This window comes from Pimephales promelas, chromosome 2 (genome assembly GCF_988280905.1).
Source record: "Pimephales promelas chromosome 2, fPimPro1.hap1.1, whole genome shotgun sequence".
Taxonomy (NCBI): Eukaryota; Metazoa; Chordata; class Actinopteri; order Cypriniformes; family Leuciscidae; genus Pimephales; species Pimephales promelas.
Genome location: NC_142770.1, coordinates 26,682,733 through 26,754,821, shown reverse-complemented (window position 1 = coordinate 26,754,821; position 72,089 = coordinate 26,682,733). Strand labels below are relative to the sequence as shown.

At 39.9% G+C, this 72,089-nt stretch overlaps 1 protein-coding gene and 3 pseudogenes across 2 annotated transcripts; 3 read left to right on the top strand and 1 right to left on the bottom strand.

Moving 5' to 3' along the window:
* The first annotated feature begins 15,893 nt into the window (after nt 1-15,893).
* LOC120461621 (U2 spliceosomal RNA) lies at nt 15,894-16,039 on the top strand (annotated as a pseudogene).
* Nucleotides 16,040-24,231: 8,192 nt separating this feature from the next.
* LOC148995887 (uncharacterized) lies at nt 24,232-36,981 on the top strand (annotated as a pseudogene). Its single transcript, XR_016146404.1, has 6 exons — nt 24,232-24,290; nt 24,636-24,823; nt 25,042-25,211; nt 27,107-27,267; nt 36,611-36,706; nt 36,862-36,981. The product of XR_016146404.1 is annotated as an uncharacterized LOC148995887 (transcript).
* A 2,580-nt stretch (nt 36,982-39,561) lies between these two features.
* LOC148995886 (zinc finger MYM-type protein 1-like) lies at nt 39,562-41,781 on the bottom strand. The gene has a single exon (XM_089118437.1). It carries the CDS (start codon nt 41,109-41,111, stop codon nt 39,831-39,833), a length of 1,281 nt encoding a protein of 426 aa, XP_088974563.1. The 5' UTR covers nt 41,112-41,781; the 3' UTR covers nt 39,562-39,830.
* Nucleotides 41,782-68,355: 26,574 nt separating this feature from the next.
* Nucleotides 68,356-68,531, top strand: LOC120491921 (U1 spliceosomal RNA; annotated as a pseudogene).
* The last annotated feature ends 3,558 nt before the right edge of the window (nt 68,532-72,089 follow it).

The window sequence follows — 72,089 nt, the reverse complement described above, 5'->3', positions numbered from 1 at the left end:
ATGAGTTTTAAACACGATGGCCACATTTGACCTAGTTTTTAAACTTGTATATGTCACGGTGGACAGTTCCTCTGTTTCCTTCTAGTCTCGTGTTTATGTTGTTGAATGAATGCACGTGTGTGAGGGGCGTGTCTGTGTGGCATTACCTGATCCACTCCAGCTGCTCATCATCAATCATCACCAGCTGCAGTCGATTACCACCATGCATATATACTCACCACTGTTCTCTCATCTTTGTCAGATCGTTGTTTGGTGTTGGTGTGTCTCTGTTCCTGGTCCCTGTGTTCCTGATCGTCTCGTCCTCCGTGAAGTGTCGATCGTGTATTGAGTATTGTTCACCGTGTCCTGTGGAATTCACCGTCTGTCTTCACATCATCTGGTTGACCGTCGAAGTCCCTGCGTCACCTTGTATCTGGCTTACTGCATTGGACTGAGTTTCAATAAATCACTGTTCACTCGCAATTGCTCCCTGTGATATATTGCACCATGACAGAACGATCTGACCGTCAAATGGGAGCAGCGAGTGCTGCAGCCACATCCATCGAGGAGTTCGTACATCACAGCATTCAGAGAATGAACTCTCAGGAGAAGGAGATCGGCGACACGGGTCGCGCAGTTCAAGCTTTGGTGACGCAGGTGTCCGAGCTCATCCAGCAGATCCAGCGCCTAAGTGTTCCCGCTGCGCCCCCCACACCTGCCGTTCCTCTCGCACCATCGGGAAGCCCCTCCCAGTCGGAACCCCGTTTGCAGCCACGCACTTTTTTCAACGAACAGACCAAGGTTGCATTTGTACTGACTTTATTGACTGGGAGAGCGGCACTCTGGGGAACGGCGGTGTGGGAGAACCAGAACCCATGCTGTGCCTCGTTCCAGGACCTGTCGAACGAAATGAAGAAAGTGTTCGACAGGTCAGTATCAGGAAGAGAGGCGGCCAGAACGTTGGCGGAACTTCGCCAAGGAAGACGTTCAGTATCGGAGTTCTCAATCGAGTTCAGGACCCTGGCGGCGGAGTGTGGCTGGAACGAGGAGGCGCAGTGGGACATGTTCCTGCATGGGCTGGCTGACCACGTCCAGAAGGAGATCTACGCCCTGGATCTCCCCACGACTCTCAACGGCCTGATTGACCTCGCCTTACGGGTGGACGCTCGACTGTCCAGAGTCGAGCGCAGAACAACTTCCACCCGTACGTTCGGAGAGATGGACGTCCAACGATCAAGCGGCAGGGACGTGGTCAGTTCCGTCAACGATCACGAGCCTATGCAGGTGGGTCGAGCTCGGCTTTCCCGGGAGGAGAGGGAGAGGCGGAGGTCCCAGGGCCTTTGCCTGTATTGCGGAGGGACTGGTCATTATGCTTACAACTGCCCGGTAAAAGGCCAAGCCCGACAGTAAACGTGAGGCTACTGTCGGGTGGGATCTCCGCCAGGAAGACCTCATCAGCAACATCTACTTCCACTCTCTTCTCGGTAAGACTGAGATGGTCAACTAATCAACACGACTGTCTTGCACTACTGGACTCCGGGGCGGAAGGTAATTTTATGGATTTTAATTTTGCACGCACTTTTCAAATTCCCCTCCGTTCCCTCGATCACCGGATTTCTGTGCACGCATTAAATGGCCAAGAACTTCCCACCATCTCACACAGAACCGAAGATATCACTCTCATCACCTCTGGCAACCACACCGAGACTATTTCTTTTCTTATTTTGGACTCACCCCTGGCACCCGTTGTTCTTGGACATCCTTGGCTCATCAAACACAACCCCCGTGTGGACTGGATTCATAAAGCTGTGCTGGAGTGGAATAAGGAATGTCATAAGTCTTGTCTTGTGTCTGCTTGTTCGTCTGTACCTGTTTCTGTGTTACAGGAGGAGGCAGGGGATTTGTCTAACGTGCCCGCGGAGTATCTGGACCTGAAGGAAGTGTTCAGTAAGTCTCGTGCTGCTTCTCTCCCTCCGCATCGTCCCTATGACTGTGCGATAGATTTACTGCCAGGTAAGTCTCCGCCTAAAGGCAAGTTATTTTCACTTTCGATTCCTGAAAGAGAGGCTATGGAGAAATATATTTCTGATTCTCTAGCAGCCAAGTTCATTCGCCCTTCCTCTTCTCCAGCGGGGGCGGGGTTCTTTTTTGTGGGAAAAAAGGATGGATCGCTGCGACCTTGCATTGATTACCGAGGGTTGAATAACATCACGGTAAAGAATACTTATCCTTTGCCGTTGATGTCTTCAGCCTTCGAGAGGTTGCAGGGAGCATCCATTTTCACGAAATTGAACTTGCGTAATGCATATCATTTGGTTCGCATTAGGGAGGGTGATGAATGGAAAACTGCTTTTAACACCCCTAGGGGGCACTTTGAATATTTGGTCATGCCGTTCGGATTGTCCAACTCCCCAGCAGTTTTCCAGGCATTGGTCAATGACGTGCTGCGAGACATGATCGACCAATTCATATATGTCTACCTGGACGACATATTGATTTTTTCTTCGTCTCTCCAGGAGCATGTGCAGCACGTCCGTCGAGTGCTTCAGAGGCTGCTAGAGAATGGGCTTTTTGTCAAGGCGGAGAAATGCGATTTTCATGCACAGTCTGTTCCCTTTCTAGGATACATCGTGTCGTCCGAGGGGATGCGGATGGACCCTGAGAAGATCAAGGCTGTGGTGGATTGGCCAAGCCCAGATTCACGCAAGGCCCTGTTGAGGTTTCTGGGGTTCGCCAATTTTTACCGGCGTTTCATTCGCAATTTCAGCCAGCTAGTCGCGCCTCTGACTGCCTTGACCTCCCCCGAACTGCGTTCAGGTGGTCCGACTCAGCCGAGGCTGTGTTCGCTAAACTGAAAAGCCGCTTTGTTTCAGCTCCAATCTTAATAACCCCTGATTCATCACGTCAGTTCGTGGTGGAGGTCGACGCATCAGAGGTGGGAGTAGGAGCGGTGTTATCCCAGCGTTCACCTGTGGACGACAAGATGCATCCTTGCGCGTTTTTTTCACATCGTTTATCTCCAGCCGAACGCAATTATGACATTGGTAACAGAGAGTTGTTGGCAGTCAAGTTGGCGTTGGAAGAGTGGCGCCACTGGTTAGAAGGGTCGGGGGTACCTTTTATCGTCTGGACCGATCACAAGAACCTTGAATACATTAGAACTGCCAAAAGATTGAACTCCAGGCAGGCTCGGTGGGCACTTTTTTTCGGTCGTTTTGATTTCACTCTCTCCTACCGTCCGGGTTCCAAGAACATCAAACCGGACGCTTTATCTCGCATATTTGATTTTTCCGATCGCCCGTCTACTCCCGAGTGTATTTTACCCGAAACCATATTCGTTTCAACACTCACATGGGAGATCGAAGCGAAGGTCAAGAGAGCCTTAGAAGGGGTAACGCCTCCGCCCGGTTGCCCACCGAATCGTCTGTTTGTGCCGGAGAGATTACGGTCTGACGTTATCCAGTGGGGTCACAGTTCCAACGTAGCCTGTCATCCAGGAGTTACTCGCACTGGTTTTTCGGTCAAGCAACGGTTTTGGTGGCCACGTATGGCTCGCGACATTCACGATTTTGTTTTGGCTTGTTCAGTTTGTGCTATTGGTAAGTCTTCCAATCAACCTCCAGATGGGTTACTTCAACCGCTGCCGGTGCCTTCGAGACCCTGGTCCCATATCGCTCTAGATTTCATTACCGCCCTCCCACCCTCTCAGGGTAACACAGTGATTTTAACTGTGGTGGACCGATTCTCGAAGGCAGCACATTTCATCCCCTTACCCAAATTACCTTCAGCTAAGGAGACAGCGGTTACGATCGTAGATCACGTCTTTCGGTTACATGGCCTCCCGATGGACGTGGTTTCCGACAGGGGTCCCCAATTTGTGTCCAAATTTTGGCGAGAATTTTGTAAATTACTGGGGGCGACTGTTAGTCTGTCCTCTGGGTTTCACCCCCAGAGCAATGGTCAAACTGAGAGACCCAACCAAGATGTGGAAAGAACGTTGCGATGTATGGTTTCCAAGAACCCTTCCTCTTGGAGTAAGCAACTGTCAATGGTGGAGTACGCCCACAATACGTTACCAGTGTCATCTACGGGCCTATCTCCGTTTGAGTGTAGTGTAGGTTACCAGCCACCAATCTTTCCCAGTCTGGAATCCGAAGTCGCGGTCCCCTCCGCCCACGCCTTCATCCAGAGGTGTCATCGCACTTGGACTAGAGCCCGTGAGACTCTACTCCAAGTGGGAGCGCGCACCAAGGCCAAAGCCGATCGCCACCGGCGGAAGCCTCCCGTATACGTCGTCGGTTCCAAAGTGTGGGTTTCTACCAAGAACATTCCTCTCCGATCCGTCTCGAATAAACTTGCTCCCAAATTTATTGGCCCATTTGCTGTCACCAAGATCGTTAGTCCGGTGGCAGTCCGCCTTCAACTTCCTCTTGCGTACAAGAGAATTCATCCCGTGTTCCATGTATCCAAAGTCAAGCCCGTGTTTTATGCTCGCATTAATCCGCCAGTCCCGGTTCCCCCACCGCCGCGACTCGTAGATGGGGAACCATCCTATTCGGTCAATCGCATTCTGGATTCTAGACGGAGGGGACGCGGATTCCAGTACTTGGTGGACTGGGAAGGTTACGGTCCGGAGGAGAGAAGTTGGGTTCCTGCTAGAGACATTCTGGATCACTCTCTTATCGATGATTACAATCGACAGGTAAGGGAGTCTGAGAACGCCAGGAGGCGTTCTTAGGGAGAGGGGTACTGTCACGGTGGACAGTTCCTCTGTTTCCTTCTAGTCTCGTGTTTATGTTGTTGTATGAATGCACGTGTGTGAGGGGCGTGTCTGTGTGGCATTACCTGATCCACTCCAGCTGCTCATCATCAATCATCACCAGCTGCAGTCGATTACCACCATGCATATATACTCACCACTGTTCTCTCATCTTTGTCAGATCGTTGTTTGGTGTTGGTGTGTCTCTGTTCCTGGTCCCTGTGTTCCTGATCGTCTCGTCCTCCGTGAAGTGTCGATCGTGTATTGAGTATTGTTCACCGTGTCCTGTGGAATTCACCGTCTGTCTTCACATCATCTGGTTGACCGTCGAAGTCCCTGCGTCACCTTGTATCTGGCTTACTGCATTGGACTGAGTTTCAATAAATCACTGTTCACTCGCAATTGCTCCCTGTGATATATTGCACCATGACAGTATAAAGGTTCGATGAACGTCTATATCGGACGTGCAGAACACGTCAAAAAAAGACGTCATAAAAACTTTAATTTTGGCTCCTCAGTGGACGTCTTTTCAACATCCGACTTTTGTGACAAAGACGTTGAAAAGACATCTTTTGGACATCATGTTGTTTAGTGGGCAGTCTATGTAATGTTGGTCCACCAATAGATTTGAAACATTTTTGTAGTTTTGGCCAGATTACTAGTTCTGAATGAGTGATCTGAAAGGTTTTCAGAGCGAAATGAACGGGTCCAGATCGGATCCGGATAGGGTCTGCCGCGGATCTAGTCTGGATCCACAATCCTTATCTGTTCCCGATCCGTTGCGCTGTGCAAGTGGACTCCGTTCCGGACCTTGTTCTTACCTCCGCGGCAGATCCGTTCCGGAGTCAGTTGCTATCTGGGATGTTTGAGACCTTTTCTTTTCTGACGCACACACTAGACATGCAAATTCTGTGCATTTTGGTCACTTTTTGTGTGAAATCATATTTATTTTCTCCCATCATGTGCTTCCACCTTAAATGAGCGTGAGCACAACAAAAATAGATTTCTTCACTGCTGCTTAAGCGACGCTCCTCCTCGCGGTGTGACTGCACTCATTGATTAACAAAAAGAGAAGCGCTACTCACGCTTGCGGTGGCCGCGAATCCCGCGATCAGCTCCGGTTGCTGTTTCGCAGCCGTAACGCGCCGCAGGTGTGTGCAGTAAATAAGGGGTTAAACGGCCGTCACGCTATTTCTGTCAGTGGTATAGAGTAGCGGCTACATGTTAGAAGTAGCGGTACGCAACAAAAAGTGCAGGTACGCTTAAGAGTAAACTGTAGAAGTGCCGGTACTGCGTACCGGTGAGTACCGCCCCACTTCGAGCACTGCTCATGAATCGCATTTACTGGGGAATATCCTATTTGCCTGCTTACATGGCACACGCAAATCCACGTATCTGATTCATATCCGATTTATTACCACATATGAATGAGGCCTGAATCCGATCTGAGAAAATCGGAATCCATGCGTTTTTTTCCTGCTTACACGTTCACCGGTCATATGCCACATGAGAGGAAAAAATCGGATTTGGGTCACTTGAACCATGCAGAGTAAATGAGGCCTTACTGGCCTGAAAATTGTGTGTTTTAAAAAAGGATAAACATACTCACAGAGTCTGTTAATTGCCACTGAACCGATGCTGTAGAGTCTAGACTTTAGATGTAGACTGTAGACGATGCTGAGATCACTCACGCGCATATAACTCACCCTCATAAAAACGTGTGCACACGCGTGAAGGTCTTGATGTGGACCAACGATTGGGCAGATATTAATTATTAGAAAAAAAGAAGCGGGATCGGCAAAATGGTTCATCACAGTTCCTCCACCGATCTCCGGAGTTGTGCATGAATTGGAGTGGCTGTACATTCATCCCGCCGATGGTTTACCTGTAATGATAGTGGTTGGTTTTATGGAGTAGTGGCAACCCTGTCTAGAATACGTATATGTTTGGCAACCCTGTCTAATATATGTGGGCGCATGTGCAGCAGGGGGGGAGACACAATTAGCATGGTGCGTGTTTTTTCTTTGCATGATTGTGTTCATGGGGTGCAATATAACATGTATTCGTGGTTTTTCGTTTTTAAAAAGTGTTATTTTTCATAAACTTCACGTTTATTGTCAGCCGCGCTCTCCTCTGTCCTCGAACGAGCGGTTGACTTTTAAGTTAACGCCCATTAACTTTAGGGGCGAAACGGGCACGTCATGAGCTCCGGTCCAGATGTAAATATGCGTCGAACTGCAGTATCAGTTTGAGGCAGAATTAGACCGAGTAAGCCGCAATGAAGAGAGTCAAGCAGAACCTCACCACACACGGCTCTTAATAAACGTTTCTGAATGATAATTTGCCACATTTTGCTTAACTTTATACACGTTTTTTTTACACAATAGCATCTGATTGGCAACAATAGCAACTGACTGGCTACTAATGTTATACTCAAACAGCGTTGGCAAGTTTATGTTCTTGATATATACATGAAAACATATATACATGAAAAATACATTTACAACATTAGTACTTATACAAAATTCATGTTTGTACGCGTTTGTCGTAGACACAAAATAGTATAACTAATAGCCTAGTGGCAATAAAGCCAGCGCTGGCATTTGAAAAAAAATAAAACACAACGGCTACGTCTGGAATTATACATGCAAATACATTTAAAATGATTAAGTCTTAGCCTACTTACAGATTGTGGCCCAACAACTGCTGCCTCTGGTTTTAAAGTTGGATCTGCTTCATGTTTTAGTTGTTGAATCCGGTGTTGGAGATTCTGGAAGCTGTCTTCCGTAAAATGCGCAGCACAGAGAGGTAGATTACAATCGTCATTTTCAGGAACATAATCAAATATAAATAGTATCCATTGTTGACGAAGTACAGCGTCTGTGGGAAGCTCGAAGACATAAGACCTGACAGCTGCGTGAACAACACACTCGTACGAGCTGCTGGAGGCTGGAGCTGCTGAAATATGCGCATGCCCTTTTCTGCATACTCCAGAGGGAGTGGTTGATGCAAATGTGTGGGTTAGTGATGTAAAGACTCTGGGTCGGTTCTGATCAGGGGGGGGAATTTGCATATCATAATTAATAATTGATAATTAATAATTATTCATACAGATTTGGATCAGACCGGTCTTACATGTTAATTTATTAATTTTACCCATATGCATACATGTGCATCCCCGCAATCAACCACAAATTAATTGTTATTGATTGCAAGGACCACGTTTTACAAGACAGGTAAAATCAATTAGCTCAATTAAGTTATATAGCTTGTGAAAACAAATTCTGTGGCCACTAGAATCTGCCTTCCCTGCTCTATAACCAAATACCCTCTTAGGTATTTATAGTTCTGTAAAGCGTGTAGCTTTAAATTGACATTTCATTGACCCGTATTATGAGCAAGACAATCAGTCAAGGTAAGCATATTTTGTATTTAATAAAGTTACTACTTAAGCGTTCACTACGTTACAATGATACAGGTATTTACAAACATTAAACACAAACTAAGACGACGCAGAGCGTTTAGACAATGGATACGCGCAAGTTAAGTGAGTTGGAGAGAGAGAGAGAGAGTGAGAGAGAGTGAGTTGTGAGAGAGAGAGAGTTACGTTCATCAAAACAGTCAGTTAACCTTTCTGAACACCACGAAAACACTTTCTTAACGCTTCTTAGAAGCTCTAAAAGAAGGTATACTTGCAGGGCACAATTGGGTCTGTGTGAGTCGTGGGCTCGTTGCACGTGTCGGCTAGAGGTGCGCCGGTCCGGCGCGCGTGCGTCACGTGAAGCGCGGCCGCGGCGTGTTTGCGCGGCCCGTCCCGACTCGTTCATGGCTGCTTTGTTCCGTGGGGAGTCACGTGGCGTTCGTCGGCATTTAGCGCCAGCGTTTGAAAGGCTGAGAGTCTTTGAGGTTGCGTTACCCGAGGAGATAGTTCGGCAAAGTCCACTCCCTTTCCTGGAAGACGAACTTGGTAGTCCACTTGAGGAAAAGATGAAACTTTTAGACGAACAAAAGGAAAGATCCATGGTTGGATCAGAGTCCCATTAGGTTTAGGTTGAGCGCTGGAAAGTTCAGAAGAGAGACAGGGCGGACCTGCGTTCTCACATTTATCACCTTGGAGAAATCCATCCCCTTCCTGTTGGCTTGAGCCAATCGGAGAGTGGATGTTGCACGCGGGAAGCTTTCTTTTGTTCCTCAGCGCGCGCTTCTCGTAAAAGGGGGTGTGTTAAATGAGGGTTTTGCAATAGCAATTTGATCTTCATTGGCAGTACAACGAATTAAAAATACACTTTACTTTACATCTCTATGCATATTCGAGTGTTTCATTCAATAAGCATTCTAGAGATATCAAGGAACATTATGTTATATCAAAGGAATATACACTTATGTTTCGAATGCATGACGAAGGTATTTTTAATTCCTATTTAAACCGTGACCAAACAAAGTTATTTCACTGTGACATGGGGAAGACACATATACATAAAAACCATTGAAAACATTTTGTTGAATGTTTTTAAACACCAAAAGTCCTTCTCTTTGTTCAAAAACATTCCACACATTCCGATGTGTGGGGGAAGTGAAAGGTTTGTGTGTGCGTTTATGTGTTTCAGAACGTCGCCTGGCCAAGATTCATTACAGTGACGTACCATAACCCAGCTGTAGTCCCAATCGAGTCGTTTTTGTAGGCGTTTACACTTCCTGGTTTTTAAAAGACGATCTGCTTACACTAAACTTTCAGCGCTGCAACTTTGCAGATAGTGTTCATGCACCAACAGCAACATTACACACTATTTAAAATGAAAAAAGTGAAATCGCAGTCAACCCCCCCCCCCCCCCCCCCCTTTAATAAATCTTGATATATGCTCATCTATGGCTCAGGACTCGGTGATTGATCATCCCAACTAAAACATGGTGTCAGAAGTGCTTTCGGAAGTGAAAGTTTGTGGAGCTTCTATGCACGTGTGACGAGAAATAGTGGAAATGGAAGGATTGCAGCCACCACCAAAGCTTCATTTGTCCGATAATGTTGCTGAAAATTGGAGACGATTTAAGCAACGATTTCGTCTGTATTTATCTGCAATTGATGGAGATCGTAAGTCAGAGAAGATGAAAGCGTCTTTATTTCTTCATGTGGTTGGCGATGAAGCTTTGGAGGTATATAATAATTTCACTTTTGAAGAAGGACAAAGTTTGAAGTTACAGCCGATAATGGACCAGTTGGAAGCGTTTTGCATACCCAAGAGAAATGTTACTTCTGAACGCCATCGATTTTTCACGTGCATGCAGAAAACTGGGGAAACAATTGATCAGTATGTGACGGAGCTCAGACGTAAAACTTGTGATTTTGGAGAGTTAAAGGCACTCTATGCAAGATCTGTACCTTAATATAACAGCTTCAAAGTCGTTTTGGTGGTTAACAAAGTCATAGTAGGGCGAATCATCCTGGTAGGAAAGCTTGGGGGGGACGCCGCCGTAAAAACCAGCCATGCAAGTTTGAGAGTGGCGCCCCTGACACAGCGCGTGAGAATCACGAAATGGTTTACGGCAACGACGTCACACGCATCAACAACATCATACTGTATGAAGCTACTTTCGAAACAGGGAAAGAGAATCGGACCGTGCTAGAAACCGGACAAGAGTCCACTCGTTGGCGCGAGCTTAAAAGCTGCACTGGATTGTAACTGCGATGCTGACCTGGCGATCTTGTTGATGGACTTGTAAGTAAATCTCTTATTTATAAACTTGTTTGTATTTGTATACTAGTTGTTTCTATATTGTATGTTGCTGCACTGGCTTGTGGTATGTAATTTTTTACGGTGCTGTTCATTCATCCGTTGTTGATAATAAGACCAGTTCAATAATTCTCACATGTCTATAGCTTTCGATTACCAGAGCTTTAAGCAGACTTCCTAAAAACAGTCGTTTCTCTTAGTCTTGTTGTTTTTTCCGTTATGTTTTATTGCCGAGCTTGCCACAAGAGCTAGTTTGCCAGCTGAACTCAGGTGTTGTGATGTGTATTTATCACGTATCTTTAGTCCTGTGTCTGGTTCGGATTTCTTATGACGTGTGTAAGTTACTGTTATATCAAGTTTATCTGACTAACAGTACACTTCCCGACTGTAACTTCAAATTGTGTTGATTATGAATCAATCAAATCTTGACGCTGTTGATGTTGATTCTTGCGATTACCATGAGGACATAGTCAATATCTCACATAATTATTAGGACATATATAAGCCTAGAGGTTGTAAATAATTGAACACAATTTGCTATTATGATAAATTGTAATCATGTCTAAATCATAACGTCCAATGTTATGAAATAATGCGACGTACATTTAACTTGATTGATGTCATCTGACATTTTGTAATTTTAACATTACAATCAAAAAACATGAATGAAATTATACAGTAGCCTATACACTATAAGCTATTTACTTCTGATTTTGCAGAAATCATGTAAAAACGCTATAAGCCAGCAAACGCGATAGGCAACTTTATTATTAAAAAGCAGTCTAGCACTTGACAGTAGTTCAGTAGATATGCAGTAACAGGGGAATAACGGTTATTTACGACAGTGCAAGTACACCACAGCGGCTCTAGAGGTCACTGTTTTACAAAAAAAACAGAGAGTGCATAGTGTGCCTTTAACCGATTCGTTGATCAAAGACAGAATTGTGTGTGGAATACCTGACAATGGATTGAGGGAACAGTTACTTCGAGAACAAGAGTTGGATTTGGAGAAAGCTCTTTCACATTGTAGTTCGGCAGAGACTGTAAAGACACAAGCGAGAGAAATATTAAATGAGACGTGTGCTGTGGATGTTGTTAAGAAGTCTCAGACACCCTGTGTAAGCGCAAAGCAAGGAACGCAACCGGAACAAAGGAGGATTGTAATTGATAAGCCTCAAAGAACGTGCGATCGTTGTGGGATGCAACGTCCACCGAGAAAATGTCCAGCGTATGGGAAAAATTGCAACAATTGTGGTAAAATTAATCATTATGCACGCTCTTGTAAGAGTAAATCCATATTATCTCTAGCCCTGGCTACTGTATATAGACCTCCAGGGCCATATGCTGAATTCCTAAAAGAGTTCGCAGACTTTCTCTCGGATCTATTGGTAAATGTTGATAAAGCAATAATTGCTGGAGATTTTAACATACACGTAGATAATACAAACGATGCTTTAGGGGCTGCGTTTACAGACTTATTAAACTCCTTTGGGGTCAAACAAAACGTCAGTGGTCCCACTCATCGTCTAAATCATACACTAGATTTAATTATATCATATGGAACCGATCCAACTGATATAGATATTATACCGCAAAGCGATGATGTCACTGATCATTACATGGTGACTTGCATAATACGTACTGATGAAATATGTCATGTTGCACCACGTTATAGACCAGGCAGAACAATCCTTCCAACCACTATAGATGGATTTTCAAATAGCTTACCTGATCTATCTAAGCTGCAAAGTGAACCCAAACAAACAGATGAATTAGAGGAAATGACTAGCAGTTTAAGCACCATTCTTACTAGTACATTAGATATTGTTGCGCCAATTAGATTAAAAAAGGTTCGAGAGAAAATTAAAGCACCATGGTACAACAGTGCTACGCATGCTATCAAGAGAGAAACTCGCAACTTAGAGCGTAAATGGAAACAAACTAATTTAGAGGTCTTTAGAATCGCGTGGAAAGACAGTATGTCACGTTATAAAAAGACACTAAAAACAGCCAGGGCTGAGCATCTCCGCAAACTAATCGAAAATAACCAAAATAATCCAAGGTTTTTATTTAACACCGTGGCTAGACTAACAAATAAACAGACATCACCAGAGCAAAATATACCTTTACAGTTTAGTAGTAATGATTTTATGAATTACTTCAATGCGAAAATAGAAAGCATCCGAAACAAAATTATAAATGTACAATCTGCTATGGTGTCTTATGATTCAGCTTCAATTATGGACCCTCTAGAACAACTACGCTTTACAACGATAGGACAGGAGGAGCTAAATAAACTTATCATTGCATCTAAACCAACAACATGTTTATTAGATCCAATACCCACTAAACTACTGAAAGAACTATTACCTGCAGTGGAAGAGCCTCTCCTCAATATTATTAACTCGTCTTTAACTTTAGGTCATGTCCCAAAAATATACAAGCTGGCTGTAATAAAACCGCTCATTAAGAAACCGCAATTAGATCCAAATAACTTGGCAAATTACAGACCCATTTCAAATCTTCCATTTATGTCCAAAATACTTGAAAAAGTAGTGTCCGCTCAATTGTGCTCTTTTTGCAAGAAAATGATATCTATGAAAAATTCCAGTCAGGATTCAGAGCGCATCATAGTACAGAAACTGCGCTAGTTAAAATTACAAATGATTTACTTTTAGCTTCTGACCAAGGCTGTATCTCAATACTAGTCCTACTTGATCTTAGCGCTGCGTTCGACACTATAGATCATATAATACTCTTGGATCGACTACAAAACTTCACCGGTGTCCAGGGACAGGCATTAAGCTGGTTTAGATCGTACTTATCGGACCGTTCTCATTTTGTCTGTTTAAATGGGAAAAAATCAAAGATAACGTCAGTAGACTATGGAGTACCGCAAGGATCGGTTTTAGGCCCTCTGCTATTCTCAATATATATGCTGCCACTTGGTAATATTATAAGAAAACATGGAATTAATTTCCACTGTTACGCTGACGACACTCAATTATATATTTCATCAGGACCAGATGAAAACACTAACTCATCTAAAATGACAGAGTGTCTCAAAGATATAAAATGCTGGATGACGCGTAATTTCCTGCTATTAAATTCAGATAAAACGGAGGTATTACTTATTGGTCCAAAAAACTACTCACAAAACCTCTCACAATACAACTTTAATATAGACGGATGTCCTGTTACTTTATCCACTACAGTAAAAGACCTGGGTGTTATACTAGACCGCAACTTGTCTTTCGAAAATCATATTTCATATGTTACAAGAACAGCCTTTTTCCACCTTAGAAACATTGCTAAGCTACGTAACATGCTATCTATTTCTGATGCAGAAAAATTAGTTCACGCATTCATGACCTCGAGACTAGATTACTGTAATGCTTTATTAGCCGGTTGTCCTGCATCCTCAATAAACAAGCTACAGTTAGTACAAAATGCAGCTGCTAGAGTTCTTACTAGGTCAAGAAAATATGATCATATAACACCGATTTTATCATCTCTACACTGGTTACCTATTAAGTTCCGCATCAACTACAAAATACTACTACTGACCTATAAAGCCCTAAATGGTTTAGCACCTATGCACTTAACGGACCTTCTTTCGCCCTACAATCCACCGCGTTCCTTAAGATCACTAAATTCAAGGCTTCTGGTCATTCCTAGGATATCGAAGTCCAGTAAAGGAGGGAGGGCGTTCTCGCATTTAGCTCCAAAACTCTGGAATGGCCTTCCCAATACGGTCCGAGCCTCTGACTCGCTGACACAGTTTAAAACTAGATTAAAGACGCTTCTCTTTAGTCAAGCATTCACATAATGCTTACCTTCTAGTCCTCTGTTATGCCATACGGAACCGTTTGCCACTGAAACTGCTTAACGCACCAGTGGGGCTCGACAGCCTTTTAGACAAACGGGTCGGCGCGTATGGTTGGGTTGCGGAGACTTCAGGTTACGGAGAGTTTGTGAGTTATATAACGGAAATCATTATGAACATCAGCTATGCTAATTATTTCCCATCTGCCTTCCTGCTGTTATCTCGGGACGCTTGTCCCGAGAAAAATGGCGTTCTTCAGGTCCAGTTTTGTGTCCAGCCTCTCACGGGGATTTCGGATGCCCCAACGCCTGTGATGAGACGACTCAACGCCTGTGAAGAGACGACTCAACGCCTGCGATATGTTATGGCGCCGTTTGATTCATAAACAATATTTATATTTAATATTTATATTTAAACAATATGAATGTAAGCCAGAGGAGAACTGGCCCCCGACTGAGCCTGGGTTCTCCCAAGGTTTTTTCTCCATCCAATCTGATGGAGTTTGGTTCCTTGCCACTGTCGCCTTGCTTTTGGCTTGCTTTGAGCTTGCTCAGTTGGGGTTATTTAGTGTTTAGTGTCAATGTTGTTGATCTGTGTTGTGCTACTTTCATGTTATCAGTGTGAAGCTGCTTTGATACAATCTGTATTGTAAAAAGCGCTATATAAATAAATGTGACTTGACTTGACTTGACAGTTGCGTTTAAGCTTGACACTGGAGCCCAAGTTAATCTCCTTTCTGAAACTGAATTTAACAAGCTAAAACCTAGACCAAAGTTGCATGTTGCTAAGTTGAAAGTAAGAGGATACTCTAGAGCGGACATACCAGTGAAAGGAAAATGTGTTGCCAAAGTGCGATATAAGGATAAAGAACATAGTTTGGCATTTGTAGTGGTGCCAAATGATTTTCAAGCAACCCCTGGTTTTCCCGTGCCTGCCGGCGGGTCGGGCCCAGGTGGGAGACAGGCTCGCCATCCTGGGGGTGGGTCAGGGCTTGAAGGAGCTAACATCACAGCAATTTACCTCACTCTGGCTCACCCTCAACCACATCAAGGATGCCATCTGGGCCACCAGAAACCTGCTGGTGGGGAAACGCGTTACGGTGCCCCTCCACGCGTGCGAGCAAATAGTTATATCTGCGCTGCAGGAGGCACCGGACGTCATTATTCGGATGGGGGGGCTGGGGTCACACCAAAGAGGTCCCTGGCCGCCCGTAGATGCACCCTCACCACACCGGCTACGGGAACAGCGGGCCGGAGGAGAGAGGATCTCCGCTGGGCATCTGAAGCGAGGAGTCTGGGGCCTGTTCTGGAGACCTGGAGTGAATGGACAATCTTGATAGGGACTCATCCGCGATCCTGCACAAGAGACAATGTGTCAGTTGGCATATTTTATTGTTTTATTGTTTTATTTTGTTTTATTTATTGCTATTGTATCTTCATTCCTTTTACCTTCTTTTAAAAACCAACATTTAACACACATGGACTTTTACACGACACATCACCCAATACTGATTTTTAACTTTAAATGTGTCATTTTGTTTTAAAGATATGTGGAATGTTTAAAAGATAAATGTGGAAGTGTAAAGAATGAATTTGTAACAATAAACTTTTTTCGAAAGAAAAAATCTGTTCCCGGGCACCATATATTAAATTGATTTTTGGTCCTGGGAGATGGAATAGGGGCTTGCTCCGTCCACTCCACGCATCGACCCAGTATTGCAGTACTTCTGGGAACGGTGCACCCTCCTAAAGTGTTCAATGAAAGAAATGTAGTGGTCTTGTGTGGCAGAAGGTGATAATGGAGCTAGTGTGAGTGGGTGTTGTAGGTGATCATGTGCTATACTAGCCTGGGTAGAATTGTGGTGTAAAAACAAGACAAAAAGGAACCCCTGTTCCTCTGTCAGTTTAACATCTGATCCCTCCACTATTCGGGGACGGCGTATTATATACATTTTTGGCTCATGGAGCCGGATGCGGAGCGTGCAAAAAAAAAAAAAAAAAAGCCCCTCACTGCACACACATTTTTGATGTCTCTCTGATCTCTTGGAGTCTTTACTAACGATGACTTGAATCGTGTGTTGCAAGTGTCTGTACGTGTTTAACTGGCAAACCGCTGGTGAGGATTGGGGAGAGGGACAGGGTGCTTCTGACTGAAGGCCTGGGAATTCATACTTACCTGGCAGGGGAGACACCATGATCAGGAAGGTGGTTCACCCAGGGCGGCTTATTGCTGATTGTTCTCCTTTCTCAGTATTTGCTTGGGTTTAATACCTAATAGAACAACATGTCGACCGTTTTGGTGCGCAGGAATACAGTCAAATTCGAGTTACTGGAAGGACTGGAGATGGACCGACTGAATTTCAGTAGGAGAATACTACAGACAGAACTCGGTTTTCAACCCTCACAACTGGATTACATCTTTGCCTTTCCTGGTAGGAAGATTTTTGAAGTGGTTTTTACCACTTTTTCTTCTTATGAACTCTGTGTGAATAGATTTAATTCCAAGAAGAGTACAACTCCTTGTTTCCAGAAAATTCTCTTGACCCCTTTATCTGAAAGAGATATCAGAACTGTGACTGTCTTGATACATTCTGAAAGGATTAAAATTGAAGATGTTACCACTTGGCTTTCTATGCACTGTACCATCTTAAATACTTCTTTGATGAGAGATGAGGATGGGATAAAGACTGGAGCTTCCAAATTCCAAGTACGTTTGAGGAAAGATGCAGAAGGTAATTACCATCACCTGCCCGCACTAATCCAATTAGGCCCAATTAGGGGCTATGTTTTCTATAATGGACAACCAAAAGAATGTAGAAAATGTGGCTCCTTGAACCATATAGCAGCGAATTGTGAAGTGGTAATCTGCAGACACTGTAAAAGTAAAGACCATAGCTCTAAGGATTGTCAGCTACCAAAGAAATGCAACCTATGCGGGGCCGAAGACCATAGGTTTCGTGATTGCCCTCATGCTTACTCCAACAAAATAAAACAACAAGATCGTGAAGAAGGACCGAATATGGTGGATTTTGAAGACCCAGAAAACAACATCAGAAGTGAAATTCCCGTTGTAATCCATCAAGATGGCGCCCAGGATGTTACGATTACAAATGGGGAATCTAGTATAAGTCCTTCACTACATCCTCAAGGATTAGTCGAAGTCCCTGCATCCTCTCCAAAAGAAGATCTGATAGACTTGTTAAGAGTCCCCCCCCCCCCCCCCCAGGCACCTAATGTTAACAAGAGAACAGAGAAAGAAACACAAAAGGACCTTTCAGTTGAAGAACAAGAAATTGCAATGGATGCTATGATATCAACGCCAGATAAGGAAGGCCAAAAACCAAGAAGGAACATCCTCTTGGAGGTAGCTGAGGCTTTTCCTCTGTCCTTATCTCTTCTATCTGAAACTCCAACACCAGAGTCCACTCCAAATGACAACAATCATTCTATACAGGAACATGAAGAAGCAGCTGACTGGTCATCCAATTCTACACCCTTCTTGGACTTTGATGAAATTGAAAGTTTTTCAACCACCACCCAAATGAAAGAAGTGGCATTACCAAAAGAATCACCTTCACGATCTAAGAGGGAAAAGAAAAGAAAAAGGCCAAAGAGCAGCGCGACGTCTCCTACGCAACTTTCTCCCCTTTAGGCTATTCGTTTATCGATCACATCCATTAATACCAGAGGTTTAAATGACCCGGTTAAATGCTCCTCTGTGTTTTCTTTTTTATATAACGAAGGTTTATAAAGGCCTTATAAATCTAATTATAGATCCTTCCAAGATAAGTGGAAATATGGTTATTCCTTAAGGTCTGGTGATAATAAGAATAGGTCTTCTGGAGTGAGCATTCTCTTTAGAGGTTGGCAATTTGAGATTCATCAAGTCAAGGAACTGGTCAATGGGAGACTTATGTATGTGGATGTAAGATTGAATGGTATACTCCTTCGTATAATTAATGTATATTGTCCTCCAGACTTACAAGAACGAAAAGAAGTTTTGAAAGATATAGCTTCATTACTTTTTTGTGGACATGAAGTGATTATGGAGGGAGATTTCAACTGTAAAATAGCAAAAGATGACAGGAAATCAACAAGAACAGTAAAACTCGATTCTAGCTCGGTAGATCTCATAGACATTCTTAAGGACTTCCAACTTACAGATGTTTTTAGAACTCAGAACCCAAAATATCCCTGGGTTCACTTGGTCTAATGGATCTTCCTCTTCCCGTATTGATTTTTTATTTTCTTCACCAACAATTGAGGTACTAGAATCCTCTGTGAAACCTGTTTTTTTTTTCTGACCATGCCAAATTGGATTGTGTATTAGATGTATGTGGTAGTAGTATGAGAGGCCAAGGATTATAAAAGTTAAATACAAGCTTGCTAGAAAATCCTAAAGTTGTACAAGAATTTAAAGGAATGTTAAACCAATGGTAATCACTGCAAGACATATATCCTTCAGTAGGTGATTGGTGGCAGGATCTTAAAATTAGAATAAATAAGTTTTTTATGAAGGAAAGCAAGAAAATTACATCAAAAAATAATTATCGGTTTAAGAAATGTCAGAGAGATCTACAAAGTTTGTACACAATGTCTCTTTCGGGATTTAATGTGGCAGATGATATTGCAAAACTTAAGAGAGAAATGGCTAAAATAATGGCTGATAAGAACAAGACAGACATTATAAGGAGTAGAGTTCAGCAATTTGAATCCACACTGTAAAAAAGCCAACTTACAAAAAGTCCTCCAAATAAACATAAAACAGTAAATTGAACTTACATATTTTGATTGGAATTGTTCATGCATGATACTAAGTTCATTCAACAAATTAGTCCCTTAAATGTTAAAAACGTGCAATGATTTGTTGATCTTACTAAGTTGTTTTCGTTTTCATTGAATCTCGTGATTCTCCTTGAACATTGAACGCATGCGCAGTTTGAGACATAAGCAACTTCAACAGGTGGTGAGACGACGACGACAGCGCCAGCGATTTTTCCAGAAGTTGATGCTGATGAAAAGTGGATGACAGGCGATTATGATTAATACATAATTGTGCAGGAAAAATTCGTCAGGACGCTATGTTATTTGTCATATAGTGCTCTTTATAAACTGATGGTGGAACGTAATCACTCCTGATGTGAAGGAGTGGTGTCGTGTCTGATATATCCAGCTTTTCTTTAAAATAACCGCTGTGAATTAATCCTTTTTATAGTCGTCTGTATGTTATTTGAAATATTTAACGAATATTGTGCTCATCACAATCTGATGGCCTAATATCATTTTACAGTGTGTTTCTGATTTCGCGCACTTTTGGGTCCTTTTCGATGCAGATGTGAAGGAGTGGTGTCGTCGTGCCTGATCAATCCAGCTTTAAAAAAAAAAAAAAAAAAAGTAACCGGTGTGTATTAATCATTTTTATAATCATCTGTATGTTATTTGAAATATTTAATGAATATTGTGCTCTTCATAATCTGACTGTCACAAACTATAGTCACAGGTGGGTGAGGGAAGCAGTGCAGAGAACTCAAAGGCAGCGGGATGATCTTGACGAGGAAACTCTTATCTTTAGCAGGTTCGGATGAAGCAGGAGAGCTGGCTGGAATGGCGGAGACTGGAGAGGAACGGAGAGCGGGAGCAGACGGGAACGGACCGGAGAATAGGCTTCGAGCAGGTAAATGGTAGCGGGAAATGCTCAGCGAGCTGGGAGTCTGTAAACGTAGTTGAAACGAGACCAGACAGTGAGGGATTGAGAGAGTGAGTCTTAAATAGTGCTGGTGCTTGGACTGGGAAGTGGATACAGCTGAGGACGGCAGGTGAGGATGATTAGTAGTCCGGGGAACCAGAACGAGTGGGCGGAGTGATGGTGTCTGGTGCTGACGCAGATGGTTCCGTGACACTGACGGCCTAATATCATTTTACAGTGTGTTTCTGATTTCGCGCACTTTTAGGACCTTTTCGATGCAGATGGGAAGGAGTGGTGTCGTCGTGCCTGATCAATCCAGCTTTTTCTTTAAAAAAAAATAACCGGTGTGTATTAATCATTTTTTATAATCATCTGTATGTTATTTGAAATATATTTAACGAATGTTGTGCTCTTCACAATCTGACGGCCTAATATCATTTTACAGTGTGTTTCTGATTTCGCGCACTTTTGGGTCCTTTTCGATGCAGATGTGAAGGAGTGGTGTTTTGAAATATTTAATGAATATTGTGCTCTTCATATCTTCATATCATTTTACAGTGTGTTTCTGATTTCGAGCACTTTGTTCATTTTCGATGCTGATGTGAAGGAGTTGTGTCCTGTCTGATCAATCCATCTTTTCCTTAAAAATAAACGGTGTGTATTAATCATTTTTATAATCATCTGTGTGTTATTTGAAATATTTAACGAATATTGTGTTATTCACAATCTAACGGCCTTATTTCATTTCACAGTGTGTTCATGATTTCGCGCACCTTTGGGTCCTTTTTGATGCTGATGTGAAGGAGTGGTGTCCTCGTCTGATCAATCCATCTTTTCTCTAAAATAAACGCTGTGTATTAATCATTTTTATACTCGTCTGTATGTTACTTGAAATAATTAACGAATATTGTTTTCTTCACAAACTGACGGCCTTATTTCATTTCACAGTGTGTTACTGATTTCGCGCACTTTTGGGTCCTTTTTGATGCTGATGTGAAGGAGTGATGTCCTGTCTGATTAATCCATCTTTTCTCTAAAATAACCGGTGTGTATTAATAATTTTTATAATCGTCTGTATGTTATTTTGAAATATTTAACGAATATTGTGTTCTTCAGAAACTGACGGCTTTATTTCATTTCACAGTGTGTTACTGATTTCGCGCACTTTTGGGTCCTTTTCGATGCTGATGTGAAGGAGTGGTGTCCCTGTCTGATCAATCCATCTTTTCTTTAAAATAACCAGTGGGTATTAATCACTTTTAGAATCGACTGCATGTTATTTGTCATGTGAATTGTTAAGCGTTTTATGGGGAAAAAATAGCGTTGTATTCCTAAAATGTTCTAGTAGCATGTTACTGATTTTCTGCACTTTTGATTGAAAAAAATATCAGTATAAAAATGGCCTAAATTGTTGGGAAAAAAAATGTTTTCACAGCGAATTAGTCCAGGAAATGCAGTGCAGATATTGTAAATTTTCTAACTCTGACCCAGAAGTCCTGGTAAAGCATTACAGGCTTCGTCATGGACAAGGTCATAAAGGAACTAATTGGCCTTGCCTATATTCAGATTGTGTCTGCTCTTTCCGGACACAAAGTGCTTTAAAATCACATTTGTCACGCTGCCACACCCGCAGAACAATGAGGCAAGTCAGCTTAACATTTAAATGTGATCTGTGTGAATTTCAAAATGTTTGCAGTGAAACCATATTTTTTAGACATCTTAATGGACATCTAAAAAGGCATGAAACTGTACAGTGTCCTTTTTCTGGCTGTGAGTATAAAACCAACAGGCTTTCCAATTTTGCCTCTCACAGGACAAGGAAACACAAAACGTATACAACAAAAGATTTAAGAAACTCTGTCATAACTGAAACTGAGAACATTAACACTGATACAACACTGAACTTTGATGATAATGATGACCATGATGCTGGTCAGTCCTCACAGGTTGTTCAAGAGTCTACTGACTCTGGTTGTGAAAGTGTGGATATTGAAACTCTTGAACATAAACTGGCTTCTGTATTCTTGAAAATGCAAACAGTCTTGCATATATCTAAGAGTGCCATACATAACATAGTTGAGGAAATTCATGATATATTGCACTTTTCCAAGTCTCTTGCTGTTGAAAGCATCAGAAATATCTTGGTCAAACGAATGTAGATAATTCTATTCTCCAGGAAATTAACAGTGCTATTTTTGAGACCAATCCTCTTCTGCTGACTACTTCAGAAAAAGGCAGTTTATCCACAGACCATAGAAGGAATGCGTATTTCAAAGAACACTTCTCTGTAATTGAGCCAACAGAGTATCTCTATGACAGGACACACAAAAATCACTTTGTTTATGTGTCTTTATATCATGTTCTGGAACGCTTACTAGGTCATAAAGATTTGTTGGATAAGATTGTGTTCAGTGGAGAGTCTACTCCTGGACATTTTGAGTCTTTTCAAGATGGTGCTTACTTTTAACCGACTTCTAGGTGACAAAGACCTTGCAATATCTTTGGGACTATATGTTGATGAATTTGAAGTGTGCAATCCCTTGGGCACTTCGAGAAAAATCCATAAGATTGTTGCCATTTATTGGGTGGTTCTAAACTTGCCTTCCAAATTCCGCTCTAGTCTTTACTCAATTCAGCTTGCGGTCCTTGGTTAGAGTGATGATGTTCGCCTCTTTGGATATGAGACATTTTTGGATCCACTGATGAAAGATGTGAAGTGTTTGGAGCAAACAGGTGTTTTTGTGCCTGCTCTGAATCAGTACGTGAAGGGGACAGTCTTTTGCGTTTGTGCTGACAATTTAGGCGCTCATAGCTTGGCAGGCTTTCAAGAAAGCTTCAATTCTGACAAACTGTGCAGATTTTGTTTGATCAGTAAGCATGAAATCAAGTCTGATCAGGTTGAGATCAGTGATTTCAAACTAAGAACTGTAGAAGAACACAATTCTTTTGTCCTGGAAGTGCAGACAGATGGAAGTTTGTAAAATGTCAACGGTGTGAAGAGGGAATGTGTGCTAAGCAAGCACCTGTCTTTCTTTCATCCTGTCACTGGTTTCCCTCCTGATGCATTACATGACTTTTTGAAAGGCGTTGTACCTGTAGAATTGTCTTTGTGCCTGAAAGATTTAATTTCAAAAAGAAACATTTCATTTGATGAGCTCAATCACTGCATTAAGTCCTTTCCGTACAAAGATTCAGACAAGGTCAACAAGCCAAAGGTCTTAACCAAGTCAAGTTTCACCAAAGGTACAATAGGTGGTAATGCACACGAGAACTGGACACTTTTACGTTTGCTACCTCTTATGATCGGTCACAAAATTCCTGAAAATGAACCAGCTTGGGAGATTCTAATGGACCTGAAGGTCATTGTTGAGTTAGTTCTATCGTCAAAATGTTCAGATGAGTCTCTTTGTTACCTAGAGAACAAAATCAAAGACCACCAAAACTTGCTGACTGAAACCTTTGCCAACTTTTCTCTACGTCCAAAACATCATTTCATTAACCATTACCCTCATTTGATTCGTTGTTTTGGACCACTAGTGTCCCTATGGACAATGCGCTTCGAGGCTAAGCACAGCTACTTTAAAAAAGTAGTCCATGACACTCAGAACTTTAAGAATGTTCTACTGACACTTTCCATGAAGCATCAACAAATGATGGCTTATTATCTTGATGGTGAGGACTTTTTCAAACAATCACTACATGTGGAGAAAGCAAATGTGTTTACACTTGCTTCTCTTGAAGCCCCAGTTATGTCAGCAATTGAGAGAAGGTATCCAAACACAAGCCAAGTGTCTCTCTCCTCCACTATTCATTTGCATGGAGTTCGATATTCAGCTGGCATGATTATCTCTGCAGGACAATGTAGTGGCTTGCCAGAGTTTTTTAAAATACTGAACTGTGTAGTGTCTCCCAAAGATGTGTCATTCCTTTATAAAAAACTGTCTGCCTGGTATCTTGAACACTTCAGGTCCTTTGAGATAAAGGAAAACAGTTTTAGTGATATTCATGTTCTTGATCCTGACATGCTGAATGATTTCCATCCATTAACAGCATACAAAGTTGGTATGAAAGTGCTTGTGACTCCAAAAGTGTTTTAACTCATTAGGAGAGTTGACAGTTGTGTGTTCTGTACACACTAGAATATAGTCACATAGGTTCCCAATATTGCTGTTAAGAATAATAATAAAAAAAATGTGTCCCAGTGAATTAATGATGACTGCTTTTGACTCTAAGTTCTGCTTTCTATATAGAGCATGTTGCTTCGGGTTCACATTTCTTCTACCAACATCAGGAGGGTAGAGCTGCCTAAAAGGTCTGAGTCTGTGGACGATTTGAAGTCTTTCCTTGGCGAGAAATTGCAGCTGAAATCTGGATTTTCTCTACAATTTGAAGACCCAGACTTTAACAATGAACTTTGTAACTTGAATGACATCCAAGAATTGCCAGCAGCAAAGGCAACCTTAAAGATTCTGTGGGAAGAAGCATCTCCTGCACTAACCGATGCAAGTTCAGTGTCCTCACTTGATACAGCAAGCATGACAAGTTGTCAAAGTGATGTCCAAATCCCTGAAACATCTGTGTCAAGAAATCTCAGAAGTGTTGAACAGTGGCCCTCTACTTTTAACATACCTGCTTTTTCTCTTGATGTGGAACTCAGGCTGCGTAAAGCCAATGAGATATACCAACAGACAAAGAAGCCTCTGAGTGTACCCAGGGATATGAAGTGTGAGATTCTGGACAAGATTGCGCAGGCAATTTTTGAAATTAAAGCCTACCCCGATGCCTATGAGATCCAGTCAGTTGCCTCTGCTCTAGTAGAAAAACATCCTTGCCTTAAAGAACCTGGCAAACGCACAGGCTGGGATGGATGGATTATGAGTATAAAGTTTAAGCTTAGCAATTATCGAGCTAAATTGAGAGAGGCTGGTTGTTCAGAAGTTAGTGTTAACACAAAAAGGAAATCACATGAGAGTATGATGGCCACCATTAAAAAGCCTAAAAGAGCAGAGGTGAACTTTTTACCAGACCATCCTGATGGCCAAACAGATGATTCACTTGAGGAGGTGAGACTTGGTATGGTCGACGAAATGAAAAAAAAAAAAGGATTGATTCGGCGCTCATTCAACTGAAAATGCAAGAAACATTTTCTCTTCACTGCAAAGAAGTTGTAGAGATTCAGCCACTAGTTGAGGAGGTCAGAGAGAGATGGCCTGCACTTTTTCTCAAGGATGAGGTAAACCATTTTAATAACAAATGTTGTTACCTGTGTTCTTCAGATTTCTTATTTTAGTCTTAATGAATTTCTATTATTTTAATTATAATTACTATTAGAAATTTTGAATATTTTAGTTGTATTGGCAACATTTTCTGGTGATTACTATTAATGTTTTTTTTATATTATTCTTTATTTTTAAACGTAAAGTATGCGATTTTTGGCCACCAGGGGTCACTCGTTTAAAATAATAACAAAAGACGTACTTTGATGACGTCGGGAAAGAGCGTGGGCTCACGGGAGTTGTTGTCGCTGTCAATGACAACCAGCTCAGCTCATGACATGACATCATCGTTTCACAAAATATACGGATACGGCATCTCTCTGTAGATTTAGCTTGTCAAGAAGCTTTAAATGCAACCCCAATGTTTACCTGTGTCATGCTTCTCCTGTCCCAAACCCTTCTCGGGTCATATTTTTCAGGTACAATTGAGCTTTAGCTAATGACTACTCTACTCAGAAAATTAGATTCCGTGTACCATGCTGCTTTACGCTTTGTTTCTGGTGCAGAGTCACGGACACATCATTGTATTGTTTATGATTCTTTAGCTTGGTCATCTTTAAATCAAAGGAGAAAACTACACATGCACTTATTTATTGTAAAAGCACTTTTAGGTAAGTTACCTTCATACATATCAAATCTTTTAATTTATCACACAAATACCTACCAAACTAGGTCTGGCTCTCATCTCCGGCTAAAAGTCCCAAGGGCTCGGTCAGAATTTGGTAAAAGTGCTTTTTCTTTTTACGCCCCTTGGAGTTGGAATGATTTACAAAATGTACTGAATCTAGATGCACTCCCAACTCTGACCTCCTTTAAACGTCTCCTGCCCAATGTTTTAAAGGATAAGTGCAATTGTTTTTCTTAACTGGTTTTTATCCATGTTGTTTGTGATGTGTAAATTGTGGTATTTTATACTGTGATTTTGTGTATGAAACTTCTTGTGCTGCCGTCTTGACCAGGTCTCTCTGGAAGAAGAGATAGTAATATCTCAATGTGACTTTCCTGGTTAAAATAAAGAAAAAAAAAAAAAAAAATGAGCTGGCTGTAGCAGCAGAACGTGCAGGCAAAGCGTAATCGTGGTCCATAACTATTATACAGATGAATATAAATATTAATATTACGCTACTTCAATGAATGACCTATTTTAGAACATTTTTCATATATAGAGCGCACCGGATTATAAAGCACATAAGATACTACAGTCAAACGTTTGACTGGGTTTGCGTTATTCATACACTATGTGCTAAAGGCTAAAGGGAATGTAGTGAGTGCGCGGCGCCGGAGGTGAGGCGTTTATTTAGTAAGCATGAGAGAGCTGAAGCAGGCACGTACATTCGCAGCCTGACTCATAAGAGTATTCAATGTGCGCGGCTCGTTAACAGCAACAGTTGGCTGATTTGAATGAGACGACCCGGTTACTGTGAACGGGGAGCGCTTTATGCGCGAGCAGCACCGGGGACAGTGTGTCTGTTAAGAGTGAGCGCTCGTGAGCGGGCACGTGATTTACACACATAAAAATACGTACTACTTTTTTTTCTTCGTCATTTTCTTTGCTTTATTGGCGGTAGTCCAGTGTTCCCCTTTGTGTTTGACAGTTTCGCCGGGTTCCGCAAGGAAGTTAGAGAAAATAGAGGAGTCAAAGGTTATATGACGCCATAGACGGGCGACGAAACGGAAATAAAGAAACGTCCCGTGTCTTCGAATTAAACTATAAATTTCTCCGTATTTGAAATTTGATGGAAACTGTCGGGATAATGTAAGTACATATCTAACAGAAATATATAACATAGATACAGTTATTTTTGCTATTTTTAATGCAGAAAAAATACATATTGTGGCTTTAAATATATAGATCTGCATGGAGTTTTTTCGTATCAGCAACGTCGACCTCCTGGGGAAGTTCTCCCCTTCCTATGAAAAATACACACAACACCTCTCTTGAAGCTGTACAGAAAGAGAACAGATGCATTTGGAGAAGAAATGAAGATTCTCTTGGACAAGTTAGATGAACAGGTACTTATTCTTTAATATATTCCAAATACTGCAGCACTGGTATTTACAGCTTTCTTAATAGGCCCATTGATGCAATTTTGTGTATTTTTTATGTGTTGGGTTTAACATAACAGTAAAACATAATAACATCAATTGATGTTGGACTGAACACACATGATTGACACATAACAGTAAACCCCAAAACATCAAGTGAACTTGGTACTTTTAGTAATAAGTTCAAGTAAAATTTTAATTGTTCACCCTGAAATTATTCTGTAATCTTTTTCTTACTCATGTGTTGTCCTAAACCATTATGTCTTCCTTCATGCTGCAGAACCTAAAAGAAGAAATTTAGCAAGAAAGAAATTTAAGACATTTATAGTGACATTTGATAGTTACCATTTTTCAAGGCCTTTTTGCATTCATTCAGAGTGGTGGCGGAATACCATAAAAAGTGCTTTAGAGCTCTCAACTTGGCGCAATAATACCTTCACTCGTGAAAAGTCCTCTTACCGGCTCCCGCTTTGTCGCATGTCACGTTGGCTGGATTGACGGAAATAAGAGGGAGGGGGAGAGAGAGCGAAGCGGGAGCCGGTAAGAGGACTTTTCACGAGTGAAGGTATTATTGCGCCAAGTTGAAGTGCTCTAAAGCAGGGGTTCTCAAACATTTTGGTGCCAGGGACCCCTTTCAGGGGAAAAAAAATTCCAAGGACCCCCTCTCATATTTATAACAGTTATTGAGCACAAAGTTAATGTGTGAGCGGCAAATGAAATATTTTTGCACAAAATGAATGGTCTCCACCCAGGGTACTATGCAGGAATTTCTAAATAGCCTACTGAGGTAACGAAAGTGATCTTGCTAGGAATCACTTAGGATCCCTCACTTAGGATTTTTTGATGTTCTTGATCTACACATGTGCATTTTAAGGTGTTTTAAGGCCCCACAATTGGATAACTATAGATTTAGTAGAAGCATGTCAGTCAGTGGCATATATATATATATATATTTTTTTTTTTTTTGTCAAGATGTCACGAAACACAATCACATATTCCAATCAGGAATGGCTTTAAAAGAGAAATGTTTCAATAATTAGGCCTATTCTGCACACAAATAAAGCCCATAAGCCTATAAATACAATGATAATGGCATTATGTTTAATAGGTGCGTGCGTTGTTAATTTGAGCTACTGTAATTAGCTAAAAAAACATACAGTATATGTTAAATATATGAATCCATAACCATAATGTTAATCTCATGGGCACAGTATGTTTCTATTGACCTGCTTTTTCCTTTGTTAAAGTTGAGCTTGATTAATACTTTGCAAACTGATTGTTTCAGTCGTTTTTTAAATCTTTTATCTAAAACAGCTGTTTAGTTTATGTTAATTTAGGCCTACATCTTATCTCGCACTTTATGACCGTTGACTGAAACGTCGTGCGGGGAACTTTGAGTTCACTCCGACTCAAACATTTTGACATTGACTAACTATCGTTGTTAGTCTGCTGAAGCACCTCAGACGAGAAGGTCAGTATCATCGCGATGTGCATCCTTGCAACCTCAGTTGTGGGTACGGCCCTGTCACTATGCACTTTTATTTTGATAATGATCAGACTTCTAATGTCAAATCTACAGTAGCAGTGCTAGAACTGACTATTGTGCGCGCACGCGAGACGCCGGCGCGCAATTACATGGGAATTTTTCCTCAGCAGTGGAAACAGGAATACTCTTATTTATGGTCATAGATAAGACAAGAGTGCATCATCCGAAACGGTAAAGTGTCCATTTTTTTATTTGTGTATAGGCTATAAATGACTACAAAATGTCATGCCTTTTAAAAATACAGAAAAGAACCGGATGCGGGTTCATGCCGTCTCTCTGTCTCCTTTCTGGCGCACGTCCCGCAAAATCAACAGCAGCGAATAGTCTACTTGACGCAAAGACATATCTATAGATATTATCTATCTATAGAAAACTTTAAGTGTCTACTTTGTATTGTTTTATGTTAAATGCTTTATATAAGTTACTTAGGAATAAACAGCATGTTTTCAGATGATAAAGAAAACATGACTCATAGCATGGAAAAAAACGTTAGGTTGTAAATTATTTCGCGGACCCCCTGGCTTTAGCTCGCGGACCACCAGGGGTCCGCGGACCCCACTTTGAGAACCACTGCTCTAAAGCACTTTTTTATGGTATTCCGCCATACAATATAGTCATCAATTTTAAACGCTTAGAAAAACACGTTTTATTTTGTGTCACCAGACTAGGTCGAGTTACACCCCAGATAGCATACATATCCGGGCCTCATCTGGGCCAACTATGGCACATGTGGCTCAGTTATGGCAGCGGCAAAAGTTATATGGGCCGTATCTGGCCCACACACATCAAGCCGGTTTTAGTGTGAGATGTGGCTTACTGTTTGTGGGCCAGATCTGGCCCGTGTGCCACAAGCCGGCTTTAGTGTTAGTCGTGGCATGCTGTGTGTGGGCCAGATGAGGCCCGTGTGCAACAAACCGGCTTAATTGTGAGTTGTGGCATGTTGTGTATGGGCCAGATCTGGCCCGTGTGCCACAAGCCGGCTTTAGTGTTAGTTGTGGCATGCTGTGTGTGGGCCAGATCTGGCCCGTGTGCAACAAACCGGCTTAATTGTGAGTTGTGGCATGTTGTGTATGGGCCAGATCTGGCCCGTGTGCAACAAACCGGCTTTAGTGTTAGTCGTGGCATGCTGTGTGTGGGCCAGATGAGGCCCGTGTGCAACAAACCGGCTTAATTGTGAGTTGTGGCATGTTGTGTGTGGGGCCAGATGGCCCGTGTGCGACAAACCAGTTTTAAGATTGTGTGTGGGCCAGATATGATATTTCCTGGTTGCACCAGATCTCTCTCTCTCCTGCGTACTAGGACTGCATTTCACATTATCCTTCCCTGCTCATCATCTCTTGATTAATCCCCTCATCATTGCATTAGTATCACCTGTGCCCCATCAGCTCCCCTTGGACTGTTCTATCTCTGACCTGTTTACTCGTGCTTGCTTGCTTGTATATTTTGACTTGGTTTGCAAACCTCAGCCACCAGCCCCGACCGTTGCCTGTTATCCTTTCGATTCTTGGATTGCACTTGTGAGCTGTTTTGAGTTGTATGTCTGCTGTTCTATGCTGGCTCACCTGTATCAATAAATTACTGCAGATGGATTCGAATGCCTCAGCCTCTTCGTTACATTATGATATTAATGCATGGTTATTATGTTCGGAGATCCCCCCCTTCTATGTGAAGCGCTTTGAGTGTCCAGAAAAGCGCTATATAAATGTAACGAATTATTATTATTATTATTACGTTATAAAAAGTAAAAAGGCTAGAAAAAAGGCTGACTTTTGTTCTTTTCCATTTGTTTTTCTTGGATCTGACGAAGACTCTTTGGATTAAGTCATCCTATTTTTTCTCAAAATCCGACAATTTATCTTTATAAAATTTAGATACCACTCTCTGCTTGAACTCTGACACTGAACTTGAGTAATTCTAGGTAATAGTTCTGGTTACCTAGATATGTATAGCTTATTCTATATTGCTAAGGGCATGGTTGTTTATTTGGTAATTTATATATTGGATAATGATGGAAATAAACTAACATACTAACATTTGCAATGTATGCCGCTTTATGAAAAACCAGCAATGAATTAGATCAAAAGTAGTCAGAAAATAATTTCAGTCACCTGCTTCATCTGAAAATTCAATTAATACTTTTTTGGACTAATGTGGTTTGTACATGCATGCATATTATCTGTTATCGTTGTGGGCAAAGGACATCTATAAATGGACTCTCAAAAGACATCTATAAATGTGCAGTCTGTAAGAATGTCTGTGAGCTATTGGTGGAAATAGGTCTGCAGTCCACATCCATACCCAGCTAACAATGACCTGGGGGTCCACCAGCGTTTTTGGGGAGCACAAATTCAGCAGCTTTATATGGTTGGACCTTAACCAGGAACTTCCGCCAATAGCTCTCTGAAAAGGTTTCTCCAGTGCAATGCACTAATCTGTGCATAGTGTCAAAAAAAGAATAGAAGAAGAAATAACAACCTTTAAAAGTCAGAGCATCGACCCAGACTTTGCTTAGAGAAGCAAAGAGACCGCTTGCATTTTTACCCTTGGACAGTTCCATTACAATTAAGATAAGTTATCAAAGCAAGTATGTTAAAAATTTACAACATGGAAATTCCAAATTAGAATTAGTGAAATCTTTTGCTGTGTTTCCTCTGTCTATTATATAACTTAAAATGACATAATATAACTTCAAGTTCAAGTTATATTTCAATTTGCAATGTAAGTACCAATTTTAATTGTAGTCATTACATGATTACACCTCTTGAGTTGTATGTATTTGTATGTAAAGTGCTTAAGTGGAATAAAACATCTTTTAAGGCAATCAGTTTACATTTTTTAACAAGATGTGTAATTAAATACAACTGAAATTCCAAGTTGAGAATATAACATTATTTAGCTCAACTTAAACACCACTAAATAAGCCTTTGTTACAGCATTATATTCTTTCATTTTAAGTTTAAGGTACTCACTTTGCATGCTTTTTTGAGGGAGATTAACAAATCTCAGTTTATTGTGTAAAAGAGTCTAAAAGCACAGAATAAAATAAAAAATAGTGAGATGGACTTTTGACAAACAAAAGCAAAGTTTTAGGTTGAATGTATAAACAATAAAAAATCATGGTGGATGTGGAATTTTGCATATGACTCAAAAATGAGTTTTAAACTAATAATTAAAGAAATAAACGAGATTTATTATTATTTTTTTTGCCTCTGTGTTTGTTGTCCTGATTCTTTACATTTATAAACTATGTATGTAAGGTATTAGTGAGGCCTGTCTGTATGGGATTTTCAATAGGCCTACAAGTAAAAAATAAATAAAACAAATTGAGGTGGACAGCAGTTTTATTATATTATTATTAATTGAATGCCAGGGTGATTTAACAATAGGTATGATGGGTGATGACAAACATTTCGTACATAAATAAATATTAAAATATATCAACTTTGCTGCCAGTCGCGTGCAAAGCCCGCGAAATAACTTGTTAGCCAGCATAAAACCGGAAGTCTTTGCCCAGCGCGTGCAAACAGCCGGACTGCCTCGACTCCCTGCTGAGAGGACTGAAAACTTTGAGTATTCTGGAGGTAAGTACACTGTAAAAAATAAAATCATAAAAAAAGGGTCAAATAACTGGCAGCAAAGGGTGCCAAACAAATACCGTAAAAATAAAGTAAAATATCGTAATTTAAATTAAGTTGTTTTACAGAAAGTCAAGTCAAGTCAAGTCACATTTATTTATATAGCGCTTTTCACAATACAAAACACTGTTATTTTACAGCTATTATCTGGATTATTAGAAAAACACTGTTATTTTACAGCTATTATCTGGATTATTACGATCAAACACTCTAACTGTAAAAACAATGCATTATTATCATCAAATACCTTCATAGCAAAAAACAGTCAATGACTGTCAGCAATGGCTGCCATACAAAAAACATAAAATGAATGTAAAATAGCCTAATTTAAATAAATGCAAAAGTAGAAATCTTCAGTAAGCTCTTTAACAGAACAGTTATTTAACAATTATTTCACATATTTCCTGAATGTTTTATTAAGAAACATGTAGGTGATGTATGATTTACTGTCACTATACATCACTGCATCAGCAACTACACAGTTACTGTCAGTGAAATAAAGGAACATGCAGCATTTCATCAGTTTTATTCTGCTCATCCTGAACTGAAGCACAGGCTCTACTCTTCAACACAATGGTGACCCACAAAACACACCATACAGAAACAATCCAGACTTTATTTATTGCATACTAACATTCTTACTGAGACAGATGTTTAGAAGTTGATTTTTTTATGTAAAATAATAAAGGTTGATGTCACCAAGATGGAGATCAGTGTTTGCTTTAGTGGGGCTCTTGACCCTTTGCTTTTAACATTGCTATTTCTCTGGCTGCTTTAACTGAGTGTCATAATTGATACATATTTGTTATGGTAGGAGTCCAAGAGAATCTCAGTTCAGAAGATCTGATCACTTATTAATGGTAATGTTTTTCATGTAATTGAATGCTTGGTGATATCACCTGATTTTTAATGCACTATGGCTCAGCTTGTCAGCTAACTACAGCTCTTCGTCACAGCAAAAACTCAGTCAGTGTTAATTTAACACTCCTGGGATACAGGAGTATACACTCAAGAGTGTTAAAGTTAATGAGATAATTAAGTGATTAATTGAGTGATGATTGAGCATCATTGAAGACACCTAAAGCAGAATCACAAGGAGAAAATCTAAAATTGTAAGCCACCGTTATGGAGATGATTGTTTGCTTTAGTTGGGCTCTTGACCCTTATTTTATAAACTTTATATTTTAATTGGCTGTACCTGCCAGATGAACAAAGAAAAAAATATTATCTAATAATTTTTGTTATATTATGACAATCATTATTTGAACTTAATGTTTGTGACTTATGTTGTTGGTTACATTATAACTGTGATTCTGTATAAATACCCAGAATTTGAGATATAATATAATGGATTTCTTAAACGTTGTACAAAAAAGAAAGTCTGTCTTTTAGGCACACACATATATCAAGATTCAGTCAATGCTTCTCAACAACGGTGACGAGTAGAATATTCAATTAGGAAAAGTAAATTACATAGACAATTCAGATCATAATTTATTCATACCGCAATGCATGATGGGAGCCATGAATGAGTTGTGATTGGTGGCAACAAGGATTATTATTGTCACCACGGTTGAGATACACAGGCTGATTATTGATGTCTGCGTTTCTAAATAAAGATAAAGGGATTTGATCAGAACAATTTTTATTACATGTTTTGGATTATAAGAAAAATACAGATTATCATATGCTGCAGAACCACTAAACTGTTGCTAACAAGTTAAACCGAATCATCTGAATAGGTTTCATTTAGATCCCAGTATGATTATGTCAAAACATAACCAACTCTGTCAGATCCCACTTTTCTTTGTTCACTTGACTGTTAGAAATCAATAACAGCAGACAAACAAAATTTAAAGTGAAAGTATAAGTGCCGAGAGCCCAACTAAAGCAAACACTGATCGCCATAACGGTGGCTTACAATTTGTGATTTTCTCCTTCAGTGATTCTGCTTGTTATCACCAGGTGTCTTCAATAATGCTCAATCATCACTAAATGAATCACTTAATTAATATTGTTTCAATATAACAAGGTTCATGGGGAAAAATACGACAATCCTAGATTTAATCTAAAGCTTAAGTACACCTATTTATAATGTAATCACAACAGATACACTCGGGTATTTCTCTGTCATATCAGTGAATCAGGTCACCATATGATGACTATAACATCACCAATAACTGACCAATATCAGCTGATATTTTCTCCCGCTTTCAATGCTAGAACAAATGTATGTTAAAAAAAATAATTAAAGCAGCCAGAGTAAAACTAATAGCATATAATAAAGGTCAAGAGCTCAACTAAAGCAAACACTGATCTCAATCGTGGTGATGTCAAGTTTTTATTTAAATTAACATATTTTTACTGTAATTTTATGGTTTTTGTTTGGCACCCTGTGCTGCCAGTCAATTGACCCTTTTTTGACGATTTTTTTACAATGACGGTATTTGATCATAATAATTCAGGAAATACCTTTAAATAACAGTGTTTTTTCAGTTTATTTAAATTTTTAAATTTTACTTTAATTTTATGGTTTTTGTTTGGCAGCCTTTGTTGCCAGTCATTTGACCATTTTTTATGATTTTTTTTTACAATGAAGGTATTTGATCATAATAATGCAAGAAATACCTGTAAATAACAGTGTTTTTCAGTTTATTTAATTTATGATGTTTTCCTTTAATGTTACAGTTTTTTGAGCTACAGTCATGTAATCATTTAACTGTTTTGTTACCATTTAATTACAGATCCTATTTGTACTTTTACATAAATGTTGATGTAATTTAAGAAAACAGAAAAATGCTGTATGAAAAATACAATCAATTTCTGTAAAAAAATGTGAATGACTGGAATTTTTTCTTTAATGTAACAATACCTAAAATATCAGCTGCATTTTTATTTTCCGGATATTATTTGTAATTTTACAGTGTTTTGAGTAAAATTTAAAATGAAAGAAAATGGTCGTCAAAAATCACAGTTATTTTCTGTGAAATTAGGATTTTTTTTTACAGTGTACTGTAATTATTCGATATACTTTACTTAATAATGAACAATAAAGTATATATGTATGTATTAATAACTATTAATATTCTCTCAGAACCGAAAGGGAACAAAATTCGTTAAAACATTAGCAGTTGACGTTACTCCTGAAGCGCGCCCTCTTCTCAGGACAGCGCGTGAACACTACTCAAGCACCCATTGAAATGGCCGAAAACTCACGGGAAAATACGATATTTGAACAATAAAGTATATATATGTATATATATATTAATATCCTCTCAGAACCGAAAGGGAACTAAATTCGTTAAACATTAGTTGACGACGTTAAGTTACTCCTGAAGCGCGCCCACTTCTCAAGACAGCGAGTGAACACTGCTCAAGCACCCATTGAAATGGCCGAAAACTCACGGGAAAATACGATATTCTCCATTAATTTTAACCTCACAGTGGGCCCATGTTATCATTATATCTGCCTGAGAAGTTTTCCTTCGTATCTAGATGACATTTTTGAGACCATTAAGTTATGTCCTGTAAACATTCAGGGCTTTTCGAGATATTAAAATTTCTAAGTTTTTACCATGACAACGCCATATCTAGACTGACATTGACTGGATGACTAAATTCGGCACTCTTATAGAAATATAATTTGATTTTGTTGTAATACATTCAAATTTTAAGATAACTTTGGGTTTTTAAATAATAATTCGACGTTCTGTTATGACTTGAGAGAGACATGTAATCCAGTAACTGTGTTTAAATAGGGAAAACGAGGAAGTGTTTGGTCGATTCTCTTTTTGGCCCATATTTAATGCACTGGGCTAAGCTAAGTGCTAACATAGTTTTGCGGCAATACAGAGCGATAGAGTGCACGCACTGAAACGAGAGAGGTATGCATCAACATGTCTTAGTTAAGGGAATAACATAGTTTAATATGAAAACCCGGTGGAGTATCCCTTTAAAGCAAGCCATGGGGTTGGAACAACATGAGGGACAGTAAAAAGGTGACCATAAAAGATGACAGAATAATTTTTGGGTGTAGTGTACTTTACCTACTAAAGCAATAGTTAAGTAGTTAAGGTCATGCAGCATCTGCAGATTTTATATACAAAATGTATATTTTTTTTATTTTTAGGTGACTGACATTACCTCACATCGGAAAAGAACAGCTCTTAACGGATTGCCAATTTTTCTGCGTGAGAATCCAGCAAGTTTACTCAAGATGTGCCTGGTAAGTTACAATTTCCATTTCTAAATCCTTTTTTATACTATATTTTACATGTTTTCAGGTTACTTATACAACAACGATGATGATAATAATTATTGTTATATGTAAATATGCATTTCCATTAATACCCCCATCCCTCCCATTCATTATTCTCCCAGGATACTGATCCTGTGGACCACTGCACCAAAGGTGTAAAGATTGGAATTCTTACTGTGGTCGAAGATGATGTTGCTGCCGTTACATCACTGCCAACTGTGATCAACCTTGTCACAGGGTAAGCCTGCGACTGTGCATGGACACACACACATACACATGCACGTTACGCGCATACACCGGCGTCATGTATTACAGTCTGTTAGCCGACATATATTTATGTATGCATTGACCTGTGTGACATTTGATATCATTGTGTTGTAAACTTGTATGATGGTCTGTGTGTAGTTTTATCTGAGTTATGACCACTAGTAATCGTATACGAGTGAATAGAAGTGTCTAATAGAAGTGTTTTTCTCATGCGGGAATGAATCACCACCACGAGTAATTGATTAACATATTTTATTGATTGAAGTGGAAGAGATGTAGAAGATGCTTACCATGTTGTGATGAGTCGTTGGCCAAATCTGTTCGGTTGAACATCCGGTCTATTTATAGGTCTTGTGTCCGCGCCAGCTAGTGGCGCGTTCATGTGAGTGACGTCACCGGAGAGTTTATTCTCATAGTTTTTAAGTTATGGGTTTTCTTTAAATATATATATATATATATATATATATATATATATATATATATATATATACTTGTGGATATGATTTATTACATATATGTTTATTTGTATTTATTACTTTTGTTATTGTTTTTGTTTTCTTCATTATTATTATTATGCATTCCTGTAAGTGTATGAAATGTGTTACCTTTAAGGTGGTATGTTCCAGAGTAGGAGGAGTCAGGGCTATAAAATGACTCCAGAAAGTTATTAGGGAAGGCAGAGATAGGAGGGGAAGGAGAGGTCTAGACAGACCATGGACTGCTCGTGAGTTTGTAACTCTGGGAAAATACTACTTATGTAGTGTTTTTGCACAGGTCAGGTTATGCTCTTTTGTTTGGCCTTATGTTGTGCAGTCTTATATTTGGTTGCTCTATGTTTTTGTTTTGTTTTTCTGTTTTCCCACAAATTCTGAGTGACTGTCACCCTGCACTGCAATAAAAGCACTGTTAACCCTGACCAACTGTTTCCTCTGTCAATGGGAACCTCCAACCGCTCAAGGCGTTCGTAACAAACCTGGCCATAATCCCGTTCTTCCAGTGGCCATTGTTTATTTTATGGTTTCATAGTTAATGACTAAAACACAATACTGTTTTATTTCAATAAATTCATTAATGTTAAGTATTCAATTGTTACAACCTTTGCCTTAAAGAGATAGATCACACAAAAATGAAAGTTCTTTCATCATTTACTCACCCCCAAATTCACACAGGTTTAGAACAATTTGGGGGTGAGTAAATGATGAAAGAACTTTCATTTTTGTGTGAACTATCTCTTCTAGTCGTTTTTGTGGAAACTATACCTTGAGGCTGGAGTTTAGTTTTTTTGGTGGGGGTCGAATTAATTGTGTTTGATTTCTATGTAGACACTTGTGCGTCCAAGGATCTAGGTCAGTGGATTACAGGCATATTGCAATTTTCAATGATGTTCTGACAAAGAAGTGCTGTGCATTTATAACAGCTGAGTAATGTTTGTGGTTTACTCAGATGCTTTTCAATTGTTTTGGGTTTTGAGGAACTCTTAGGTTGATGTTAAATTATGCAATACAGTTTTCACATAATTGTTCCTAGAAGAATCAACAAAAGACGTTGAATACATGTGAAAATGTGCCTCATGCCACATGACAGCATAGGCGGAAATCGCGGGGGGGTCGGGGGGGTCAGGACCCCCCCTATCTGAGGGTTGTCTCCCCCAAAAAAACCATTAAAATATGTGTATTGTAAATAATGTAATGATATATTCTTAAAATAATTAAGAAATAAAATAACACAAATGCAAACGGGGCAATTACGTAAAAAGCGTACTAAACATTTTGAGACCCCCCTCCCTTGCCTCACAGTGCGTTGGTCCACCGCCTCCGTCCCTTTTACCTCAGACACACACATTCCGGTGGCGGGAGAGAAAAACATAGTGTTTGAATAGTTGTGGAACTCCAGTAAAGTAGGTCGCACACCGGACGAGAAGCGTAGCGGCGCGTCGCACAGCGCCACGTCTTTAAAATTCGAACACATTATTCTCTATGAGTGTACACACACCGGCGGCGCCGTTCGGCGTCTGTCCGCGGCGCCCAGCAACGGCTCAGGACCGTGTTCAAAACCCTGCTGCGCCACAGAGCGCCATTTACATAGTTTTATATAAAATTGTAATTATTTTTGTCTCAAATCGTTGCTAATAGATCCTGACTTCGCCCTATGCTCAGGGGCGTGTCTAGAGCATTTTTAGTGGGGGGGCCATGCTGGGGCACTGCCTCCAAATGGGGTGGCCACCAGTGACCAAAAAAAAAAAGCTAAATTCTACAGTATATTATGTAAATCCTATTGATTGTATTATTTTTTTAACTTGAATAAAGTTACTTGTAAACAAATGTAGTAATAAAGCACATTTTTGATTTATTTAGTTTTTTGGCATCCCTGTATATATCCAATCAGTTCAATTTGAATAAAAGCAATTTTAATAATGAGCAATTTTTAAACCCCAGAAGCAGAAACAAGGTCAACTATTTTCTTTTAATTAGTTTTGCCATTACAATATACAGTAATTTTATTCACAATCTCTTTCAAATAATAATAATAAAAAAATAAAATAAAAATTCCCCCCACTGTAATAATTCAAATGGTTTGGCCAAAACAGCATCATAGTGTTTCATTCAACATTTCTTTCAGATTTACAAAAAAGCTGAGTAACACAGAGTTAAAGTTTTACCACTGTAACAGTTAAAATGAAAACACCACATTTTAAAAATAAAATATGGAACCATTACATTGTGCTCTGCCAATATATTACAGAACACTCTTTAATTTAGAAACACTAAAAATAGTAGCAGAAAGAGAGGAAAACAAACAAAAAAGAAAGAAGGCAGACCTCAAACTAAAACAGCTGGATTCTTCTGTTTCGGTGGTGACTGGCAAACCGTCGAACAAAATCATCTAAGTCAAGACATTTGGCTCTCCTCGTCTCAATGCTTAAGATGCCAAGATTACCAAGTCTGACCAAGATGCCAAGTCTGTCATCGGTCATGGTAGTGCGTAAATGTGTTTTTATGAGCTTAAGTGCAGAGAAGCTGCGCTCACAACTTGCACTGCTGACTGGTAAGGCCACAGCTATGCAGCACAAACGAAAAAGCTGATAAAACACTTCTTTGTATGGCTCAAGGAAGATGGTAAACTCTAGGAGACTAGACAATTCAATTCCAGTCTGGAATTTCCTTTCCAACACCCTCCTCACTTGATGCAGTTCGTGTTTTATGTCATCAGTATCACATTCATAAATCCTAGCAAAGCTAAAAATGGTCTCTTCATCCAAAAAGGTTCTGCTTTTAGGATTCAGTGCTTGTATGCCTTGCATTATACTGCAGTTTGACTTACTGAAACGTCTCTGCATTTCCCCACTCAGACAGTCCAGAATGGGGAAGAATATACCACTTCTGAACAGTTCCATGTCTCCTTCCTTACACCTCCGCTGTCCAACAGTGGATTCAACAATTGACCCGCTCAATCTAGAGCTAATTTTTTGTGGTCTTTTCACCACAGCTTCTACTGCAACATTGCACTGCTTTGCAGTGTCTACAGTGTCTTTCCAGATTTCATCAAAAGATGAATCACTTCTTAGGTCTTGGAGGGTGTCTTGAAATGCTTCAACTAAGTCCACGGCCTTCGCTAAATCAAGAGACGCTGACTGAAGCATGTCTGCAAGGAATTTTGTCTCTCCAAGGACTTTTGAAAAGATGACAAGTGTTCCGATAAAGGTAAGATCCAGCTGGGCAAGTAAACCCCGTGCCTCCACAGAGCGTTCTCCTCTGTTCTCCACATCAATATCATGTAGCACACGCAATACAGCAGGCAGTCTGTCCTTAATGTTTTTGCAAGCCTGGTACCGACATGCCCACCTGGTGTCACTGAGCCTTTGCAGCTCTCTTGGGGCACCTTGATACATCTCCTTTTGCACAGAGAGCCATTTCTGGTCCACATAGGAGCCTGACATGTACACATACAATTTCTGTAGCAAAGAAAAGAAGGTTTCAGACTCAGGCACTGATTTTGTTGAGTCAACGAGAACAAGGTTAAGACAATGTGCGTTGCAGTGCACATAAAAAGCGTGATTTGTTTTAGCTTTAATCCTTGCTGCAACTCCAGTGTGTCTCCCTGACATGACTGAGGCCCCATCGTAACCTTGCCCCACTAGATTTGACCTGTACTCAAGTCCATACGTCTCCAGGCATTCTATTATTTTTTGACTGAGTCCCTCTGCATCAAGCTCAGTAGCTTGCTTGAAATCAAGGAAGCTTTCATGGACTGCACCATTATAATATTACCTAAGTACTAATGACAGTTGCTCTTTCTTTTTTAAATCTTTTGTTTCATCTGCAATGATGGAAAAATATTTGTTTTCCTTGACTTCACTGATGATGCTTTCCCGTACCATATCTGACAGACATTCAAGAATTTCATTTTGTATAGTGTTACTTGTGTATTTTGCATTCCCTACAGCTTTTGATTTCTTGTCAATTAGTGGACTATGCTTAGCAATCAAATCCATAATGCCTAAAAAGTTTCCTTTTTTTGTAAATGCATCGGTCTCAAGGTGTCCCCTTTGTGAAATGTTTTGCGTTGCAGTAAACAAAAGTACCTCAGCAACTGTTTTAATGTAGGTACGATTTTGTTCGACTACTTCTTGGTGTTTCTAATCGAGGGCATTTAACATCGAAGTGTCTGTCAAGATTCTTTTTTTGTGTTCATTCCATGCTATCATGGCATTAACATGATTTTCAGATTTTTCATGTCCCCTGAAACCTCCATCTTTATACATTGCCTTCTTCCAGTTAGAATAGCCCAGTGATGATGTGAATGAAATCTCTTGAATACCAGGGAGAGAAAAGTGTCGACATGGAAAACAATATGCAGAGTCTCGGCTAACAGAATACTCCAGCCATTGGTGTTGTGTGTACCACATTTTGTTGAAAGCTCTTTTCCGGTCACCCATCATGGTTCGAGGGAATACCTTCAAGTGTGGCTGTGTTGGTCCTGGTGCCCAAGACTGTGAAATGTCTGCAAATAAAGAGAATGGTCTTCTTATAGCTTCTTATCTCTAGCCTACCAGGGGTCCTCAATCAATTTTAACAATGAGTAATAATTAAAATAATTAACAGTGCAGAAGGTGTAGTTTGTCAATTGAATCAACCTAGAATACAATTGATTCTGAAAATTAAGTTTGAATGAATGTTAGTTACATAACCATAGACCCTCCAATAATATGAAGGCAATCATATTAAAATACACAAGCTTAACATTTAGACAATACCTTCTAGAAATGTCAGTAAAAAAAAAAAAGGAGCATACCATGTGGTCCTGGCAGAATGTGATCTGTGGAGATGTTGGCATGTAGTGCTTGAGGTCTGTCACCATCACTCCCTGACCTATGCCGACACAAAGTTTCTTCGTGGTCTTCAAATTCAGACAGGTCACTTACAGCTGAATTATCTGCAGATACAGTAAAATAATAAACAGAGAAGACATCAAACATAGTTTAACATCACTTGCTGAACATGTGCAAAAGAACTTTCAGGTCTCAACTACAACTATACATACCTTTGCATTCTGTTGGGGATGAAGGTGCTTGTTTATCCTCACCAAACATTGATCCTGAGAAATGATGAAAGTCACAAATAAATATTGCATCAATGAGAAAACAAAACAAGCTCTGTGAGTACTATAGCAGAATAAATACGCTCATGGTATTTTTAGGGCAAATTCATGTACATGGAATGATTACTACCGTTTTAGTTTGCTTCATACAAATGAAATGTAATATTTCTCAAATATCCCTACAATTCCCTCAACACTTCACAATACATACTTGAAGTTGCAGGAAGCACAGAGGAAAATGAAGGCCACTGCTGTCGGCTGGGTCCACTGGCATCACTGTCTGTCTGGCCTGTTGATTCCTTGCTGGCTGATTCTGTTCCAGTGACAATTTTTTCTTGCTGCCTGACATTTTCTTCAGTTGCTTCTGCCTCTACACTAGTTTTGTTTTGTTTTTTCTTTGAAAGAAACTCCCTATATCTTTACTTCTTTTCATGGCTTGGCACTGCTCTCTTCCCTGCCTTCAAAAAAGAAACACTTATGTTGTCTGTTATTCTCAATATCAACAAAAACAATTCAAATTGTGAATGAAATAACTTAGGTAAAGTTGGTTTTATATTCACACATTCGCACATTCGCGTTAAAGAACTTTTTCAATTAAATAGTCAATGAAGCAATTTTTTTTCAGATTCGAAGCATCTACATGATATTGACAACAAAGATAGTGAACTACAACCTTTTCTACAATCGAACAAAATGGGCAAGTATATTTTTGATGCATGCATAATTTAGCGAATATTCAATGTAGTGTGGTAACCAAGATAGGGACCGTCTAAAAATTTAACATCGTTTTTCATTGTGTGCAAACAGACAATTACATTGTAGCCAACTACAGATGTACCAGAAAATATCTCTCACATTATGTGTTCTAATGCAACAGAATGTCTTTTAGCAACAATAAAACTGCATTATAATGATGGTGTTTAAAAAGGTGTTTAGGAAATAATAAAGAATGAACATGTCGGCTACATGAACTGTAATCTGGTAACAATCCAGACTGTAGAAAGTGGAAAATCATGTGTAATCCCCTGAACATAGTTAATCACTTCATGTTACATCTGTTTAAATTTTTGTTTATCTATTTATTTGAAATCAAAATGAACAAGAACAGTGTTGGTGTTGGTTTTAATAATAACATATGATTTATTTCAATAGGTTTTGAAAGGATGGGCCGACTGTTCCTACGCAAGTTGGAACGTCTTGTCTGGACCCTAAAGAACATACTACTACAGCCCATGTCTTTCTGTTTTATCCACCTCTGTTGTTCTGTTTTTAAGTGTAATAAAGACTTTACAGTGTGACAGTGTTCTCCAGGCGCTGAATAAAAAGAAAAGCCCAACAGTTTTTTATTCTTTCCTGTTGTTTAGCATCTTCAGTTAACATTAAACTCTCACAATAACACAATTCGTTTGCATTGATTGATGTTTACAGTCCTGCAGAAATATCACTGTCCATGGTACTGAATCCATCAGATTATTGACAAGTACTCAGAAAGGGAAAGCATGAAAGCAAACATGATGTTGTTTTGGGTGTGAAGGGTGTGGATTTTGGAATAAACTGCTGCTTCATGTATATTTTGACTGATTATAATCAAAGATTTCCTTCTAAATATCACATGATTGGAATGACATAGGCATATTAGATTTTACTTATAGAAGTTACCAGTATGATTACTTAAATGTTTGTTTCATGTTTTTTTGTCTGTATTTGATATCTGAATGTAGTAACAGTGCTTGCTCATTTAGTGGTTCTGTGATCTTTGTAATGGCCTACAAACTCCTGTGAGAGTCTTGAAGCTGACTTCTGTTGTTGAAATTAAAAACTATCTTAAGTAAATCTTTAATTTATTATAATTCTGACTCCTGCTCTTCATTCATCATATCTGGTTCTGGGTCTTTGACTGAGCGCCCCTAACAGGTGAACATTTAAAAAAGTAGTATAACTCCTATGGGGTTCTTCAATAGCACATCTTCCATCAAAAAAATATTACATTATCTAAATATATCTATCACTGTAATGGCAGAAAACTTTTCTACTTCATGGATGTATTTAAAGAAGAATGATTTGCTTTAAAAGAACATGGAAACAAAAGTACAGTTTGACTATATATCTCCCTTACTGTTCGTACAATTATCAAATGTTTATTTAAAAAATACTGTAATTCCCCTAAAGTATTCTTTTTTGTGTGTTTCAAAGGCTGTAGTGCTTTCCTAGTGACCACACTGACTCACTACAGGTGAAATTTGGGCAATAACTCCCTTACTGTACGTACAATACACGAATAAGTTCAAGAACAAATTACTGTAATCCCCCCTGAAGTATTTTTTCCCGTTTTAAAGGCTGTAGTCCTTTCCTACTGACCACACTGACCTACTACAGGTGAAATTTGGACAATAACCCCTTTACTGTACATACAATAAAAATAATAAGTTCAAGAAAAAATTACTGTAATTCCCCTAAAGTATTTTTTCACGTTCCCAAAGGCTGTAGTCCTTTCCTACTGATCAGACTGACCTACTACAGGTGAAATTTGGACAATAAACCCTTTACTGTATGTACAATAAACTAATAAGTTCAAGAAAAAATTACTGTAATTCCCCTAAAGTACTTTTTCACGTTCCCAAAGGCTGTAGTCCTTTCCTACTGATCAGACTGACCTACTACAGGTGAAATTTGGACAATAAACCCTTTACTGTATGTACAATAAACTAATAAGTTCAAGAAAAAATTACTGTAATTCCCCTAAAGTACTTTTTCCCGTTTTAAAGGCTGTAGTCCTTTCCTACTGACCACACTGACCTACTACAGGTGAAATTTGGAAAATAAACGCTTTACTGTATGTACAATAAACTAATAAGTTCAAGAAAAAAAAAACAGTAATTCCGCTGAACTGTTTTTTCCTGTTCCAAGGGCTGTAGTGCTTTCCCAGTGACCACGCTGACGTACTTCAGGTGAAATTTGGACAATAATTCATTTACTGTACGTACAATAAACTAATAAGTTAAAGAAAAAATTACTGTAATTCCCCTAACGTATTTTTTCCCATTTCAAAGGCTGTAGTCCTTTTCTACTGATCAGACTGACTTACTACAGGTGACATTTGGACAATAACCCCTTTACTGTACGTACAATAAACTAATAAGTTCAAGAAAAAAAAACAGTAATTCCGCTGAACTATTTTTTCCCGTTCCAAGGGCTGTAGTGCTTTCCCAGTGACCACGCTGACGTACTTCAGGTGAAATTTGGACAATAATTCATTTACTGTACGTACAATAAACTAATAAGTTAAAGAAAAAATTACTGTAATTCCCCTAACGTATTTTTTCCCATTTCAAAGGCTGTAGTCCTTTTCTACTGATCAGACTGACTTACTACAGGTGACATTTGGACAATAACCCCTTTACTGTACGTACAATAAACTAATAAGTTCAAGAAAAAAAAACAGTAATTCCGCTGAACTATTTTTTCCCGTTCCAAGGGCTGTAGTGCTTTCCCAGTGACCACGCTGACGTACTTCAGGTGAAATTTGGACAATAATTCATTTACTGTACGTACAATAAACTAATAAGTTAAAGAAAAAATTACTGTAATTCCCCTAACGTATTTTTTCCCATTTCAAAGGCTGTAGTCCTTTTCTACTGATCAGACTGACTTACTACAGGTGAAATTTGGACAATAACCGCTTTACTGTACGTACAATAAACTAATAAGTTCAAGAAAAAAAAACAGTAATTCCGCTGAACTATTTTTTCCTGTTCCAAGGACTGTAGTGCTTTCCCAGTGACCACGCTGACGTACTTCAGGTGAAATTTTGACAATAACTCCTTTACTGTACGTACAATAAACTAATGAGTTCAAGAAAAAATTACAGTAATTCCCCTGAACAATTTTTTCCTGTTCCAAGGGCTGTAGTGCTTTCCCAGTGACCACGCTGACGTACTTCAGGTGAAATTTTGACAATAACTCCTTTACTGTACGTACAATAAACTAATGAGTTCAAGAAAAAATTACAGTAATTCCCCTGAACAATTTTTTTCCTGTTCCAAGGGCTGTAGTGCTTTTCCAGTGACCACGCTGACCTAATTCAGGTGAAATTTTGACAATAACTCCTTTACTGTACGTACAATAAACTAATGAGTTCAAGAAAAAATTACAGTAATTCCCCTGAACAATTTTTTCCCGTTCCAAGGGCTGTAGTGCTTTCCCAGTGATCACGCTGACCTAATTCAGGTGAAATTTTGACAATAACTCCTTTACTGTACGTACAATAAACTAATGAGTTCAAGAAAAAATTACTGTAATTCCCCTAACGTATTTTTTCCCGTTTCAAAGGCTGTAGTCCTTTTCTACCGATCAGACTGACGTACTTCAGGTGAAATTTTGACAATAACTCCTTTACTGTACGTACAATAAACTAATGAGTTCAAGAAAAAATTACAGTAATTCCCCTGAACAATTTTTTCCTGTTCCAAGGGCTGTAGTGCTTTTCCAGTGACCACGCTGACCTAATTCAGGTGAAATTTTGACAATAACTCCTTTACTGTACGTACAATAAACTAATGAGTTCAAGAAAAAATTACAGTAATTCCCCTGAACAATTTTTTCCCGTTCCAAGGGCTGTAGTGCTTTCCCAGTGACCACGCTGACCTAATTCAGGTGAAATTTTGACAATAACTCCTTTACTGTACGTACAATAAACTAATCAGTTCAAGAAAAAATTACAGTAATTCCGCTGAACAATTTTTTTCCCGTTCCAAGGGCTGTAGTGCTTTCCCAGTGACCACGCTGACCTAATTCAGGTGAAATTTTGACAATAACTCCTTTACTGTACGTACAATAAACTAATGAGTTCAAGAAAAAATTACAGTAATTCCGCTAAACCATTTTTTCCCGTTCCAAGGGCTGTAGTGCTTTCCCAGTGACCACGCTGACCTAATTCAGGTGAAATTTTGACAATAACTCCTTTACTGTACGTACAATAAACTAATGAGTTCAAGAAAAAATTACAGTAATTCCGCTGAACAATTTTTTCCCGTTCCAAGGGCTGTAGTGCTTTCCCAGTGACCACGCTGACCTAATTCAGGTGAAATTTTGACAATAACTCCTTTACTGTACGTACAATAAACTAATGAGTTCAAGAAAAAATTACAGTAATTCCGCTGAACGATTTTTTCCCGTTCCAAGGGCTGTAGTGCTTTCCCAGTGACCACACTGACCTAATTCAGGTGAAATTTTGACAATAACTCCTTTACTGTACGTACAATAAACTAATGAGTTCAAGAAAAAATTATAGTAATTCCCCTGAACAATTTTTTCCCGTTCCAAGGGCTGTAGTGCTTTCCCAGTGACCACGCTGACATACTTCAGGTGAAATTTTGACAATAATTCATTTACTGTACGTACAATCAACTAATAAGTTAAAGAAAAAATTACTGTAATTCCCCTAACGTATTTTTTCCCGTTTCAAAGGCTGTAGTCCTTTTCTACCGATCAGACTGACTTACTTCAGGTGAAATTTTGACAATAACTCCTTTACTGTACGTACAATAAACTAATGAGTTCAAGAAAAAAATACAGTAATTCCGCTGAACAATTTTTCCCCGTTCCAAGGGCTGTAGTGCTTTCCCAGTGACCACGCTGACGTACTTCAGGTGAAATTTTGACAATAATTAATTTACTGTACGTACAATAAACTAATGAGTTCAAGAAAAAAATACAGTAATTCCGCTGAACAATTTTTCCCCATTCCAACGGCTGTAGTGCTTTCCCAGTGACCACGCTGACGTACTTCAGGTGAAATTTTGACAATAATTAATTTACTGTACGTACAATAAACTAATAAGTTAAAGAAAAAATTACTGTAATTCCCCTAATGTATTTTTTCCCGTTTCAAAGGCTGTAGTCCTTTTCTACTGATCAGACTGACTTACTACAGGAGAAATTTGGACAATAACCCCTTTACTGTACGTACAATAAACTAATGAGTTCAAGAAAAAATTACTGTATTTTACCGTAAGTATTTTTTCATGTTTCAAAGGCTGTAGTCCTTTCCTACTGTAATGGAGAGTCAGAGGCGTGCAGATCCATATGCAGTATATGTTTATTGAGAATAGTAAAACAGGCAAGAGTCAACGATCAGCATCAAATGTAGAACAGACAATCCAATAGCATGAACGATACCAGGCAGGGGTCAGGGCGGGCAGCAATGATCGTAATCCAGAAGAGACAGGCAAGGGTCAGGGCAGGCAGCAGTGTTCGTAATCCAGGAAGCACAGGCAAGGGTCGGGGCAGGCAGCAAACAGAGAATCAAGGTCCAAGAACAGTCACGGGTCGAAAAACGGGAAATCCAGATAATCACAAGAGAAACGCTCAGAAATGTCGCCGGGGCAAAACAAGACTTCGCACTGATAGAGAGTCAGCAGGCTGTTTACATAGAGAGGTGAATTAGGATCACCTGTGGTGGTAATCAGACCTAGGTACGGGGCTTATGGGAAATGAAGTTCAATACTCCGGAGACGGAGCTCTGGATTGAGTGGAGAGAGCCACAGAGGAGCGATTCATGACAGAGCCCCCCTCCTGCGAGCGGCTCCTGAAGCGAGGATGTGTGCGACGCCGAGGTCTTCCACGGGGTCTCGGAGCAGGTCTGGTGGGGTGTTGCTGATGGAACTCGGAGATCAATGAAGGATCCAGTACATCATGGGACTTTACCCAAGATCTCTCCTCAGGACCATACCCCTCCCAGTCGATTAGATACTGTAATTCCCTGCCTCGGCGTCTTGAGTCGAGAATCTCTCTCACACGGTAAGCCTCCTCGCCTTCGATGATGATGGGAGGGGAGCTCGTCTCCGCAACCTCGTCCTGGTCCCTCTCTCCACTCGGAGCTCCGGCGGGTTTGAGTAAGGAGACATGGAAGGTGGGAGAGATACGGTAAGTGGATGGTAAGGCAAGACGGTATGACACAGGGGTAATTTGTCTGAGAATCTTGAATTGACCCACGTACCTAGGACTTAGCTTCTTGCTGGGAAGATGGAGACGTAGGTCCCTGGATGAAAGCCAGACCCACTGTCCTGGTTGATAGTTGGGCCCTCCTCTCCGATGACGGTCTGCTTGCTCTCTGAAGCGTCGAACTGCACGTTGCAAATGTACATGGGCACTATTCCAGGTCTCCTCACTTCTCTGAAGCCAAGCGTCAATGGCCGGAAGGTCTGTGGGCTCCCCTGACCAGGGAAATAGAGGCGGTTGATAACCCAGTATACATTGGAATGGAGTTAGACCCGTAGATGGCTTGCGTAGTGAATTCTGAGCGTATTCGGCCCACACCAGAAAACGACTCCACTCCTGCTGGTTCTGGTTACAATATGTCCGTAAGAAACGAGTGAGCTCCTGGTTAAGCCTCTCTACCTGTCCATTGGCCTGTGGATGATATCCGGAAGTTAAACTGACATTGATATTCAATTGTTCACATAAAGCATGCCATACCCGAGAAGTGAACTGAGGACCCCTGTCAGACACGATATCCTCGGGTAATCCATATAATCGAAACACCTGTTGCACCAAAGCCTCTGCTGTCTGTAGTGCCGTAGGAAGTTTGACCAACGGAATGAACCGGCAAGCCTTCGAAAACCGATCGACCACCGTTAGAATGGTTGTGAAATTCTGTGAGGGGGGAAGGTCGGTGATAAAATCGATTGCGATATGGGACCATGGGCGTTGTGGTACAGGAAGAGGTTGGAGTAATCCAGCCGGTTTCTGATGAGATGATTTGGAGATGTTACAGGCAATGCATTGCTTTACAAAGGAGATCACGTCGGTTTGAAGCGTTGACCACCAGAACCGGTTCGCTACTAGATGAGTAGTGGCTGTGATTCCTGGATGACCTGAGCTGGGAGTATTATGCACCCATTCCAGTACTCGAGTGCGCAGACGGGTTGGTACATATGTACGACCTGAGGGACATTCTGGAGGTGGTTGCTCCTCTTGCTGAGCGGCTGAAATCTCTGTCATAATGTCCCACTGGATGGGAGCCACGATGAGGGTAGGAGGAAGAATGGGTTCTGAGGTGCGAGAATTGTGTGAATTGTCGAATTGCCTTGAAAGCGAATCTGCCTTGCCGTTCTTGGATCCTGGACGGTATGTCACCTTAAAGTCGAATCGACTAAAGAACAGAGACCACCTGGCTTGTCTGGGGTTCAGTCTTTTGGCTGTCTTGATGTACTCAAGGTTACGGTGATCCGTCAGAACGGTGAAGGGGAGATGAGCTCCCTCTAACCAGTGCCGCCATTCCTCCAGAGCTGCTTTCATGGCCAGAAGTTCTCGGTCTCCCACATCATAGTTTCTCTCGGCGGGGGTTAGTTTTCGTGAATAATATGCACAAGGGAAAAGTTTCTCTGGATTACCCTGTCGTTGAGACAATACTGCCCCGATGCCTGTATCAGACGCGTCCACTTCTACGATAAACTCCCGTTCTGGGTCTGGATGATGCAGGATGGGAGCGGTGGTGAATCTCTCCTTTAACTGTTGAAAAGCTCTTAAACTGTTAGGTGACCACTTCAACCGATTTCCACCTCCTTGCAACAGGGAAGTGAGAGGCGCGGCAATGACACTGAAGTTTCTGATGAACCGACGATAAAAGTTTGCAAAGCCCAAGAAACGCTGTAGTTGTTTGATGTTCTTAGGTTGCGGCCAATCCACCACGGCTTGTACTTTGTCACTATCCATGGTAACCCCCTCAGCACTGATGATGTAACCCAGGAAGGCGATCTGCGTCTGATGAAACTCACATTTGGGTAACTTTGCGTATAGTTGATTCTCAATGAGGCGTTGTAGTACTGCTCTCACCTCTCTTACATGATCCTCAAAAGTCTCGGAATAGATCAGGATATCATCGATGTACACAATGAGATTCCGATTGAGCATATCACGGAAGATCTCGTTAACGAAGGACTGAAACACAGAAGGACTGTTAGCTAATCCGAAAGGCATCACGGTATATTCATAGTGCCCCGTCGTGGTTGAAAAGGCTGTCTTCCACTCATCCCCCTCTCGGATCCGTATCAAGTTATAAGCGTTTCTCAAATCGAGCTTGGTAAAGTATTTGGCGGTACGGAGCTGTTCAAGAGCAGCGGGAACTAGAGGCAATGGGTAGCGAAATTTTACGGTGATCTCATTCAAACTGCGGTAATCAATACAAGGACGCAATCCTCCATCCTTCTTCTTAACAAAGAAAAACCCAGCTGAAGCGGGAGAAGTAGATGGCCTTATGAAGCCCTTGGATAGCTGTTCTTCGATGTAGGTTTTCATAGTTTCTGATTCGGGCTGTGAGAGAGGGAAAATTCTTCCTCGAGTAGGAGAGGAGCCGGGAAGGAGATCGATGGCGCAATCATAAGAACGGTGAGGAGGAAGTTTGGTTGCCTGATCCTCACTGAAGGCTAAAGAGAGATCATGATATTGTGCAGGAATCTTTGCTAAGTCAGGAACTTCAGAATGAGGGATGGATAAGGAAACCTTGGTGATGGAACGGAGACAATCCTTCTGACAGGCATTAGACCACTGGGTTATCTGTTTCTCAGACCATGAAATGACGGGGTTATGTTTCTCCAACCAGGGTAATCCTAGAATTATGGGGTGTCGTGGTGATTCGATAGTAAGCAGTTGGATGTTCTCAGAATGAAGAGTGCTAGTTTGTAACGTTACTTCTTGCGAGATATATTGTATTTCGCCATTCCCCAACGGACGTCCATCTAACGCTGCTACGGCCATCCGGGATGAACATGGAAGGAGAGAGATATGGTAAGTCTTGGCAAAAGATAAATCAATGAAATTTCCTGCCGCCCCAGAATCCACTAGTGCTGTGGTATTAATCTTCTCTCCTCCAAAGTACAGCGTAACATCCAGTTCAAACACGTTAGAGGAATTGAAATTACAACTCACCACTTTGGGATCTCATGAGATGGGTCTTTTGGGACACGTCGCCCTCATGTGGCCAGATTCACCGCAGTACAGACACAGTCGGTTACGAATTCTTCTCTCTCTCTCCTCCTGAGTTAAATGGGTATAGCCGATCTGCATAGGTTCGTTCTCCTGAACAACAACTGGTGGTAGATTGACTCTGTGACCTTGTGGAACTCTCCGAGCTCGTATGAGATTATCCAGACGAATGGAAAGGTTGATGAGTTGATGGAGTGATGTTCCCTCATCTCGACAAGCCAGCTCTCCTTGAAGCTCAGTATTCAGACCCTTACGGAACAACAACTTGAGTGGATCATCGCCCCAGCCTGTCTGTGCAGCGAGAGTACGGAAGGAGAGCGCATAATCAGCCGCTGAAGAGGCGCCCTGGCGTAAAGCAAGCAGCAGCTCACCAGGTTCCTTCCCTCCGGCGGGATGTTCAAAGACCTCCTTGAACTGAAGCAAAAAGTTGTGATAGGACGGGAATGATAAATTACCTCCCTCCCAAAGTGCTGTTGCCCATTCCAAAGCTCTGCCAGTTAATAATGAGCATATAAATGACACTTTACTCTCGTCTGTCTGGTAGAACTGGGGTTGCTGATTAATGAAAATGGAACATTGTAGCAGAAAACCTTTACACTTGGCGGGACTTCCATCATATTTCTCGGGGAGAGATAAGCGAGGATTGTTGGCCGAATTACTCACGAGAGGAGGAGATGGGTCGGACTCTGCTGAAGGGATCGCCGCAGCACCGGCAGGTGGCGTGAGTGACTGAACGGACTTAACCAGCTGTTCGGTAAGTGTCGTCAGTTTGACCAGCTGCTGTTGATGAGAGGCCAGGATATTAGCTTGAGTTGATAATTCAGATGCTAGATGATGCATGGCTGCTGGATCTTGTGTCGGCGAAGTCTTCTGTAATGGAGAGTCAGAGGCGTGCAGATCCATATGCAGTATATGTTTATTGAGAATAGTAAAACAGGCAAGAGTCAACGATCAGCATCAAATGTAGAACAGACAATCCAATAGCATGAACGATACCAGGCAGGGGTCAGGGCGGGCAGCAATGATCGTAATCCAGAAGAGACAGGCAAGGGTCAGGGCAGGCAGCAGTGTTCGTAATCCAGGAAGCACAGGCAAGGGTCGGGGCAGGCAGCAAACAGAGAATCAAGGTCCAAGAACAGTCACGGGTCGAAAAACGGGAAATCCAGATAATCACAAGAGAACCGCTCAGAAATGTCGCCGGGGCAAAACAAGACTTCGCACTGATAGAGAGTCAGCAGGCTGTTTATATAGAGAGGTGAATTAGGATCACCTGTGGTGGTAATCAGACCTAGGTACGGGGCTTATGGGAAATGAAGTTCAATACTCCGGAGACGGAGCTCTGGATTGAGTGGAGAGAGCCACAGAGGAGCGATTCATGACACCTACTGACCACACTGACCTACTACAGGTGAAATTTTGACAATAACTCCCTTACTGTACGTACAATTATCAAATGTTTATTAAAAAATTACTGTATTTCTTTAATTCAGTATTGATTAATACATTGATTAAATTTGTCATTAGATATACACTGAAGCAGCACTGGATTCCAGATTGAAATCATTACAATAAGATTGTTGCTTATTTATGACGTTAAAAATACGATTAATCTAAAATCTTTACTGTTTTTAATCAACGAACGAAAGGAGGAGAAAACCGGAATTTTTCACTGAAGGAGAAAACCGGAATTTTAAGTCACCGTTATGGAGATCAGTGTCTGCTTTAGTTGGTCTCTTGACCCCTATATTATTAACTTTAGATTATGTTTGGCTGTACATGAGTTATAACAGCCAGATGATCACATAGAAAAGGTGGAACTGGGGCTTGAACCACCAAACTTCCGGTTTGTAGTCAAACTGCATGAACCACTGTTAAATTTACTTTATGGATCACACCAGCACTGCTGTTGTAAAACATACAATTTTAGCCTTTTCAATGAAATTCAAATGATCAAATCAATAAACAAAAAAAATTTCTGGGTGCATTCTGGGTGCCACCAATCAAAATTCATTCATGGCTCCCATCATGCATTGCTGCATGAATAAATAATGAGCTTAAGACACCTAAAGTAGGGCTGGGCGATATATCGCACGATATTGTTATGCGCGTCTAATCAGTAAAGCCGGTTCCTTGATTAGTAGTATATCACCTTCACCTGCTTTCAAATGGACGATATGAGTGTTAAATTAACCCTCAAGAGTGTTGAGATAATTAAGTGATTAATTTAGTGATGATTGAGCATTATTGAAGACACCTGATGATCACAAGCAGAATCGCTGAAGGACAAAATCACAAATTGTAAGTCACCGTTATGGAGATCAGTGTCTGCTTTAGTTGGGCTCTTGACACTTTTACTTTCACTTTAAATTTTAATTGTTTGCTGCTATTTATTTATAGCAGTCAAATAAGACTTCTGTGGTCTGATAGTGTTGAGTATATTATGACATAATCATGCTCGATCTAAAAAATAAATTCTATTCAGGTGATTTTTGAATCACCAAATTTGCTTCAATTTGTGAGCAACAGTTTTGTGGTTGTTTTGCATATCTGTATTATTCTTATAACTTAAATTTTTTTAATATATATTCTGATCAAATCACTGTCATCTCTATTTTGAAACACAGATATCAATAATCAGCCTGTGTATCTCAATCGTGGTGACAAAATTAATCCTTGTTGCCACCAATCACAACTCATTAATGGCTCCCATCATGCATTGCGGTTTCAATAAATTACGACCTGAATTGTCTATGTAATTTACTTTTCCTACTTGAATATTCTACTCGTCACCGTTGTTGAGAAGCATTGACTGAATCTTGAGGTCTGTATGTGCCTAAGGGAAAGTTTTTTTTTTGTTTGTTTTTTTAACTTTTGAGAAATCCGTCAATTATATTTTACATTCTGGACATTATGCAGAATCTCAGTTATACACTAACCAACAGAATAAATTATAGACATAAATATCAAATGATGAATGTCATTATATGACCAACATCATTTTATTATTGTTTATTTTTGTTCAGCTGACAGATATAACTTAGATGCAACATCACATTAAAATATTACATTTATATTATAAGGGTCAAGAGCCCAACTAAAGCAAACACTCATCTCCATAACGGTGGCTTAAAATTTTAGATTTTTTTCTTGTGATTCTGCTTTAGGTGTCTTCAATAATGCTCAATCATCACTCATTTAATCACTTAATTATCTCATTAACTTTAACACTCTTGAGTGTGGACTCATATACACTCCCAGGTGTGTTAATTTAACACGGGAGATTTTGTCATGACGACGAGCCGTAGTTCACTGGCCAGCTGAGCCATATCGCATTAAATATTGCTGGCGATACGTCTTCGATATTAACGCAATATGGCTCAGCTTGTCAGTGATCTACGGCTCTTTGTAGTGAATGCCGCTCCATCTGAAAGCAGGTGAAGGGGATCACAGTTTTCTTTGTTCATTTGTTATAAATCAATAACAACAGCCAAACAAAGTTTAAAGTAAAAGTATAAGTGTCAAGAGCCCAACTAAAGCAAACACTGATCTCCATAACGGTGGCTTACAATTTGTGATTTTCTCCTTCAGTGATTCTGCTTGTTATCATCAGGTGTCTTCAAAAATGCTCAATCATCACTCAGTTATTCACTTAATTGTCTCAATAACTTTAACACTACTTCAGTGTTCATTTAACACTCAGAGTTTGATTGGATGGCTTAAAATGACTTCCATGATGTTGAAGTTACATGAACAAATTATGTTTGTTTAACAAAACAAAGTTATGTGAAACCATATGGAACCTGTTTACATGAAAAAGTTAAGCAAAGCACATCATTTTTTGAGTGTTGTTAACAGCAGGTGTTCATCACTAATGCTCAATCATCACTTAATAAGTCACTCATAATTTCTAAACTTATTGATTGCAATGTATATCTTCTTTTTGTTTTTAGGTAGTCAGTGTCCTCAAATGTAACGAGTTAGCTTAACTTAAAGGATTTGACTGTGTGTGATATTGTGAGCTAGTAGTTACTACAAGCACTTCAAAGTTCATTTAAAGTGTGTAATTTCACTGTTTTTACTCAATATAAAATCAAATATCAAGATATTTGAATGCAGAAGTTTAATTGTGTATTAATGAAGATCCTTGTTTTAGAGGACTTGATTAAAATAAGTTCAGAGTACTCATAACTATTATTTTCACAAACTTAATTGAATTGTCTCAACTGAAATGAGTTAGCTTAACGTGTTGGGTTTCACAGTGCACCTCTCAGATATTCAATACAGACATTAGAGAATACATGAAATAACATTTTCGATAATGACACAGGTAATTTTTATTACAATGTACAATCTTATAAGCCTAGAGAAGTCATTCAACTCATTTGATATTTAGAAGGAAAATATTGATTAATACATTGATTAAATTTGTCATTAGATATACACTGAAGCAGCACTGGATTCCAGATTGAAATCATTACAATAAGATTGTTGCTTATTTATAACGTTAAAAATACGATTAAGCTAAAATATTTACTGTTTTTAATCAACGAACGAAATGTGTTGTACCAGAAACAGCAGTTCTAATACCTACTTTTACCTAATACATTTATCAAAATTCATTGAGTACAGCGATCACTAGAAACATAGTATAACCTTGGGAACATGAAGAAACACTACCTTTGGAACATGAAGAAACACTTGTGGTGAATTACAGTAATTTTTTCATAAAAATGTGTATGTACTGTATTTACAGTAAGGCAGGTATTGGCAATATTTAACCTTTAGTAAGTTAGTATGATCACTAGGAATATTTTCCAACCTTGAAAAGAATGCTTTAGGGAAAATACAGTAATTTTTTAATAAACATTTGATAATTGTATGTACAGTAAGGGAGTTATTGTCAAAATTTCACCTGTAGTAGGTCAGTGTGGTCAGTAGGAAAGGACTACAGCCTTTGAAACATGAAAAAATACTTACGGTGAAATACAGTATTTTTTTCTTGAACTCATTAGTTTATTGTACGTACAGTAAATGGGTTATTGTCCAAATTTCACCTGTAGTAAGTCAGTCTGATCAGTAGAAAAGGACTACAGCCTTTGAAACGGGAAAAAATACATTAGGGGAATTACAGTAATTTTTTCTTTAACTTATTAGTTTGTTGTACGTACAGTAAAGGAGTTATTGTCAAAATTTCACCTGTAGTAAGTCAGTCTGATCAGTAGAAAAGGACTACAGCCTTTGAAACGGGAAAAAATACATTAGGGGAATTACAGTAATTTTGTCTTTAACTTATTAGTTTATTGTACGTACAGTAAAGGAGTTATTGTCAAAATTTCACCTGAAGTACGTCAGTCTGATCAGTAGAAAAGGACTACAGCCTTTGAAACGGGAAAAAATACGTTAGGGGAATTACAGTAATTTTTTCTTTAACTTATTAGTTTATTGTACGTACAGTAAAGGAGTTATTGTCAAAATTTCACCTGTAGTAAGTCCAGGGTCGGCGCTATGGTGGGGCATTCGAGGGCCGTGCCCCCCCTAGCGCTCATTGATGCCCCTCCTACCACAGTTTCTAAATCATAAATCAGATGTAGGCTATACAATACCAAATGTTCAGCAATCTATTTAAATAGTACATTGTGTTTAATTTGTTGTCTAAGTGGATCTAATATGTGTTGGTGCCAAGAATTTTCACATGAAGAAATACATACATCCAATCCGACTTTTCTTTGTAAGTGCTATAGTGGTCCAGTGGTAAAACCTTAGACTGGCGTGCAAGAGATTTTGGGTTCTAACCCACACTCGCATAATTATTTTTTTTCCCCCCATCATTAAAACCGATTATGTTTATCAGTGGTTGTCAAGCAGGGACATGTTTGAGTGCATTTCACTTTGGATTTCACCGGTACGAATAGAGATTTCGCCGCAACAGATCAAGCGCGCGTCCGTGTGAAGATGTTTATTGTGGCAGCGCGAGCCACAAGAGAACACTTCAGCACCACAGATCGAGTCAACGAGCACTTTGATCACTTGATTTAAAAAACAACACATTTCAGCGTGCTATATCGCCTCTTATTTAACAAATGAATGCTCTGCTAGGTAATATAACCGGATATGTTTTATTTATTTGTATTGGTACATCCGTGCCGCGAGATCGAGATGTATAAAAGTGCCGGGACAACATCGACCCTGGCTAAAAGTGGTGGGGAAATTCGCAAATAATAATTATAAATAATAATTATAATAATAAAAGGTGTTTAATTTTTGTTTGTTTGTTTTTTTGCGTCAAAATATTTCTTAAACGGCAGTGCCCCCCCGCTGATGACCCAATGCCCCTCCAGTAGATCTGCTCTGGCGCCGACTCTGAGTAAGTCAGTCTGATCAATAGAAAAGGACTACAGCCTTTGAAACGGGAAAAAATACGTTAGGGGAATTACAGTAATTTTTTCTTTAACTTATTAGTTGATTGTACGTACAGTAAATGAATTATTGTCAAAATTTCACCTGAAGTACGTCAGCGTGGTCACTGGGTAAGCACTACAGCCCTTGGAACGGGAAAAAATAGTTCAGCAGAATTACTGTATTTTATTCTTGAACTTATTAGTTTATTGTACGTACAGTAAAGGGGTTATTGTCCAAATTTCACCTGTAGTAAGTCAGTCTGATCAGTAGTAAAGGACTACAGCCTTTGAAACGGGAAAAAATACGTTAGGGGAATTACAGTAATTTTTTCTTTAACTTATTAGTTTATTGTACGTACAGTAAATTAATTATTGTCAAAATTTCACCTGAAGTACGTCAGCGTGGTCACTGGGAAAGCACTACAAAATAGTTCAGCGGAATTACTGTATTTTTTTCTTGAACTTATTAGTTTATTGTACGTACAGTAAAGGGGTTATTGTCCAAATTTCACCTGTAGTAAGTCAGTCTGATCAGTAGAAAAGGACTACAGCCTTTGAAACGGGAAAAAATACGTTAGGGGAATTACAGTATTTTTTTCTTTAATTTATTAGTTTATTGTACGTACAGTAAATTAATTATTGTCAAAATTTCACCTGAAGTACGTCAGCGTGGTCACTGGGAAAGCACTACAGCCCTTGGAACGGGGAAAAATTGTTCAGCGGAATTACTGTATTTGTTTCTTGAACTCATTAGTTTATTGTACGTACAGTAAAGGAGTTATTGTCAAAATTTCACCTGAAGTACGTCAGCGTGATCACTGGGAAAGCACTAAAATCTTTGAATGGAAAAAATGATTCGATTATTGTACTTTTTGGGGGCGGGGGTGTGGGGGGTGTACAGTTGTAAGGCCTAGGACCAGACATGCTGAAAGAAGACCAGGAGTAATGAAATTCAATCAAATAAGTAAAATTTTACTGAAGAATAATTACTAGTTACATTAGTAGAGCCAGTGTAGGAACATCCATTGCATAATCGTTTACTTCTGATAGGACAACATAAAGTCTAAACAATTATACATTTTTGATAGAAAAGTGGCTATATAGCCAATAATCAGATTGTTTGTCGTCCATTTCTGAGATTTAAGTCTGTGGTGACCTTCTTCCAGGGTAGGAGAATGTTGTATTATCACAAAGTTTAGAACCTCAAAAGAATATCAAACGCACACACAACACTGACAAAAAACATTTATCTTCGAGGCTGAAGAAGGCCTGAGCTCAGAAGAGCAGTCCATCTTAAAGGGTTAGTTCACCCAAAAATGAAAATTAAGTCATTAATTACTCACCCCCATGCTGTACCAACCCCGTAAGACCTTCGTTCGTCTTCGGAACACAAATGAAGATATTTTTGATTAAATTTGAGAGCTGTATAACTACCACATTGGCTCCTAAGGGACTGCCTCTTGACGGCCCAGAAAGTCAATGAAGAAAATGTTTAAATATCCCAAGTGACAACCGTGGCTCAACTATATGTTTATCAAGCGACGTGAATACTTTTTGTGCGAAAAAACAAACAAAAATAACGAGTTTATTCGACTATTTCTTTTCTTCCTTGTAGGCCAGAACGAGAATTCCTTAGATTTCCACGACGCATGCGCGAGATTTGCGATCTGCTTACACCAGCTTAGATCGCAATTCTCGCGCATGCGTCGTGGAAATCTATAAGGAAGTCTCGTTCTGGCCTACAAGGAAGAAAAGAAATAGTCGAATAAACTCGTTATTTTTGTTTGTTTTTTCGCACAAAAAGTATTCGCGTCGCTTGATAAACATATAGTTGAGCCACGGTAGTCACTTGGGATATTTAAACATTTTCTTCATTGACTTTTTGGGCCGTCAAGAGGCAGTCCCTTAGGAGCCAATGTGGTAGTTATACACAGCTCTCAAATTTAATCAAAAATATCTTCATTTGTGTTCCGAAGACGAACGAAGGTCTTACGGGGTTGGTACAGCATGGGGGTGAGTAATTAATGACTTAATTTTCATTTTTGGGTGAACTAACCCTTTAACAGGATGATTAAACATTTCACTCCAGGAAAGCAGGAACGATAATATTATGCCCCTTTACTCCACTCCCTAAAGAAATACACATGAGATGTTCTCTTGATGGAAAAAAGGTGAAATTATGTATAAATTGACCTTCAAAGTTATACAAGTCAACTATGACAAGATATGTGATATTGTTATGAAATATGCAATTATTATATTATAATCATGGCTTTTGGTATATGAAGTGTTTATGGCTTACAAGCCACAATTGTCACCAATAAAAAGTGCAATGAAAAGTAATGAAAAGTATCCTAATTAGTTGTTAAACAATTTATTAAGAAAGTGTTTACTGTAAAACACTTGTATTAATAATCATTGTAACCAGAAAATAGTTTATTAAGAAAAACACCTCAACTTGTTTTATAATGATTTTTATTATGATGCTGGTTTATTAATGAAAACACTGTAACTTGTTTTCTAAATATTTGTATTATGAAAATGGTTTATAAAGAAAAACATAGCACACTGAATGTTGTAAGCATTTATTGAGCAGATGATGGTGACAGAGTAGAGAGGAATTAAACATTAATTAGAAAGAGCTTTGTAAAAGAAAGGAGAAGAATGCCATCATTACCGTCTATATGTTGCGGACGAGATACAGAAGATACAGTGATGATGAAAAGGTCCAGAAAAAGAGGACAAAGGGATGTATACTTTTATATGCAAAAGTCCTAAGGGCTCTTCTACAAATAATGACAGTTCAAGATTGTGTGTTTGACCAATTGGCTGTAAAAAACTGAATGTATGTATGTCTCTCTCTCGCTGCTCTCTGAATCCCAAGACAATTATAATCAAAAGGCGCCTTGCATGTGAATACAACCCAAGGGCACACACTAGAATGCACCTAAAAGAAAATGAATAAAGAAATGATTACAATAAATACTTGATTGTTGTTTTTTTTTTTTTTAAATAATAAATTAATCATTCCAAAGGATAAATATTTATAAAAGGATATATAATTAAATTGAAGAGACAGGATTCTGACCCCAACCCTTCAGTACATAGGCTACAGTAAGGGAGGTAGCCTACTGTCAAAATTCCACCTCAGTCTGGTCAGTAGGTACATACTACAACATTTGGAACATAAAAAAATGTGTTTGGTGAATTACTCTAAGTTTTAACACTTTTTGTGTACTGTAGCCTATGTACAATAGCCTACGCAAAAGTGCACTAAAGCAGTCGTGATCTAGGTGAATACTCGGCAAATATGAAACATGAAACTATTTTCACCCTGTTTTTTTTTTTTTTTTTTTTTTACTTGACTATGTTCATGGTGCTGTCCATGAACTATGTGGTCCTGAAGGTCCAACATGATCAAGTCTGCAACTTGGGTAGATTTTTTTGTTTTGTTTTGTGTTTTATATTCGCTTTGCATATTTTCGGAGTTCCGCTTTCAATATCTCGTGAGTTGAATATTGTTACTACACAAATAACATTTTTTATCTCCACAAAACAACTTTTCCTTCGGGTTTGCACTTTGTAGATGGTCCCTTTTTAACAGCCTGCGCATAGAGATCAATGTATTTTGTCCTGTCCGAAGGAAAGATCGTTTTGATGAAATGTAAGTTATAGCTTGTGGTGTTTTATCTGTAGTTATCTGTGATATGTGTTGTGTCTAGCAACAACGTTTAGTTCACGAGTTATTGAACGCGGAAGTCCGCGAATGTGCGAATATGCGAATATAAAACCAACTTTACCTAAGTAATGAAATACACAGAATGCATCCATGTCATTTCACATATACATTACTAAGTTAGGACTCACAATTTAACTGACTATCTAACTGACTTACTCTCATGCATTAACAAGTAACATGCGAGTCACCACACAATTATTATAATGTGGTCACTCACTGTCACAAAATAAACTGATACAAAATATGCAAAATCACCATGACAGTGTTTATTAATTTGTTTGATAGCGCCCAGCGTATTATACTTTTATTGTGTTTTATTAAACTTTGACAGAACTAAACTTTAACTTAAACTTTGACTAACTAACTTTGACTGTTATTAAACATGATCTGGGGTCAGACGCGACCGCAACCTGTATGGTGACCCTCAAGCCTTGTTTACACTTTCGCCTGGCACTTCAGCGCGTGAGCGCGAGTCTCTGCAGACTGCGCGTGCTTGCGGACGTGTCGAGTGTAAACAAAATGCTTCAGTCCAGCAGCTGAAAACACCGCTCTGATGAGGGGACTGACGTTGCCGGGATGCACAGGTACCTCCGTGCTAACATGACCAGCCCGGGGAACACGTTCACTTTCCACTCACACTACGCAACGCAGCAGCATTAGTAATATGATAATCCATAATCGATAACAAATTAACTTGATCGACGAAATTCTTAATGATCAATAATCGATCGTCGATTAATCATGCCCATCCCTAGACTGAACATTGGATTGAAATCAACCACGACCAACGCGAGCAGAGCCTGACAGGGTAAAAACCACATTGATCTGAGAAAACCATACAAACATATTAAACCATTCATAAAGGTTACCTACCAGCTCTTTGTTTTGGTGTCTTGACTTCCCACACTTGATACTCCGCGACGACCGTTGTTTCTCTGGCGCTGCACTTCTTTGAATCACAAACTTCCGTAGAGTCTATAAACTGATTGGCCGTAAAATGAACCAATCACAAGACATCTTATAGGGGGGGCACCTGGGGTGGCCAATCGAATTTCAGGGGGGGCCGGTGCCCCCCCTGGCCACCACGTAGACCCGCCCCTGCCTATGCTGCAATATACATTTAGTTTTGCATTCATTTACAGAAATCAGCTGCTTGAATGACAATTGCTGATGTTATTGGATTTTTCAGGTGAGATTCTCAATTCATTCAGTTAACGGATGCTCTGAGGTAAAGTTTTCAGACCACAGACTCAGCAACGATTGTATTTAATTGTACATAACAATAATAACAGACACTATCTTCATGTCATTAAACATTACAATATTGCTGGCCATACACTGATGAGAAAGTCCGGGTGCGCTGTGCATTTAGATTCTAACGCTTTCACTGTGATTTAGTTGGTTTATTATATCATTTAATATAGTTAAAGAATGAGTCAATGAATGAAATGAAATCGCTGCGCTGCGTGAGGAGAGTATGTAAACAGATTCGCCGCTGGCTTAAACCAGAAAGAAATTTTAAGAAGTATAATGAAATGGTCTCCATGCTACACTAATAATAGTAGTAAGGCTTTCCTCTGTATTTTTTTGCCTGTATTATTGGTGTCCCCTTCAAAATTTGCTCTTGAGAATTGTTATGTTTATTGTCCCCCCCAACATTTTGATGAAATTTTCGCCCCTGCATGACAGCTAACGTATTATGGTGTACTTAACACTGGATTTCTCTAACGTGCATTTGTACCATGCATGGAATTGAGTGTAAATGCATAGAGTAAAGAAGTTAAAATACAAAGTCTGCCATACAGACTTGGTACTGTAATGTTGTTGTGCATTGACACAAAAGTGTTTAAATAATAAAAAGTTCAAAGTTATTTGACCTGTGTTATGGTCTGTCTTTAATTTAATTAGACTTAAGTAATTAATCTGTCTATATAGATATCCTAATAGGCCTATTTGTGTTCAGTAAACCAACAATATTTAGTTCTGTGATTTGTTAGGTAAACATGAGTATTTATGTTGTGACAACTTGCGATGTTAATGTAATATTTTAAGTTGGGTGGACTTCGGTCCCTGATTGTCGAGTTTACTCAAAAAAGCGCTTGCGATAAGTTGCCTTATAATTTCAAGTTGAATCAACTTTTTTTTTTTACAGTGCAATGAAAAATGCACTAGATATTTTTTTAGGAAGCTTACTGGATCCCAAAGTTTAGATTCTATAAAAACCAAAAGAACAAAGTAATAACAGGAACACACAATATAGTATCTCATGTCTTCTCCTTTTATAAGAACTTATATAGCTCCAAAAATAGGAAAAATGATGAAATTGTTGACTTCCTTTCTGAAATTGATAGTAACATTCAAGGAGATTTGAGAATTGATGGCATAAACTTATGTGTAGATGATTTGACCAAAGCAGTTAGAAGTATGAGTAACAATAAATGCCCAGGAGCGGATGGGTTACCAAAAGAATTTTATATAACCTTTTGGGAAGAGTTAAAAGAACCTTTGTTGAGGATGTTTATGGAAAGCCACATAGGACAACTTCCATCTTCTTTAAGAGAAGGAGTTATCTCCTTGCTGTTCAAGAAAGGCGATAAACAGGAGCTGAAAAATTGGCGACCTGTGACCTTGTTAGGAGTAGATGTAAAAATCTTGTCCAAGGCGCTCTTTTTTAAACTCCAGCCTGATATGCCAAAATTTATCAGCAATGACCAAACATGCGGGATTAAAGGGAGATCTATACAAGATAATCTAGCATTAGCAAGAGACATATACCTGTACGCACAAGAACGTAAACTATCTCTGGCAATTTTGGGCCTTGACCTCGAAAAGGCCTTTGATAGCATAGACCATCATTATTTACATACATTGCTGAAGCGTTTGGGCTTTGGCTCAACCATTTGTGCATGGATCAGCCTACTGTATGCAGGCTGCCAAAGTAGAGTTTTGGTGAATGGGCATTTGTCAGAGCCATTCGATGTTTGTTCGGGTGTGCGACAGGGTTGTAGCTTGTCTCCATTGTTGTTTGTTTTAGCAATTGAGCCATTGGCCTGTGCTCTTAGACGGAACCCTAGGATTAGGGGTTTTCCAATTCCAGGTGGTTCAGGTAGAGTGGCCAAAGTTTCTCTTTATATGGACGATTTAACACTTTTCCTCACGGATAATAATTCCATAAAAGAAACGCTGGAAACTTGTGAGAGGTTCGCTCTGGCTACGGGGGCTAAAATTAATAAATCCAAGACAGAGGTTCTGTACTCAGGTTGGAAAGAGCCAAAATTAAATTTGGGCTTTGAAAAACAGGTAAAATCCATTAAAATTCTGGGCCTTTTTGTGGGGAAAGACATGGATAAAATAAATTGGGATCATAGACTTGATAAGATAAAGTGGAAACTGAAGCAATGGAAAGAGCAAGACCTTACTTTGAGAGGGAAAGTGCTGATAATTAACGCAGAGATTTTGGCCTCTCTTACTTTTCTAGCCTCAACTTTCCCGGCACCAATACAGTTCATAAGATCTATCAGGAAGGCCTTGTTTAGTTTTTTCTGGAGTTCACAGCATGAAAAAATTAGACGAGAGATACTGTATAAGCCATTAAGCAAAGGAGGGATGGCAGTCCCAGAGTTGGGGACCAAACTGGTTTCTATGTTCATTACACCCATTTTAAAAGCCTGTCTGAGAGAACCAAGACATCTTATGGCATTGTTTTGCCAGACTTTGGATAGGTCAACAGGTCGCTAATGCTTGGGGAATGAGACTCTCGCAAAATACTCCACATGCCGAATATAGACCTGAAATGTATGATAAGGTGCTATCCCTTTTGAGGAAAGTGACAACCCCTCACATCCCTATTGAGAAATTAAACAGAGTAACTATTCAAGAGAAGTTATATCCAAGATTAGAGAGAATTACCCCAGTAGGAAATCTCACTAAATCTGACTGTATTACAGTCTGGAAGAATGTAGATAATAGCTCCCTGTTTAATTCTCATAAAGATATTGCTTGGCAAGTGGTCCATCAATGCTTACCTACCCGTGTTTTTTTGGAAAAAAGAAACGTTTCAAGGAGCTCACAATGCTCTAAGTTTAGGTGTGAAGAAGACGAGTCTATTAGCCACTTGTTTTGTTTTTGCAAATATTCTAGAGAGGTCTGGTCCTTAGTACGAGAATGGATGGTAGAATTATACAGATTTCCAACTGAATCGGATATATTGTATGGAGAATTGAATAATGTGAACTCGGATGAATGGATAAGATGGTGGATAGTTATTAATGTCATTAAAGAAGGGTTATGGAAAGCAAGGAATATTTCTTGTTTCAAAGGTTATGATATACCTGCAGAAACAGTGATCTCTTCAAGTCTTGTCACAATCAGAGACTATGTATTAAAAGACAGGAAAACATTTTCCCTCACTGAAACTATTAAGAAATGGAAAGTTTCGATCAAATCCCCAATACTTTTCTACTTACAAGATGAAATTTCGAAGTCTTTTTGATGGATTTGAGAAATATGTATCATGTTGTATTGTGTATGATATGATTTATGTTGTATGGTGTGGGAAATTGAATTTTTTTTATCATAATTTGAAAGATTTAAAAGATTACAGCATATGATGAATGGATTCGGTGTATATGAATACTATGCGTATTCTATAGGACTCAAGTGAATCCTTTCTGAGCTGTTTTTTATATGAAAATTATAAAAATTATATCAACTCTTTCCCCGCCAGCGTTTTAAAAAAAAGTTGCCAGCCACCGCCAGGGTTTTTGACGATTTTCGCTAAATTTTAATGCCCCGCTGAATATTTTCTTCCATGAATATATGAAGATGATATATATAAAAATAAAGATCTGAGCCTCTGCTTTTAGGCAAAAAAAACGTTTTTATTTTATCTTCATTTGTAGGTTTTGTCAAAAACACAACATTTTGGACAAAAAACTGAGAAAAAGGTATTTTTATCAAACAAGTGCATTTAAAAGCAGAATACATTCAGATGTTGTTTCCTTCATATATAAAACTTTCCAAAATAAATTAAAAACATAAATAAATGTAAAATATATCAAATTTCCCAGGATGTAAGGGAAATGTAACTTTTGCAATAAAACTTCTGCCTCTGCCTCTCTGTGTTCTGCCTGTGAATAATGAATAATTGGAATTACAATAAAAAGGCCTAGACACACACACACACACACAAATACATATTACAATGTGGTAAATGTGCACAAAGAGAGAAATAATTTGACAATTACACCTTCATATTTAGACAGCCACAGATAAATGCCTGCACACACACATAAATATTATAGTGTCATAATACAAGTATTATACGATCTATCTGCGGCACGTCCATGGCTAGAACTTTCTGTGACAAGTTGACAACATGTGCATCTCTTTCACTGACTACTTCGTCCCGATCAGATTCAGAATTATCAAATAAAGAGTGATCGGACTCCGAGTCCATTAACCTCCAGTACTTCAGCCATATACCTCTGCATTGTCTGTCTGATACATTCTCACTACTCCACTGTTTGAGACGATTGCAATCTGTTTATCTGATCAAAGAGTTGCGCACTCATTCAGGACATGCGCGCGGGTCTTCCTTACCGTATACCACCTAAAACACGGATACCCGGAAAATTCCTGTTTGGCGGTGAAAGAGTTAAAAAAAATAAAATAAAAAAAAGGTTCACCCAGGGCGAGGCTCGGCCATTGCACTCCGGGTTGTGCTGACCCCTGCGAATTCCCCAAATGTGGGAATCTCGACAGCATAATTTATGGTAGTGGGGGACTGCGTTCGCGCTCTCCCCTGGACAACACTGGTTAAAAGGGCAGATTGTTAAAGCTCCACTTGAGGTTCTTTTGTTTTTTTTTCTCCACTTCTTCAATATCTAGAGGCAGTCCAGAGAGTTGAACTGCAGTGGTTGCTCGGGAGATACGAAACAGTCTAGGACCGGTCTGTGTAAGGAGGGTTTTCTTTTTTCTTCTTAATTCTTCAAATAATCTCCAATATTTGATGAACGATTTAGTTCATAGCAGTTGTCCTGGAGCCAAAGTTGTTCGGAATGAGGAGTTCTATCATGTGGTATGAAAACATTGTGCACATGTGAAACGTCACGTGATATACAGCCACCCATGTTGTGTTTTTTTCTGTTTACAGCACCACATTCCTCTTCACGTGACCACGGGCTGAGCCCGTACACAGGTGTACTGAGTTGGGTGCAATTGTCTCATTCCATTGGAGAACTATAGCCATTTAAGTAAAGCCCGCCTCGCCCACCCCCAACGTTTTGGCGTACCGTCGCCAACGTGGATGGAAATTCCGACTGTTTCCCGATCCCTGTTGGCAGTCAGACTCCAGAGAATCTTTCTGCACCGGTTTGGGTCAGATCGGGCAAAAAACCTAGGACTAGTGTGCAAAAGTAGGTTTTTCAGAAAATCCAAAATACCCGAAAATCTCGCCAGCGCGACCATCCAATCCGAGGCATGCATCTTGTTCAACTCGAGCCAAGGATTCCGGTGATGTAAGACACTTGGGTCTTCGACCGATGGTCGAGGAGTTACGAGCCATTTCGTACTTTTGATCGCTGCAGCGGCAGATCGGGGCGAGCCTTGGTGAGGTTGTAGTACCGGGCCGGTCCTACCATCCCTCAGAGTTTCAAGTCTCTACCACGGACGCCTTGGTCTGCCCGCTCACTTTTAGGGCGGAATGTTGATGATCCAAAATCCCAGGTTGCACTCCAGAGTGTCGTGCTGTGCACTCTGTTATGATCCATTTTCGGTGTCAACCAATCTGAGCTGAGCTTGTTTGCCGGCGACCTTAGACCCTCTTGCCGCGGCCCAGGTGGGCGTGGCCTTTGCCGGCTTCCCCGCCTCGGCGTCGCTGCGTCATCGCTTCTCGGCCTTATGGCTAAGATCAAGTATCTGGTCAGACGGTTGAGACTGCGATCGCCTCTTGGAGGTTCTTGGCTCGAGATCTTCTGGTATCCCGAGCCACACATCTCTTGAGAGGTAGATTGAACCAGCTGATTTTACTCCTGCTCAGTTTTAAGGTAAGACCTTTTTATCTATTTATTTTTTAATTGTCTATTTACTTATTTAATATTTATTGGGTTTTTAAAGTTTTAGGCTGTTGGTGCCTCCACCATGTCGGCAGCTCGTGCCGGTGTGCGGAGGCACCACAGCGTGCGGTTTTTATTTAAAGAGGTCGAGGGGAAGCTCCTGGGTATGTCCCACATGGACTTTTCCAGGAAGCTGATCCAAAAGACCTTACATTTTAAGCCCGAGGACTTGAATTGTTTGATGACTCTGCCCCTGAACAAAGGATTTGATGTTAGCTTTAAGGCTGCTTCCCTGCTAAATGATGTTTGGCAACGGTTTGAAACTGTTAAGGCCCAGTTCTCCATGTTCACTGTGGAGAAACTTTCTGATAACACTCTTAAAAGTTAGATTTAAAAGGGTAGATTTTGCACTGTTAGAAGTCAGCCTGTCAAAGTGCTAGATGAGGATGGCATTTGGAATTGCTCCTGGCGGATTCCCATTAAACAATGGGAAGACGCTGGGGGCTACCAGGGCCTGAAACATCTGCCTTCTATGATTGTGCTGGGAGAAAACAGAGGCTACATACTAGGGGTTTCATCAACTAGTCGACTAGTCGACTAATCGACTGTCACAACCACTAGTTGGCGCTGTTGGCCTTAGTTGACTAGTCGGAAACAAAATGATGACATATATATAGATATATTTTTTTGTTAACTATCCCTTTAAATACAAGCGGCAGTACTATATACTATAAGCACTATAAGGCGCACCTTCAATGACCTATTTTAGAACATTTTTCAAACGTTTGACTGGGTTTGCATTATGCATCCACTAGATGTGCTAAAGGGAATGCAGCGAGTGCGCGGCGTCGGAGGTGAGGCGTTTATTTAGTAAGCGTGAGCGCGCTGGGGCGGGCACGTAACTTACATTTGCAGCCTGCTGACAGCAGTGTCTGTTCGTGTGTGTGTTAGAGAGCGCTCGTGAGCGGGAGATATTTTATACGAGGTTGAACTGGCCGTGTGACAAAGCGGGCATAAGATGGACACGAGCGCGAGCAATTGATCCATATATAATGCGCTCCGGATTATAAAGCTTGAGAAAAGGCCGGATTGAGAAAATTAAAGGCTTTTAAGTGCGCTTTATAGTGCGGAAAATACGAGTACTACTCTCGCTTTTAGACCAGCACGCGACGTGTTTAATATAGACGCATATTAGCCTACACCAGATTTTCTCTCAAATGTTTGCTTTCACTTTCTATATGGGGAGGCTGCACTTTAGACATAGCCTATTCTGTTTATGTAAACATTGTGTGTATTTAACAGTATTAGCATAATAAGACTTGAAAGATAACTTAGTCCAGTATTCAGGCGCTGTTTGACAGGCTTCTAATGCCTGTGAGCGTCGGGGATATGCCGCGCGCTCAGGAAAGCGCACGTTAGAACAGCGCGTGAATTAAATGTTTAAGCGGCAAGGCTTATGCAAACAATAAACTTTTGTGAATTGCAGTGTCCCGTACCTATTCCTTAACGTGTGATGTGTAGGCTTCGACGCGTTGTACAGTTGAGAGGCGCCAGAACTGATAGAATGCACTGTAACACGATACTACTACTACCATATTTCTTCAAAAGCAGATCGTGGAGACATTTACTATTCGTGTTGTCGCACACCCCTAGAATAAACCATTTAACGACTAGTCGACCAGTCGTCGACTGTTATGCAAAACTAGTCGACTAGCAAAAATCAGTAGTTGTGAAACCCCTACTACATACACTATCAAGGAATGCCTAAACTGTGTAGAAAATGTGGAAGAGTTGGGCATCTCGCCGAAGCATGCCAAGAACTAGTATGTGGGAAGTGCAAAGAAATTGGTCACAGTTTTGAAAACTGTACCAATGGCAGGCAGTGCAATCTTTGTGGAGAATCATCCCATCTCTACAGAGACTGCCCTAAAAGTTTTGCCAACAAGCTTAAAATGGCCGCCCCGCAAGCACACCAAACAAAGGAACAAAGGGAGGAGGAGGCGATCCCTGAGGTTTTGGCGGGAATTGGAACTCTCCTGCCAGCCTCAGGGATTGGGGCAGAAGAAGGAATTGGGGCAGTCAAACATTCAAACAGCCACCACCACTGTGAAAGATAAGGAAGGAGATGAGATACAGGAAGAAACAGATTCTTCATTAGAAACGGTTCCGGACGTGGTTTTAGAAACCAGTGGGAGTGAAACTTGAGCTTTCACTCCCAAATGCTCAGGTGCAAAAAAGGCCTGCGGGATCTCCTCTGTTTGACACAGAGGAGAAAAAAGCTAGGGCTGTACATCGCTCGGATAGTTCCT

Excerpts from the sequence above, each read along its gene's own strand:
- LOC148995886 (XM_089118437.1), bottom strand. The coding sequence starts at position 41,111 with ATGTCAGGGAGACACACTGGAGTTGCAGCAAGGATTAAAGCTAAAACA.